At 40.2% G+C, this 60,948-nt stretch overlaps 2 protein-coding genes, 3 non-coding genes and 1 pseudogene across 7 annotated transcripts in view; 5 read left to right on the top strand and 1 right to left on the bottom strand.

Moving 5' to 3' along the window:
* Window positions 1-538: 538 nt before the first annotated feature.
* KANSL2 (KAT8 regulatory NSL complex subunit 2) lies at window positions 539-19,956 on the top strand. Of its 3 annotated transcripts, none has more exons than XM_029204469.1 (10): window positions 539-588; window positions 1,148-1,406; window positions 2,204-2,382; window positions 2,893-3,007; window positions 7,575-7,738; window positions 7,947-8,113; window positions 9,438-9,534; window positions 13,477-13,730; window positions 18,450-18,569; window positions 19,257-19,956. In XM_029204469.1, the coding sequence occupies exons 2-10, from the start codon at window positions 1,156-1,158 to the stop codon at window positions 19,386-19,388; spliced, it is 1,479 nt and encodes a 492-aa protein (XP_029060302.1). In that variant the 5' UTR covers window positions 539-588; window positions 1,148-1,155; the 3' UTR covers window positions 19,389-19,956. The 3 variants fall into 3 exon arrangements, with proteins under 3 accessions (XP_029060302.1, XP_029060304.1, XP_029060303.1); XM_029204470.1 differs by lacking the exon at window positions 539-588 and adding an exon at window positions 695-791 and having other exon boundaries at window positions 19,257-19,953; XM_029204471.1 differs by lacking the exons at window positions 18,450-18,569; window positions 19,257-19,956 and having other exon boundaries at window positions 544-588; window positions 13,477-13,865.
* Window positions 9,625-9,761, top strand: LOC114886260. The gene has a single exon (XR_003791268.1). It is a non-coding gene; the product is annotated as a small nucleolar RNA SNORA2/SNORA34 family (small nucleolar RNA).
* Window positions 17,158-17,289, top strand: LOC114886262. The gene has a single exon (XR_003791270.1). It is a non-coding gene; the product is annotated as a small nucleolar RNA SNORA2/SNORA34 family (small nucleolar RNA).
* LOC114886261 lies at window positions 18,900-19,036 on the top strand. Its single transcript, XR_003791269.1, has one exon. It is a non-coding gene; the product is annotated as a small nucleolar RNA SNORA2/SNORA34 family (small nucleolar RNA).
* A 22,974-nt stretch (window positions 19,957-42,930) lies between the features above and the next one.
* On the bottom strand, window positions 42,931-43,679 carry LOC114886148 (annotated as a pseudogene).
* A 15,993-nt stretch (window positions 43,680-59,672) lies between these two features.
* LALBA (lactalbumin alpha) overlaps window positions 59,673-60,948 on the top strand; it is a 2,003-nt gene continuing 727 nt past the window's right edge. The window contains exons 1-3 of the mRNA XM_029204514.1: window positions 59,673-59,825; window positions 60,150-60,308; window positions 60,786-60,861. Coding sequence (XP_029060347.1) covers window positions 59,696-59,825; window positions 60,150-60,308; window positions 60,786-60,861 — 365 coding nt within the window. The 5' untranslated portion in view covers window positions 59,673-59,695. The remainder of the gene's footprint in view (window positions 59,826-60,149; window positions 60,309-60,785; window positions 60,862-60,948) is intronic.

Here is a 60,948-nt window from a genome sequence, read left to right as displayed (position 1 = left end):
CTAATTACTAGATATGGGCTCATTCTGTTCCTCTATTATCTGTAAAATGGAGATTATAGCTTCTTCCTCTTAGGATTGTTCTGAAAATTAAATGTTTATATATGTAATTTCCCAGACTTAATAAACATTCAAAAAATGTTTCCATCAGTGAACTGTTCACAAAACTAAAGCCTTTTCCTGTAAACACTGAGAGTCAAATGTACAGTGATCCTTTGGCCTCTATATGTCGATTTTGTACCTACTGTTTAGGGGTGGTGAGGTAGCCGCGGCCTAGGACCACAGACAGAGAGGCCAAATGCGGCCTTAACACCAGCGATGATGGGAGATGGAAAGTCATCGTTTTCAGCGAGCGCGTTCCATAGCCCGCGCTCCCTCCGCCTCACTCTGGAGCTGAGTTACCGACAGACAGCTCTTCTAGCCACCCAGCCGCGCCTTTTCTCAGCGCCCCGCCCTCCCAGGCTTGATAGGTAGCCAATGGTGACACAGAGTTGTAGGCGCAGTAGCCAATCAGCGGTTGGGAGCCCGGAAAGGACTGGTTAGAAGCGACTGGCGCTGCCAGACCGTAAGCAGCGCGGCGTGGCTGCAAAGGTAAGATGGCGGGGGCGCTTGCTCTTCGCATTTGCAGTTAAGCTGCTGCTTGCCCCGTCTGTCCGTTCCGAGCTGCTACTCTGCCTCAAGTCAGCGTCAGAGTCAGTCTCCTCGAGGCTCCCAGAACCCAGATTCTCCGGTGCCCGGAGCTTTAGGACAAAATGGCGCTTGCGCGGGCCGCCGAGGATGGGCAGGGCCCAGCCGTGAGCTCTGAGGCGGGCCGGGACAAAGGCGGCGTGCGCGGAGGCGGGGGTGGCGGGTGGCCCTGCGGGTTTGCCGCGCCGCGTGGGGCCGGCGCCGGCGCTTCGCCCTCGTGCCGCGGCTGTGCGAGCCCTTGAGAAGCTTTCAGCCTGGCGGTGGTCGGGGTGGGGGGCGGGCTTGGACTGGGAAGTTGAGGTGAGGCAAATTCACTAACGCCTGGGGGGACGTGGGCGGAGGGGATTTAAGGAGCGTGACTTCCGCTTGTCTTTTAGAAGCCATGCGCAGTCTGCCCAGATATCGTGGAGCAGGAATTTTCGGGAAGGGTAAGGGCTTTTTGATCTTTTGTGTGACCCTGCAGGTTTTGGTATGAACAGGATTCGGATCCACGTCTTGCCGACCAGTCGGGGGAGGATCACCCCAGTGCCCAGGTCTCAGGAGCCCCTATCTTGTTCGTTTACTCATCGCCCATGCTCGCAACCTCGTCTGGAGGGGCAGGAGTTTTGCATTAAGCATATACTTGAAGACAAGAATGCCCCTTTCAAGCAGTGTAGTTATATATCTACGAAGAATGGAAAAAGATGTCCCAGTGCTGCCCCAAAGCCTGAGAAGAAAGATGGGTATATATGTATAGATATCTGTCGTTTGTACTTTCAGTTTTTAAGTGAGAGGAGGATGTGGCATGATGTGGGTTGGGAATAGCTGCCTAGTTTTTTATGTCACGTGCTTGTAAAATTGAGGTTATGGGTATATCCTTCGAAAATTTTAAAAAATGTTGAAAACTGTAAGGAGACAACTCCCAGTTGGGTCACTTTGTTATCTCTTTGGATCTTTTCCCTTATCTGTAAAATAAGGATTATTCTTAACCCTAGGTTCCACGACTCTTGGCTGTCCTTGAACCTTAGGTAATAATGCAAAATTGTATTAATATTTATGTATTTTTCTGGGAAAAACTTAATAGCTTTCATCATTTAAGCAAAAGTATCTATGCAGAAACATAACTTGACTAGATAATTCTGCATATATCATTTGGTTTTAAAATTGTGTCCTACATCTTATTACCTACAGTGGATTGATACTGAAGTAAAATGTTGTCTTCCAGAACCAATTTTGAAAGATGAAAGTGAATCTCTTTGATTTGTTGTGAAATGATGTCAGCATTTTTAGAGATGGAATGTTTTGTTTGATGGATAGAGCACTACTAGGTTATGCTACCTGCATTTCCCATTAGTAATACCAAATGAGTTGACCTTGGGCCAGTTACATTATTTAGCTTTACTGGCATTTTTAATTTATAAATGAAGATAATAGTCATTTTAATTTCCTGAAAATGATCTAAAGATCAGTGTCTGTGAAAATAGTTGAACTCTTTTAAGAGAGAACCAGAGTATAAAATGTTAATATTTTGTCTCCTTAGGGTGTCCTTCTGTGCTGAACATGCCCGTAGGAATGCCCTTGCACTTCATGCTCAAGTGAAGAAGACCAATACAGGGCCTGTGGGTGAAACACTCTTATGCCAGCTGAGCTCATATGCCAAGTCAGAGCTGGGTTCTCAGACTCCAGAAAGTAGCCGCAGTGAAGCCAGCCGAATTCTGGGTAAGGGTCTTCTCTCCCAGAATGAAAAAGGAGGAAAAAAGTTAACAAAGAACTTAATTTGGTTTAGCACAGTGCCTTGAACATATGTGGCACTTGATAGTACAATATTATTGTTAATTCGTAGGCAATTTGGTGAGAATTCAGGATTGCCATGTTGTTCACCATTCTTTTTGGTTTTAAGTAGTGGGTGCTTAGGTTTACTACCCTGAGTTTGACTCTTTCCTTCAATGCTGCTTTTATACTTACCATCTTTGCTAGGTAAGGTAATTTCAGGAAACAGAATAATTTTGAGTTGGCCTTTCTGTCCCTTTGAGGGCATGGTTAACTCATTTGTGTTATAAGTACTCATACTTGGGATGTATTTTCTTAAGCCGTTTTTGTTTGTCAGTGCCTCTGTACTAAGCTTTTTTAATTTTAAGATTTGGGTTGATGTGTTAAGTAATCTAGTTTTGTGTGGTGGAGTTACAGAGGTGGGAAGTCTTAATGGCTGCTCTCCCTTCCTTGCCTCAGATGAAGACAGCTGGAGTGATGGGGAGCAGGAACCCATTACTGTGGATCAGACATGGAGAGGTGACCCTGACAGTGAAGCTGATAGCATAGACAGTGATCAAGAAGATCCCCTAAAGTAAGTTGTAACTCCACATAGGGCTTTTAAATATTTTAGTAGTTAGTATGTGGAATGTAGTACTGCATGCTGTTTAGTAGATTAATAACCTAGGAGGGTTGAAGATAGCTGTTTGTGAGCAGTAATAAATAGCTTCTGCATATTAAAGTGTCATTGTTCATCACCATCTTGCTTCAGGGTAGGATTTGATTCTTTTTTTAGAAGTCTTGTAATTTGGGAAAATTTTGGGACATCAGATTCTACACATGAGAAAGTGTAGGGGAGAAAATAGATTTCTTGGACATAGGAGTGGGAGGTGGGTGGAGATCAGTTAAGAGAAGAGAAAATTGATGTGAATTGGTTCTTGGCTTAAACCTCAGGAGTAATAAAGTGATTATATTTGAATAACTACTTTTTTTTGCAAAGCTCTGTCTGATTAATTTATTTGTTTAAGAAAAATTAAAAGGTGTTCAGGAGCTTCCTTTGGTTTCATGCCTAAGAAAGAGAAACTGATTTAGAAACCCAGAAGTGAGTAATCAACCTAATTATATCTTACTAAGGTTCTGCTCGTTACTTAACCCATGTTCGCTTTGGAGTTGTAGACATATTGCCACTCAGAAGTCTCATGTTTCTATGTCTCATGGTTTGGGTTGAGTTTTTGTTTTCTTTCTGATTTCTGTCTCATGACACTTCTCACTGACAGTTCAGGTGGAAGAACTCTGAATAGTGGGAGGGGTAATGAATTTCTAGATTGACTGTGTTTGACAAATTCTTAGAATAGCATTTTCTTCATTCCTTGGATTCTGAAGTTTATAAGAGGTCATTTACGATTACACTTTCTGAGTAGAATAATTTCATCTATTTAAGTAATCTCGATGTAGTAAGCTATTCAGGAAGTACTTGTTTGGAGAGTCCATCTAAGTAGTTTGAGAAGGAATGTTTGTTTCAGGGTTCTTTTACAGTAGAAGCTTTATACCAAGCAACATATATGTTGTTTTTTTCCCCCCCCTCCTCCATTGTGCTTCTAGAAATGCCAAACTTGCTTCTTTGAGGAGGTGTACACACTGTAGGGTCACAGAGTGACTGTCTTTTGGTGTGAAACGCTCAGTTTTGAAGGTCCAGAAACTCGATTTTGTCAGTAGTAATCTAGAGTGGATCAGTCTCTAGCGGACACATTCATTCTAATCTGACTTAACAAGAGATTGCTATATAAACCGAAATACCAGTTAATTTTATGAGAAGTATAAATGTTAAGAGGACTAGGTACTTGATGTTAGTTTCCTTTAAAAGAAACATTCAAAGGGGAAAATAAAGCCCCAGATGTGCTCAACTATTAGATAACTAAATATAAGGCTTTCCTTAATTCTCCCAGTGATACTATTTAAAAAAATTTTTGACCAACTAAAATCCAGTTGTCCCTCATAATTTGAGGGGGATTGGTTCCAGGATCTGACCCGGGTACCAAAATGCAAGGATGCTCAAGTCCCATAGTTGGTCCTCCATACCTGGAGATACCCACCAGCGGGAGTAAATAGTACTATACGTATATGCATTTTTAGAGGTGTAAATAGAGTTGTTAATTGTCTGCTTACAATATTTAATTCATTAATGTGGTTACATATTATATTTAATATAAGTAATGAAATTCTTTTAATTAAGAATTTTCATCTTTGGTGCTAATTTTTATTTATTTATTTTTGGCTGCGTTGGGTCTTTGTTACTGCATGCGGGGCTTTCTGTACTTGCGTCAAGTGGGGGTTACTTTCGTTGTGGTGTGTGGGCTTCTCATTGCGGTGGTTTCTCTTATTGCGGCGCCTGGGCTCTAGGCACACAGGTTTCAGTAGTTGTGGCTGGCGGGCTCTAGAGCACAGGCCCAGTAGTTGTAGCGCATGGGCTTAATTGCTCCGTGGCATGTAGGATCTTCCCAGACTAGGGCTCGAACTCGTGTCCCCTGCATTGGCAGGTGGATTCTTAACCACGGTGCCACCAGGGAAATCCCGGTGCCAATGTTTTTGTCATCATTTTTGAATCATTAACAGTTTATAGCATATATCTTCACTTGCTTGTTTCAGAAAGGGTTCTTTTTGAATTGTTTATGATGATGTCATTAGAGATTTTATCCTAACTAGAGTTATTATTGGCATATTTTTTCCCCATTGTAGGTACATATATGTGATTTCTCTCAAAATAATCATTTACTTAATTGCTTTGTAAAAAGTAATCTTTAAAAGCTTGTTTCCAGGATCATCCAACACTGGTGAAATTTTAGCTTAAGAGTAATTGTTAAATCTTTCCCTATTTAAAAAGTAAGTTTTATCATGTGACCTCTACACACATCCAGAACTTGTTTTGGTAAAGGTCATTTCAGGTTACTGAGTCTTCATCATTGTTATCAAAATGAAGAAATTTGAGAGAATGCACTTTTAAGAAGAGGCACTATTTAATAGAATATAAGGTGACTCTCTTTTTTGAAGTTGAATTCTAATAATAAATCCTAGATTTATATTTGTGTATATCAGAGCAAGAAGAATTAGTACATGACTTTAATAACTAGCTGTGAATGTCTGGGACATCCATCTTTAAATAAATGATCCATTTTTCACATGAACTAGGCATTCATATTAGTTAGGGTGCTCATCCTCTCCCACCCCCGCCCCAAATGATTTGTAGTAAATTCTAATTGTAGTGGCTTCCCATTTATAAATTATAGTCCCCAGATCATTGGTTAAATTCTCTTCTGACAGGGTACAATGAAATTAATTTCATTTTAACAAACTTGGTACTAGGTTAAGGCCTTAGTATTTTAGGGGGTACAGACATATTAATGCAGACATGCCCCATTTTCCTGAATATGAATAACCTAGTCACCTTTTTTAGACCTGAGATATTTTTAAAACCTTTTCACACTTTCTGATAGTCTTAGATTTTGTCATTTCTGTAATTTTCTGGGTTTTTTTTTCACGTTTTGGTTCTTAATTTCTTTTCACTTATTTTTATCAGAGTACTTTGTAGTTGTAGTTCTCTTATACACAGGTAGTTTTGTCTCCTATTTATATTTAGGAAAAGTTTTTGGCAGAGATTACTTGCTTTCAGTCCTAAAGTTAATAATTTTATTCTGTGTATTTCAGTGATTTAAGAGTTAAATTTTAAAGAGCACATATTTTTGGATTCAAAATTAGTATGTAATTTGTGTGTATTGCCTTTTAAATAACAGAAATAATTTTTACTCAGTCAAAATATGAAAATAGCAAGTCAGGGTATACATCTAGCTTGTTCTTTCTGTTTATATAATGATCACATAAGGCAAATGGAACCAAAAATCTTTTAAATTTGCAGTTAATCCCTTAAACTTTGAGTTAAATCAGAGGCAGGAACCAGTCTTTAATTAAACTGACATTTAAACTGATTTGCTTATGCGACCTCATTAATCACTAGAATAAGTTTTTTTTTTTAAGTTCTGTTGATTCATATAGTTGGTGGCAAAACTTAATAAAGTTGGGCTTCCCTGGTGGCACAGTGGTTGGGAATCCACCTGCCAAGGCAGGGGACACGGGTTCAAGCCCTGGTCGGGGAATATCCCGCATGCCGCAGACCAGCTAAGCCTGTGAGCCACAACTATTGAAGCCCGTGCGCCTAGAGCCCGTGCTCCGCAACAAAGAGAGGCCACCGCGATGAGAAGCCCGTGCACTGCAACGAAGAGTGGCCCCCGCTCGCCACAACTAGAGAAAGCCCGCGCGCAACAAGGAAGACCCAACGCAGCCAAAAATAAATAATAAATAAATTTATTTAAAAAAAAAAAACTTAATAAAGTTGATGTGGATCTAGATCTTTGGCAAAGGGTTACTCCAGGGTACGATATTTTGAGAATATTGTCAAAATGAGCTGAGGACATTGACTAGCCATTGTGACCAGTGTTTTGAGGGCCTGTGTAAACTCCAAAATACAAGTGTATTTTTATTTTTTATTTCTATTTAATTTTAATTAATTAATTTATTTTTGGCCGTGTGGCTTGTGGGATCTTAGTTCCTGGACCAGGGGTTGAACCCGGGCCCTCAGCAGTGAGAGCACGGAGTCCTGACCACTGGACCGCCAGTGTATTTCCCTACGAGTATATTTTTAAATTAGAAGTCATAATTGTTTGTTATCTTTTGTGCTTTAATTAAAATGTATTGAGATACATGCTGCTAAATTAAACACTTTTAAGCTGTCCTGACTGTGATTTTTCTGTATTAAATTATTAAATGGAACAAGAATGTAGATTAATAAAAATTTTGAGTATTCTATATCTTTACTCCTATTTAAACATAATGCAAATAACTGGGGAAAATAATGAAACATTTCCCCTTTCCCATATTGTGATGTCATACATTAGTATCCATTCTTGGGAATTTTCTTTTTTGTTTTGTTTTTGAGTAACAACTTGAATGGTAAAATGCTGTGTGAAAACATTCCTGTTTAATAAGGTGATTGTCTCAGCACTGACTGTTGAATAGCAAATCTAAGTCTCACCTTCACTCCTTTTTCCTTCTAAGCTTGGGTTTTATTGTTGTGCTTTCTTATCCTTTTTGAATTGTCTCTTTTATTTTAGGCATGCTGGTGTCTACACAGCGGAAGAAGTGGCCCTGATTATGCGTGAGAAGCTTATTCGTTTGCAGTCTTTGTACATTGACCAGTTTAAACGACTTCAGCATCTACTCAAAGAGAAGAAGCGACGTTACTTACACAATCGCAAAGTGGAACATGAAGCTCTAGGCAAGTTTTATGCCAGTTCCGATAAGCTGTTGTGGGTTCAACATGTGAATTTCGTAGTAGTTAGACTTCTGTCTTGTTACTGGACTGGAGAAGGATGTGCTTTTGAAACTTGTATGGGCAGATTTCTCTGTTTTCTTCTTGTTAGTTTGGGGACGCATCCTTGATTGGTTGCTTGGCAGATAACATCTTGACTGTTGTGATGTTCTAGGTAGTAGTCTCCTGACTGGCCCAGAGGGACTTCTTGCCAAAGAACGAGAGAACTTAAAGCGTCTAAAATGTCTTCGGCGGTATCGTCAGCGCTATGGAGTGGAAGCCTTACTACATAGGCAGCTGAAGGAGCGCAGAATGCTGGCCACAGATGGTGCCGCCCAACAGGTAATTTTTGTATATACCTCTAAGGTGTTACATTTGTTTTATTTACAGAGTTAGGGTAATTGTCAAAACACTGTTGTACAGTCTTGGTTCTGAAATCTAACTTACTGGACGTGGGGTATATTGAAAAGAGCACTTATCTGGAAGTGCAGAGACATGGGTTTTGGTTCCCTTCTGATCAGTTCTGTGCCTGCACTGATAACTGAACTCTGTTTTCATCTGCATATTGAAGGGTTGCCATAGATTTCTAAGTTATTTGGTTCAGAAATTCTTCAGAAACAGGCACAGAATGCCTAATAGATTGGGACTCTTATTTTAGAAGGCAGGAAGATAGGAGCAGTGAAGGTCAGGAAGTAGGGTTGACAAGCAGAATTAAGCGATTATTCTTAAATTTGTTCCTCAAGCCCCTGGGTCTCTGCATCAGTAAGAGTAAGTCCATTTTTGGGCTTCTCTGGTGGCATAGTGGTTGAGAATCTGCCTGCCAATGCAGGGGACACAGGTTCGAAACCTGGTCCCGGAAGATCCCACATGCTGTGGAGCAACCAAGCCTGTGTGCCTCAACTACTGAGCCTGCACTCTAGAGCCCTTGAGACACTACTACTGAGCCCGTGCACCACAACTACTGCAGCCCGCGAGCCTAGAGCCCGTACTCCGCAACAAGAGGAGCCACTGCAATGAGAAGCCCGCACACTGCAACAAAGAATAGCCCACTCTCGATGCAACTAGAGAAAGCCAGCAACATAGACCAGATGCAGCCAAAAATAAAATAAAATTAATAAACAAATTTTAAAAAAAGAAAGAGAATTCCATTTTTTTTTTTTTTTTGCGGTACGTGGGCCTCTCACTGTTGTGGCCTCTCCCGTTGCGGAGCACAGGCTCCGGACGCGCAGACTCAGTGGCCATGGCTCACGGGCCCAGCCGCTCTGCGGCATGTGGGATCTTCCCAGACTGGGGCACGAACCCGTGTCCCCTGCATCTGCAGGCAGACTCTCAACCACTGCGCCACCAGGGAAGCCCTATCTTTTCTATTTTTTGAGGCTCCACGTAAGATTACGATTTAAAAAGGGTTCTGCTAAAAGACAAAATAGTTGGAAAACCATTAGGCTGTGTATCACACACTTTTGTAATTCGGAGGAATTGTATTTCGAATTATGGTTGATTCATTATTTGGACTTGAGGTTTACATTTTTTTTTTTCCTTTTGCATAGTATTGGTGAATAAATTTGTTAAATGTTCAAGTTTCTAGGCTTTAAGGATACAGTTTTCTTATATAAGTAAGTGTTTTCATAGATAATTTGTTTTGACTGACCTGTTTTCTCCATTTTAGGCCCATACCACTCGTTCCAGTCAGAGGTGCTTGGCCTTTGTGGATGATGTTCGTTGTTCCAATCAGTCTCTTCCAATGACCAGACACTGCCTTACCCGTATCTTTTTGCTCTGTTCAGTTTGCTAGCTAGACTGAAGGCTAGTGGGGATCTGTGATAGTTTAGTTAATTGAAGGTCTTTGTTTTCCTTTGGCCCTGAATCAAGGCCAGCAGTTTGCTGAAGCTGTTGGTTTCAAGCAGGAGCCTAAAGAAGTCTCTTTCTATGGTCTGTTGGCCATTTCAGAACTTTGGAAATGTAATGGTCAATTCATTAGAAAGAAACATCTCAGTCATTGGTGATAGATATGGGCTAATACTTACTTGTAGTTGATTAATATTGGGATTCCAAAATTTAGAGATCCCTGATTTATTAACTCATTCATTAGAATTATAATACTGTTAAATCCAATTACTACAAAAAAAATTGCTGAGGATCCAAAAACAGTCGGATGATTCTGAAATGTGATCTTTCTTTGAATATTATCCTTTTATGGTCAGGGCCCTGACTTGTGTATTTTAGACTTCATTCAAATAGGAAACTTACATTTACTACTGGGCTGTAAAATTTTTTGAGCTGTATATTGAATTGTGAAAGTGCATCTATATGGTGGACATTGATTGAGAAAGTTACTTTCACAGTAAATGCACTATTTAAATATGGTGATCTTCATTATATGAAAGGCATAAATCTTGCTGGATTTCATTTGCCTGGCAGGATATACAAATATTTGGAAAGTAAAATGTATTTTTTTAATAAGGGAAGGAAGACTTTCTTGCTCTTTTGAAAGGAAAACTGATTTTTTCTCTATTCTGCTTATTAAATATTTTACCAATTTATTAATTATTGTAACAAATGTCTGGTAAAGGATTACTGTCCTTAATATATAAAATTCTTGTGCAGAGTAATTAAAAACTAAAGATAAATGCTCAAAACATAATTGGGCAAAGGCTGTCTATGGACAGATTAAAAGTAGAAGTGGCTGATAGTTGAAAAGTATTTACCTTTACAATAAATAAGTGAAATAAGAAATAAAACAAGTTTTTTTAATCCATACTTTTTTTTTTTGGCTGTGCCGCATGGCTTGTGGGATCTTAGTTTCCGGACCAGGGGTTAAACTTGTGCCCTGGCAGTGAGAGCCCTGAGTCCTAACCACTGCACTGCCAGGGAATTCCCGAATCTATAAATTTGAGACTTATCTATGTATGAGATTTAATGAGAAAGTTTCAAAAGTTTGTGAGGGAATGGTGAAATGGGCCCTTCTAAACTCTGCCAGTGGGACTGTAAAGTGGCACAGGCTTTTAGAAAGCAGTTTGAGAATATTCATATTCTTTGATATGATAACGTCACCTCTGAGAATTTATTTTAAGACGATAATCAAATACAGACGATTATTGTTACACAGAATTCCTCCAACCGGAGAGAGCCTTAAAATTTTCAGAGATGGGGAATAGAGAGGAAAATTGTGACACAGCATAGTATGGAATATGTTCAGGAATTAAACATTATATTTAACAAAATTTATGAATGACATAGGAAAATGTTTGATAGTGACAAAAATAGAGTATGGAATTCGGTAGAGTATGTTTTAACTACATGGAACTAATACTAGGAGGGAATGTAACAGAAATGTGACTATTTTTGGATGGTGGGGTTATGAATGCCCTTTTTCCCTCTGCTTTGTACTTTTCAGGTTTTCTTCAGTGACCTTGAATTACTTTATAAGGCAAAAAACCCAGTTTATGGATATTGAGTATTTTAGACTTACAGCACTATACTCAAGATAGTTTATTAGAATATCAATATTTTAAAAAGCAAAGTTGAAAATGTATGTGAAAAGAGAAGGGAAGTATTATTTTTCTCTTTTATGCTCTTTTCCTTTCCACTCTGTAGTTGCCTAAGTCACTTACCCTTCCTTAAGTCCTTATCCCAGAGAAAGATGCGACTGCCATTGGTGACCTGTTAACTCTTTACTCTGGTCTAATGGAGACACCACTGGACTGAAAGTGAAGGACCCAGACTCTAGTTGTAGGTCGACCATTCCCTTCTTTGTCTGTTGTCCCTATCTGAAAGGAAAGGGGGTGGAGGAGGATGGGGGAGGGCTTTTCAACGATACTGTGATATTAAATAAATAAGAGACTTGTGAAAATCCTTCGAATTACATGAAAAAGGTTCCAATTGAAACAATTTAATGGATTCACATTTAAAATTTTAATAATTTAAATAAGATTGAGCTTCTTAAGCACATAGAGATTGCAAATCTGATTGTTCCCATCAGATTCATGTTTGTTCATTTGAGTGCTGATTTTCATTGAATAATTATTTGTTTACTTTGAGCTATGTACTGTTCCTTTAGAGTAGTGGTTCTCAGCCGGGCCCACTTTGTACCCCATTTGGCAGTGTGTGGAGACATTTTTGTTTTGTCTTAACTCTGATGGGGTGCTACTGACATCTAGTGGCCAGAGGCCAGGAATGCTGCTAATAAACATTCTACAGTGCACAGATAGATAGCCGTAATGCCAGTGGTGGCAATGCTATGAAATTCTACTTTAGAGTTTATGAAGTTCTAAGGAATGGATTGAACAAAATGGCTTTTCTTCAAGAGGGTTTATTAGGTTTAAAATCTACAATGTACATTAGATTTTTTAACTTCAAAAAATTACCTTAAAATTTGGGGGATAAAAATTACCCATTCTTCCATAATCTTGGGTACAGTTTACAGAAAATTTTGCTTTCTGGTTTAAAAAATAGGCCCAAGTTTGAAATAATAGTTGTCTATTAATCTAGGGAAAATAACCATGTAGTTAGGATTTCAGGAAATGATAAAACTTGAGTAAAATATTCTGTAGAGTGACTCGAATCAGAATTTTGTTATCTAATCATGATTTCAATGTTGATTCATCCCACAGAACTTCTTTGCCAACTTGGAAATATAGCCTTTTTCTGCTTCTACCCTTAAGAGAAGTTGTTAGGGCTCCTGGAGCATTCCTGGAGTACTTCTTTCCATGCACCATAAGCAGTTATTTTCTTCTTCCCTTTCTTTTTTTAAAATTTTTTTTTTTTTTTTTGGCTGCATTGGGTCTTTGTTGCTGTGCGCGGGCGTTCTCTGGTTGCGGCGAGCGGGGGCTACTCTTCCTTGCGGTGCGGTGGCTTCTCTTGTTGCAAAGCATGGGCTCTAGGCACGCGGGCTCCAGTAGTTGTGGCACGTGAGCTCTAGAGCGCAGGCTCAGTAGTTGTGGTGCACGAGCTTAGTTGCTCTGCGGCACGTGGGATCTTCCCGGGTCAGGGCTTGAATCCGTGTCCCCTGCATTGGCAGGCGGATTCTTAGCCACTGCGCCACCAGGGAAGTGCTCTTCTTCCCTTTGTTTTTGGGATCATAACAGGACTCCAGTGATACCACCCCCCTGAAAAAGGGTGTGTGTGTGGAAATTTAATTTTATTTCCTGTCAGGGTAGGATACCTAGTTACTATTACTGGAGCTTCTATTTTCCCCAACACCCTGCTTCTTTAAACAAACGTATCATGTAACCATTTTGGAAACAAGGTTCAAAAAGTTTTGAGGAAGTTTTTGCTCCTCTGCTTAGCAGCAGAAACAACATTGTATCTCTTGACTCTTGGAAGGGGTTGCTAGGGGCCTCTGCAAGCTATTTGCATTTACCATGACATGTTTCTTCTGAATAGGTACAGATTTCTAGGATTGTTAACTGCTGTTTGCTTAGCACTATGTTTTGAAATGTTTTGCATTTGACCCTCATAGGGAGAACAAGATTAGTGTCTCTACTTTAAATGGAGGTTGGGGACTAGTTTTACATTACTGGTAGAGCTAGAGTTATGCTAGTAAATGACAATTTGAGAAGTAACTTTAAAAATTGCTACCTGCATTTGGTTCTGTATCAGATGTAACCAAATATCATGTGTTGTCCAGACCTTGAATTTTACATGGCAGACACCTTTTTTGTGCCTCCGATAGATCCATTTTATTTCCCTTGACCGTTTTTCTACAGATATTTGTCAGGACACGAATCAGGTTCTCTTCAAATGCTGCCAGGGGTCTGAAGAGGTACCCTGCAACAAACCAGTTCCTGTAAGCCTCTCTGAGGATCCCTGCTGCCCACTGCATTTCCAGTTGCCTCCTCAGATGTATAAGCCCGAGCAGGTACTGTCTGTGCCAGACGATCTGGAAGCCGGCCCCATGGATCTGTACTTGAGTGCTGCTGAGCTTCAGCCCACTGAGAGTTTACCTCTGGAGTTCAGTGATGTAAGTTAGAGAAGCTCTGCTCTGGTTGGCCCTTGAGGCAAGGCCTTATTTATTAATGGTGAGAATAGGTTAGTCTTTTGTGGTTTAAAAAAAAAGAAAAAAAAGAAAATAACTTTGATAAGTTTTTTGAAATGATAATGTGTATGGTTGTATTTGTATGTTAACATATTCATTTAGAGACAGTTTAAATTTACAGAAGTTTTTTTTCCTGAGGGAATGATAAGGGAAATTTTAAACTAAGGGAAATTGGAAAGTCAAGATTATGGTTGGATTTGTGTAGCTGGGAAATTCGGTGCCCATCCACAAGGTAAGTAATTCACTTGAATCTAAATAAAACAAATGAATTCTGATATCTACTTGACAATGTAAATTTGTGTTTTGGCCCTATAAGAGTTCTCATTTTCAGATTAATGTGTCCCCCCCTAAAAATGACTCTAAACTTAGCTCTGCATACTGTTTTTCATTTTTGATATGGTATTAAAGATTCTGTTGCGAATGGACCAGAACAACAGTGATCTCCCTAAATATTTACTTTTATAGCCTTCTAAGTGTGTACACTACTCTACCTTTTTCAGTCTGCTCCTTGATTGGTCCCAGCGCATAAACCCATCTCTGATTGCATTCGTTTCCTTAATTAGCACTACCCTACTATATCATTCACTTCAGGGATCAGTTGACATTCCATCTCTTTTTTGGCACTTTGCTTAATCTTTAGCCTTTTGGATAAAGGTCTTCATTATTTATTCTGAAGATAATTCTTCTGAATTTCATAATAAAGGTGTCTTGTATCAATATATAACTGTGACATATTTAAAGTGACAAATCTAAATGGAAAATTCAGTATAGGTTGCAAGATTGTTTGCCTAGGGGTAGAAGCAGGATTTGGGTGGCCTCGAGTGTTGCTCACTAAAGAAGATATATCAGGACAGGCTAATATCTGAAAAAGTGGCACTAAGAGTAAACTGATTCTAGGGAATTCCCTGGTGATCCAGTGCTTAGGACCCGGCACTTTCACTGCTGTGGCCTGGGTTCAGTCCCTGGTGGGGGAACTAAGATCCCACAAGCTGTGCAGAGTGGCCCCCAAAAAGAGTAAACTGATGCCAGTTAACTACGCCCCCTCCTTTTTTGGTTGTATACTGTTTGTAGGATTAGTGAACTTGATTTTTGTCACTTCATTTATAACAAACTTATAATTTTTGTTATAATCCTGATTATAATTGCTTTTTAAAAAGTTTCTTTCAAACAGATTCATAGAATATGAGAACCTTAGAGATTATATACTCCAGTGCTTCCCAGAGTTTTCCAATGAGATTATGTTGAAGAGAGTAAATGAATAGATAGCCCTAGATTGATACAGATTTTTGTCCACTTCCCTTCATTTTACATGTGAAGAAAACCCAAAGAGGTGCTATCTTTCCTTTTTTTTTTTTTAACTTAGTAACGAGCAGATTTATAGGGTCTAAAAAATAACCTAATCACTACATTGCCAAATTCCCTTCAAATATTAATGTACATATGTAGTAACTAGCACATGGGTTTTACATAGATGTACTAGGTTATTAACTTTTATTTCATCTGATTGTTAATTTCTAGAGCCATTGCTGTTTTGACCTTTTTGCTTTTCCCCTTTCACCTGTTTTTGCGTTAGTTTTAAATAGTGTTTTCTTAAACTTTTGATGATCTAGAGCTAAGAAAATATGACTGTTCCAGTATGTTTGAAGATTATGTTCTTGTTTGCTCTTTGGAGAATAGTAACACAAAATATTAGAGATTATAAGATGTGATCATAGCCTAAAAGTGACATTTAAGGAATCTTAATTTTTAAACATTTAAAAATATATTGTCAGATCTTTTAATATTTATTTTATGGTGTGAATTTTTTAAAGAATGTATGAGAAGTAAGTTTATTTTTGAGAATCTCATGGGTTTTTAAGATGGACCTTTGTTAGAGGTTTAAAAATGATAATCAGCTATTTGTACTTGATCATCTATTATGTTTGTATTAATGTACTTTAGATGAACCACACTGATCGTTGAAAAGTAGTTTTATTCTTAATCTTTGGAGGTAAAAATTCTCCAGAAAATGTTGAAACAGTTCTGTTTTAGAAAAGAGTTTTTGTCCTCCCATAAATTCTGGATATATTTAACTAGTCTTTTGCTGGGTAAAAATAATTTCTTAATTATATGAATTCCACCCAGCAATCTTACCTATGTTCTTTCTTAGATATCATTTCTGTTATACTTATTAATAATTTCTGGTAACTTGTGGGAGGACCAGGTATCAGATATTCATATGGGTAAAAGTTCAGCCTTTCATTCTGGATATTAACACTTGCCTGTTTTCTGTCCTTTGATCCGAGGATATTTGACAAATAAGAATTTAATACCTTAATCCTATTACTTTGAGCTTGCTCTCTTTTTGTGTTTGTTTTTTGAGCTCTGTTTTTGACATAGAACAAAATGGATGCTGTCTTTGTGTCCTGATTCATTCCTCTTAGGATGGGCATTTCTGCTGATCCTTTCTTCTTCTCTTATTTTAGGTTCCTGTTCCCAATTTTAATTCTTATAATATAAAGACAACACTGAATATGTGAGGAAAGCCTTTTCAGTATCTGTTTTGTTTGAAAAATTTCTGTACCACTGTTATCTTGAGACTTGGAAACCTTTTGCCACACTGCTTAAATGGGTTCTTTTAAATTTCAAGTTAATTATTTATACAGTTGACCCTTGAATAACACGGGCTTGAACTGTGCAGGTCCACTTATACACAGCTTTTTTTCCCAGTAAATTCTTACTACAGTCTACATGATCCACAGTTGGTTGAATCTGAGGGTATAGAACCATGGACAGAGAGGGCTGACTGAAGTTATACATGGATTTCTGACTGTGGGCATCGGTGCCCCTGACCACGGCGTTGTTCAAGGATCAAGTGCATAATAATTGTGCATACTGAAAGAATCGGAGAAAACAGTTCACAGTCTTACTTAACAGTGTGAGAACATGGTGGTTTCTGTGGATAGTACAGAAGTTTCTAACACATCTGACGTAGATGTTAGGTAGCCAGCTGTACCCTTTTCCTTATGTTTCTGCTTAAGTTGAGCAGCTTTGAGTCCAGCACGTCCTTTAATTGTGTTCTTTTCTTTACCTTAATTATCTTGAGGATGTGATTCTTGTTTTCGGTGATCAGCACAGCAAAGAAAGGGAAAGGATTTCAAACTCTTAGACTTATTTTAAAAGCACAGAACTTAGCTTTTCTCAAGAAGCTCAATTACTGGAAACATAGAGCCTCTATATAGTAGCTTGGACACAGGAGAGTACAAACCCTTGGGTAGTTTTCACTCTTGGGAAGCAGAGTTTAGCAGTAGATGCTTAGACAGCAGAGGGATGAAAGTCAGTTTGACATATTGTCTGAGCCTTTACAGTGCTTTAGACCCTGAATCAAGACCAGTAGTTTGCTGTAGCTATTGGTTTCACGCAGGAGCCAAGAGAAGTGTCTTCCTATGGTCTGTTGGCTTCAGCCCCTCTGCGGGAATGGCCAGTTCAGTTGGAAGAAACATAGTCTGTAGAATACAATGTTTTGTGCGTGTGTGTGTGTGTGTGTGTTTTATTATTTATTTGGCTGTGCCGGGTCTTAGTTGTGGCACTCGGGATCTTCCTCACTGCGTGTGGGATCTTAGTTGCGGCACACGGGATCTAGTTCCCTGACCAGGGATTGAACCCGGGTCCCCTGCATTGGGAGCGCAGAGTCTTAACCACTGGACCACCAGGGAAGTCCCCCTGTGTGTGGGTGTTTTAAAGAGCAATTGGATATGTTAGGTTTAAGAATCAGGGACTTTTCTCTGTGGGGATAGGGACTTAACTAAAATATTTCCTGGCCATTCGGAAGGACTTTGAGTTTTTCGTCTTCCTTCTTTCTTCCCCCATCCCCTTTCCTCTTTTGCTCCCTGGCTCGCTTTGTGGCCATTAGAATATTAATCAAGTGGTCTCATATCGTCCAATCTATTAAGTCAGTATTTCGTTTTAATTTGCATGTATGCTGATTGTCCATATTAGATTCATCACTGGTGAACTTAGATGTCGACTACAGTTAGTCTTAGAAGTATATGCCTTTTTTTTTTTTTTTTTTTGGTCACGTGGATCCTAGTTTCCCAACCAGGGATTGAACCTGTGCCCTTGGCAGTGAAAGTGCAGAGTCCTAACCACTGGACCACCAGGGAGTTCCAGTATATGCTTTTTAAAAATATTTCTTTTTGTGGTAAGATACTTGTAAGATTTACCATTTTAAAGTGTACAGTTCAGTGGTATGAAGTACATTCAAAACATTGTGCAACCATCACCACTATCAATTTCCAGGGCTTTTCAGTCAGTGCAGACAGAGACTGTACTCGTTAAACTGTAACTCCCACTCCCCCCCATCTCCAGCCCCTGGTAGCTCCTGTTCTACCTTTGCCTCTGAATTTTTCTGTTCAAAAAAGATATGCTTTTTAAAGCTACTATAGTGGCCTGTGCTTTATATTTGGCAGCAAGGAAAAAATTCTCAGTGCTTTTCAGTCTTATGCCATTTGTTGCACGCTCTGGGGAACTCGTTATTTGTTTTAAAGGTAGGCAAGGGGTGAGGGAAGTAAGGGAGAATTCTTCGAGGTTTGCTGAAAAATGCCAACTTTAGCTTATTGGTCCCCTTGATATTGCTAATAGGCTTTTTTCTCTTTCTTTTCCTAGGACTTGGATGTTGTGGGTGACGGTATGCAGTGCCCTCCTTCACCCTTGCTTTTTGATCCTTCACTAACCCTTGAAGATCATCCTGTAAAAGAAATTGCTGAAGGCCCAGTGGATATTTTGGCAAGTGAAGAATACCTCCAGCCAGGCAGAGGGTCCCCTGCTGGCTGTGGCCAGCATGTACTCCTGGGGGTCGGGGTTGTCATCACTAGCTGTGCAGGTGCTCCAGATGGCAGTTCTCCAGATGGGCCTTAGAGAGAACACTTACTAGCTCCTGGTCCCCGTATCTGGGAGAGCAGGACAAGTTTATTTAGTTAACTAGAAAAGGTTGAGACAAGGAGTGTAAGAAGCTTGTTGCTTTAAGGGAGAGTTCAGCCCTGGAATTGTTTTCATCAGAGTTAAGCACAAGCAGCATGATTTGGCTTCTTTCTTTGAGCTTTGGGTGGGACACTCATGGCTCTGACTGAAGACCTGCAGTTATACTACAGCTGTTGGTTTCAAACAGAGGCCCAGAGGACTGTCTTCCTGTGATCTGTTGGCTGTTCTGGAAACTCAGCAGAGAATGGCTATTTCATTTGGAAGAAACAACCCACAGCTCTCCTTTCCATTGGGAGGGCCTCAGGAATGCTACAAGTAATGACTTCTGACTCCGAGGGCCAGGGATAGTTAAGTATGGGGAAGAGCAACCGCATAGAGTTATATCTGCTGTCTTGTTCTTGTTGCTACTATACATGGGCATTATATAAGTCAGATTCATGCTTCAGACCACAGTTAATGAGTTTGTAACCAAAGTGACTTTTCTTTTAACAGGGCCAGATGCAGATGGCTGGAGATGGGTGCAGATCACAGGGATCCCGAAATTCTGAGAAAGCCTCTGCACCATTGCCTCAGAGTGGAGTGGCTACTGCAAACGGAAAGCCAGAACCCGCTTCTGTCAGTTGATAGTTTGCTTTGGGAACCAGTTGACTTTGGAGGATTTGTATTCCCCATTTAAACAAGCATTTCTGACCGTCTCTCACTAAAGGACAACCTGGACTACCTTGTTTTTCTTCTGGGTTACTGAGTGCTATAGTCAAACCACATGCTGGGGGAAGGGACCAATAGTGTCTAAAAATTGTGGATGTCTTCCCACTCTGGGCAGGGAAGAGGGGTGATTCCCATCAGAGCTGCTGAGCTTGAGAGTATTTTGGGACCGTGCCTAAGGGGGGAGAGAGCTTTGTAATGCTGTTTCCCAAGTCTAGGGATGTTGATGGACCCAATGGCTGTTTATCTCTGTCTAGCAGCCTGTTTTAGCCTTTCCTCACTTTTCACCTAATTGGGTAATCTGAAGCCCCTCCCCTCAGTGAACTCTGACCTATAGCCTCTGAGAAAATAGCCCACAGGACTGGGCCCTCCTTAACCATCCATCTTGCTTCTAACCTATGTAAATTTCTGTAGTGGCTATCTTATGTAAGATACAATAAAAAATTATCGTACATAGTTTCTATTAAATGTTAAAATGTTATGAAAACAATCACTTGAATGCATGTTTTGTTTGTGTTTGAGAGAGAGTGTGTCTGTGTGTATTTTGGGTTTTTAGGGAGCTGCCTCTGATGGAAAAGGGAAAACAAGGACACATACACTTCCATCCCAAGAAGTAAAGACATTTTCAGTAATTAATTTGCTTTTGGTTTTGGTTGGGAGGATAAGTTAAAAACCATGTAAGAAGTAAATGGAAAGGGTGGGACTTCCTTATTAAAGCCTACCTACCCAGAGTTACGTTATTTCTGCAAATATCTCCCAAATGTCTTCTTTTTACCCTCTGTGCCGCACCCCTCCTCCCACTCCCATTTCTTTCTCACAATTAATGCCTGATTGTTGCAAAATTCTCTAAGGCTAGGAATGTGTGTGTATGTGTGTGTGTATATATATATATATATATATATAAATATATATAAAACTTTTAGAGAAATTGGGCCTGATGCTGGATCACAGACATAAACTGTCAAGATTATTTTGATGATGAATCTAAGGGTAGGGTTAAAACAGACGTTCAGGTAGGGTTAATTTACCTATGCTAGAAGTTGTCTGTTACTATAATGCAATATGACAAGAGGCCAAAAGATTACCTTTTATAAGAACTGAACTGAGGAACAGAGAAGGGTTGTACAGTTAACACCATCACCACCATCACCTTGGCTTTAGTTTAAATATTTACTTCCAGGGAATGGTCAGGAAATGACTCAGAAGACCCATCAGGTGAATCCTGAGATCACCTGTAATAGGGCTTGCAGTATACTTTTGTTCAATTTGTTGTTTCCACTGCTTTCTTGTCTGGTACTTTTTACCCTGTATACACAAAGACAGACATTACTTCTTAAGCAGCTTGAACATACCTGCTTCTGCAACAGGATTAGAGATTAAAACATCCTCTTCCCATTGTTTTATTTTTTTTCTTCCCATTGTTTATTTGTTTATTTTTGGCCACTCTGTGTGGCATGCAGGATCTTAGTTCCCCGACCAGGGATCAAACCCGTGCCACCTGCAGTGGAAGCGTGGAGTCCGAACCGCTGGACTGCCAGGGAAGTCCCATCTTCCCATTGTTTTAAAAAGTAACCTGCAAACCACTAGCATCCACGTCACCCAGTGTGATTGTTTTGTAAACTCCAGTTTCTCTGGAGTTCAACTCTTATTAAGTCCCCAGCATGCTCCTCAGCTGAGTCTGCTCTTATGCTGCAGGTGATAAGGGCCCCCTTTTAAGGAACCCCTCTGGCTCTCTCACCCTTCAGCTATCTTTAAAAATTAACGGTACATTACATCCCCAGAATGTATTAATCTTATAACCGGAAGTTTGTACCTTTTGACTACCTTCACCCATTCCCCCTATCCCCACCCCTCCATCCCCCTTCACCTCTGGCAACCACAAATCTGCTTTCTGTTTCTATGAGTTTGGGTTTTTTTTAGATTCCACATTTAAGTGAGATAATAAGGTATTTATTTTTCTCTGTCCCACTTATTTCACTTGGTGTAATGCCCTCAAGGTCCATTGTTGCAAATGGCAAGATTTCCTTCTTACAGGAAGCTTTGTAAACAGTATGTGGCTGGGATAAAGATAGGTTGATGCCTTCAGAATCCAGCAACCAGGGATAGTATAATGGGCAAGAGGTCATAGTTTCAATCTTCTTTGAATCTAGCTTCCTCTAAGTGGAGACAGTATTTTCTGGATTCCCTGTTCTTTTATTTTCCTAACACTTTGGGGTCCCCAACTGGCTCGGCTACCCAAATCCTACAACCTGCAATGATTGGCCACCCTGGTTGTAACCCCAGGTCATCAAGACTGTCGCTATCCTGGCATCATCAGGCAATACCAACTGGCCTCACTGTTCAGCCCCTGTGGATGGCTGCATTTGAACAGTGTATCTAACCAAAGTCCCTCGGATCTAGTCTGCTGTTTCTAGTGCCCTCCTGCTTTGATCAGATGTCACTTATGCAGCTGAGTCAAAGATGTAGGGATGGGAGTGATGAGTAGAGAACTGAGGGCTACAGTTTGAAAAATGACTTCTATTCCCTTCCCCAGCCCTAAATTCGTGCTGCCGATTAGCGATAGCTACCTGAATGTCCTTTAAACCTCCTCTACCTATGTCTCATGACTTAGTGAATGGTATACCATCCACTCAGTGCCTAAACTGGAAGCCTAGCGGTCATCCATTGTCCTTCCTCTCCTCTATAGCCCACATCTGATTGATTACTATCTGGTTGATTCTTCCTTCATAATATCCCTTGAGTTTGTCCCCATTATCTCTACTGACGTTACCTTATTTTGAACCACAGGTTGCAAACTGGTGACGTTTGCACCAGATTTGGCCATTTGATTGGGTTTAGTTTTGCACAATTTTAAAAATAAAAAAATTTTCTTGAAAATTTGTAAGATCTGGCAGTACCGGGCAGTATTCTTGCATGAAGACTATTAATTGGAGCTGAATAGTGGCTATCTTTTTAAAGAAGTTATGTGCTTTTGATTTTTCACAGTTCCCACCATTTCCTATTGTCTTTAGAACCTGCCTGCTTCACTCATTTTTGTTACATGTCTGGCTTCTGCAGGGGCTGGAATCTGTGACCCCTTGTTTTCTCTCAAGAGGAAACCTTCTAACTGGTTTCCCAGCCTGAAGTTTTACCCTTCTTTAACCCATACTGCAGCCAGAATGATCTTGGAAAGAAACTTTATCCAGTCACTCCACTGCTTATGCCAACCTCTAGCCTTCAGTGGTATCTCACTGTTGTCAGGAACAAACAAACAGCTCTTTAGTATGATGACATTTAAGACCCTTCGTGATCTGACCTTACTTATCTAATGTCAGTCAGCTCAAGGAAATGTTCCTTCTCTTACACATTACTCTCCAGCCATATTCAACTTCTTGGATTTATTTGAAAAGAAAGCATTAAAATGTGGCCATGTGTCTGGGGTTTGGATCAGAAGGATATGGACTTAAGAAATTTGCTGCAGGTTTTTTTTGGCAGATACTATCAGGTTAGCAAGTTTCCTTTCTATTCCTGGTTTGCTAAATTGAAAAAAAAAATCACATACACTGAAATTTTTCAGAAGAATTCTGCGTCTATCGAGATGACTATGATTTTTCTTTTTTTATGTCTAATATGTTGAAAGACATTTATTTCTAATTATAAGCATATTTTTTTATTCCTCATATAAACCCTACTGGTCATATTTTATTATTCTTTTTAGACATTCTTGGATTTAGGCGCTGTCTCTCCTCTCTCTCTCTATGTTTATATAGGTATGTTTTGGAATTTTTACATCTGAGCTTATAAATGAAATTGGTTGGTAATTTTTTTGTTTTGCTATCATGGTTATGCTACTCATAAAGTGAGTTGGGCTTCTATCCTTTTTTTCACATTCTTTGGAATAGTTTGTGTAAGATTTGAATTATTTTTTTTTCCTTGAATATTTAGTCGAACTTGCCTATGGAGCCATATGAGGCTAAAGTTTTCTTTGTGGAAAGACTTGTTTTCTGATTCAGTTTATCTAATGATACATGATTACTAAAATTTACTGTTTCTCCTTGTGTTGGTTTTGGTAAGTTATGTATTTTCTAGGAATCTGCCCATTTCACATAAATCTTCAAACTTATTACAGTTATTTATAATATAATCTTATCTATTTTAAGAGTGAATAACATTTAGTGATTCTCTTTGTTTCATTCCTGTTATTGACTATCAGTGCATTCTCCCCTTTTTTTCTTAGTCTCTCCAGATATTTATCAATTTCATTAGTTTTTCATTAGACTTTTGGTTGAGTTGTCCTTTTCTAATGGATTTTTGTTTTCTACTTTATGTAATTGTGCTCTTATCTTTATTATTTCTTCCTACTTTCTTTCTGCCTCAAATAATCTATTATTTTTACCTCTAGTAGTGCTTTTGCCTAAAAGTACAGGCATATCTCATTTTATTTTATTTGCTTTATTGTGCTTTGCATATACTGTTTTTTTTTTAAACAAATTAAAGGTTTGTGGCAACCCCGTGTCAAGCAAGTCTATTGGCACCATTTTTTCCAACAGTATTTGCTCCCTTTGTGTCTCTGTCACATTTTGATAATTTTCACAATATTTCAAACTTTTTCGAGGCGAGACCCTCCACCGTCAGAGATTACGACTTGCTGAAGGCTCAGATGATGGTTAGCATTTTTTAGCAATAAAGTATTTTTAAAGTATGTACGTTGTTTTTTTAGACATACTGCGGTTACATACTTAATAGACTATAGTATAATGTAAACTAAACCTTTATATGCATTGGGAAACCAAAAAATTTGTGTGACTCACTGTTGTGATATTGGCTTTAATGTGGTGGTCTGGAACTGAACGTGCAATATCTCTGAGGTATGCCTGTTTATTTGGCCTCACATTAACATATGTATATCAGCTTTCCTGCTCTCTCTTTAAAAAAAAATTTTTTTAACTTTTACGTTTTGAAATAATTATAGATTTTTCTCAGGAAGTTGCAAAGATTGTACAGAGAGATCCTGTGTATACTCTAACCAGTTCTCCCCAGTGGTTACATCTTATGTAACTATAGTACGATATCAAAATCAGGAATTTGACATTGGTACAATGTGTGTGTATAGTTCTTTTTCATCTTATCACATGTATGTATAGATTTGTGTAACAACCACTGCAATCAAGATATAGAACTGTTCTATCACCACAAGATCTCTTTCATGCTACCCCTTTTTTAGTCACATCCACCCTCTCCTTCCCATCATACTTAACTTTGGGCAAGTACTAATTTGTTCTCTGCCTTTATAGTTCTGTAATTTAAAAATGTTGTATAAATGGAATCATACAGTCTGTGACCTTTTGAGATTGTTTTCATTCTGCAAAATGCCCTTGAGATCCATCTAATTTAATTTGCCTGTATCGGTAGTTGGTTCCTTTTATTGCTGAGTAGTATTTCATCATATTGATGTGTTCTATAGTTTAAATGTTCACTTAATTTTTAAAATTGAAATATGGTTGATTTACAATATTATATTAGTTTCAGGTGTATATCAGAGGTGAAGCGGTTCTAGGTGATGGCAAGATTCAAGATGAGGCCATAGGAATGGGTGACTGAAGTGGAGCAGAGGTGAGGCTTATTGTGTTGAGGAGGCTAGGTTTTGGAGAGGACACTCATATGGATGTTTGAATCACGTGGGGGTAGGAGTAGATCTTGGGTTGGAGAGGAATTCTACGAAGTAAGTTCCAGTGTTCTCAAGGAATGAGGGAGAGTAACCAAAGGGAGATGGTAGGCATGTGGCCAAAATACATAAACCTCAAAGAAACAAGAGACTTTAAAAGAAGGTGGAGTTAGTGATGGTCTTAAAGTGCCAGGAGTAGCTTTTGCACAGCAAAGTAAACTATAAACAAAATGAAAAGACAACCTACGGACTGGGAGAAAATATTTGCAAAGAATGTGACCGACAAGAGCTTAATTTTGAAAATATGCAAATAGCTCACACAGCTCAATAACAAAATGAAACAAAAAAGAAAAGCAACCCAATAAAAAAATGGGCAGAAGCCCTAAAAAGACATTTGTCCAAAGAAGATACCCAGGTGGCCAATAAGCACATGAAAAGATGCTCAACGTCGCTAATTATTAGAGAAATGCAAATCAGAACTACAATGAGGTACCACCTCACACTAGTCAGGATGGCCATCATCAAAAAGTCTACCAATTATAAATGCTGGAGAGGGTGTGGAGAAAAGGGAACCCTCGTACATTGTTGGTGGGAATGCAAATTGGTGCAGCCACTATGGAGAACAGTGTGGAGGTTCCTCAGAAAACTAAAAACAGTTCCCATACGATCCAGCAGTCCCACTCCTGGGCGTACATCTGGACAAAACTCTAATTTGAAAAGATACGTGCACCCCATCAGCAGCACTATTTACAATAGTCAAGACATGGAAGCAACCTAAATGTCCATTGACAGATGAATGGATAAAGAAGATGTGGTATATGTATATGCAATGGAATACTACTCAGCCATAAAAAAAGAATGAAATAATGCCATTTGCAGCAACATGGATGGACTTAGAAATTATCATACTAGGTGAAGTAAGACAGAAAGAGGAAGACAAATACCATATGACATTACTTATATGTGGAATCTAAAAACTTATACAAATGAACTTATTACAAAACAGAAAGAGATTCACATAGAAAACAAACTTATGGTTACCAAAGGAGAAAGGTGGCGGGGGGAGAGATAAATTAGGAATTAGCAGATACAAACTACTATACATAAAATAGATAAACAGCAAGGTCCTACTGTATAGCACAAGGAAGTATATTCAATGTCTTGTAATAAACTATAATGGAAAAGAATCTGAAAAAGAATATTTTTTATATATATATATGTATGTATATAACTGAATCACTTTGCTGTACACCAGAAACTAATAAAACATTGTAAATCATCTATATTTCAATTTTAAAAAAAAGTGCCAGGAGTGAGATTGATTACTTCTAGATCCAGATATACCTGGGTTTGGGAGAATAAATAGTCTCTACTTGAGACTATTTTTACAGAGGATTTTGAATTTGTGTGTATTATTTCTATGCAGATTTTCATGTCTTTATTATACATGTATATACCCACAACAATATATGTATTGTTTTGTATGGTTTTAAACTTTAAACAAATGGCATAATACTCTGCATATTATTCTGTACCTTGTTTTTCACTCAATTTGTTTTAAGGTTTATTCATGTTGATACTTGCTCTCACTCACATTAACTACAATATTTAATGGTATTGCTACCTGTTTTGTATTCATTCTTCTGTTGGAGTATGATTGTTTTACAATTTTTGTTAGTTTCTGCTGTATAACAAAGTGAATCAGTTATACATATACCTATATCCCCATATCTCCTCCCTCTTGCATCTCCCTCTCACCCTCCCTATCCCACTCCTCTAGGTGGTCACAAAGCACCGAGCTGATCTCCCTGTGCTATGCAGCTGCTTCGCACTAGCTATCTATTTTACATTTGGTAGTGTATATATGTTAGTGCTACTCTCTCACTTCGTCCCAGCTTACCCTTCCCCCTCCCATGTCCTCAAGTCCATTCTCTATGTCTGTGTCTTTATTCCTGCCCTGCCCCTAGGTTCGTCAGAACCATTTTTTCCCCCTTTATATTCCATATATATGTGTTAGCATACGGTATTTGTTTTTCTCTTTCTTTCTTTTTTTTTTTTTTTTGTGGTACGCGGGCCTCTCACTGTTGTGGCCTCTCCCGTTGCGGAGCACAGGCTCCTGACGCACAGGCTCAGCGGCCATGGCTCACGAGCCCAGCCGCTCCACGGCATGTGGGATCTTCCCGGACCAGGGCACGAACCCGTGTCCCCTGCATCGGCAGGCGGACTCTCAACCACTGCGCCACCAGGGAAGCCCTGTTTGTTTTTTGATATTGAGCTGCATGAGCTGCTTGTATATTTTGGAGAGTAATCCTTTGTCATTTGCTTCCTTTGCAAATATTTCTCCCAGCCTGAGGGTTGTCTTTTCATCTTGTTTATGGTTTCCTTTGCTGTGCAAAAGCTTTGAAGTTTCATTAGGTCCCATTTGTTTATTTTTGTTTTTATTTCTTGTTTTATTTCTCTAGGAGGTGGGTCAAAAAGGATCTTGCTGTGATTTATGTCATAGAGTGTTCTGCCTATGTTTTCCTCTAAGAGTATTGAAGAGACTGTCTTTCCTCCTTTATTTAGCTCATGCTTTTTGTTTAAGCAAGAAGGGAGATTTATTAGAAGAAAACTAAGAACAAGTTATGGAACCATAAAAGACCCAGAATTGCCAAAGCAATCCTGAGGAAAAAAAAACAAAGTAGGAGGCATAACTCTCCCATACTTCATACAATACTACAAAGCTACAGTAATAAAAACAGTGTGGTATTGGTACAAAAACAGACATATGGATCAATGGAACAGAATAAAGAGCCCAGAAATAAACCCACACACCTATGGTCAATTAATCTTTGACAAAGGAGGCAAGAATATAAAATGGGAAAAAGTCTCTTCAGCAAGTGGTGCTGGGAAAGTAGGATAGCTGCATGTAAATCAGTGAAGTTAGAATACACCTTGACACCATGCACAAAAACAAACTCAAAATGCCTTAAAGACTTAAACATAAGACATGACACCATAAAACTCCTAGAAGAGGGCATAGCAAAACATTCTCTGACATAAACCATACCAATGTTTTCTTAGATCAGTCTCCCAAGGCAATAGATATAAAAACAAAAATATACAAATGAGACTTAATCAAACTTACCAAGTTTTGCACAGCAAGGAAACCATAAAAAAAAAATGAAAAGACTACCTACAGAGTGGGAGAAAATATTTGAAAATGATGTGACAGACAAGGGCTTAACCTCCAAAATATACAAACAGCTCATACAACTCAACGACAGAAAACCAAACAACCCAACTGAAAAATGGGCAGAAGACCTTAATAGACATTTCTCCAAAAAAGACATACAGATGGCCAGTGGGCACAAGAAAAGATGCTCAATGTCACTAATTATTTGAGAAATGCAAATCAAAACTACAATGAGGTACCACCTCACAGCAGTCAGAATGGCCATCATCAAAAAGTCTACAAATAGCAAATACTGGAGAGGCTGTGGAGAAAAGGGAACCTTCCTACACTGTTGGTGGGAATGTAAATTGGTGCCGCCACTATGGAAAATAGTGTGGAGGTTCCTTATAAAACTAAAAATAGAATTACCATATGATCCAAAAATACCACTCCTGGGCATATACCTGGACAAAACTATAAAAAAAGACACACGCACCCTGTACGTTCATAGCAGCACTATTCACAATAGCCAAAACATGGAAACAATCTAAATGTCCATCGACAGATGAATAGTTAAAGAAGATGTGGTACATATATACCATGGAATACTACTCAGCCATAAAAAAGAATGAAATAATGCCATTTGCAGCAACATGGATGTAACTAGAGGTTATCATACTAAGTGAAGTAAGTCAGAAAGAGAAAGACAAATAACATACGATATCACTTATATGTGGAATCTAAAATATGGCACAAATGAACCTATCTACAAAACTGAAACAGACTCATAGACATAGAGAACAGACTAGTGGTTGCCAAGGTGGGGAGTGGGGGAGGGAGGGACTGGGAATTTGGGATTAGCAGATGTAAGCTATTATATATAGTATAGGTAAACAACAAAGTCCTACTGTATAACACAGGGAACTATCTTCAATATCCTGTGATAAACCAGAATGGAAAAGAATATTTAAAAAAATGTCAATATGTGTATAACCGAGTCACTTTGCTGTACAGCAGAGATTGGCACAACACGTAAATCAAGTTTACTTCAATAAAAAAAAGAGATAACATCATCATGGTTTCATAGTGATGCTTCTAGTTCAAATGCAGAACTATATAGGATTTTAATTTAACCTCATCAATCTTATACTTGCTTCTCCTTTTCACACGCTGAAATTTTCAGGGTCGGACTTTCCTGGTGGCACACGGGTTAAGAATCTGCCTGCCAAGGCAGGGGACATGGTTCGATCCCTGGTTGGGGAAGATCCCACATGCCATGGAGCAGCTAAGCCCGTGCGCCACAACTACTGAGCCTGAGCTCTAGAGCCCGCTAGCCACAACTACTGAGCCCGTGAACCACAACTACTGAAGCCTGTGAACCTAGAGGCCGTGCTCCACAACAAGAGAAGCCACCACAATGAGAAGCCCGCGCACCGCAACGAAGAGTAGCCCCCACCTGCTGCAACTAAAGAAAGCCTGTGCACAGCAATGAAGACTCAACGCACACACCATACACAAAAATAAACTCAAAATGGATTAAAGACCTAAATGTAAGGCCAGACACTATAAAACTCTTAGGGGAAAACATAGGCAGAACATTCTATGACATAAATCACAGCAAGATCCTTTTTGACCCACCTTCTAGAGAAATGGAAATAAAAACAAAAATAAACAAATGGGACCTAATTAAACTTAAAAGCTTTTGCACAGCAAAGGAAACCATAAACAAGACAAAAAGACAACGCTCAAATGGGAGAAAATATTTGCAAATGAAGCAACTGACAAAGGATTACTCTCCAAAATATACAAGCAGCTCATGCAGCTCAATATCAGAAAAACAACCCAATCCAAAAATGGGCAGAAGATCTAGATAGACATCTCTCCAAAGAAGATATACAGATTGCCAACAAACACATGTAAGGATGTTCAACATCACTAATCATTAGAGAAATGCAAGTCAAAACTACAATGAGGTATCACCTCACACCAGTCAGAATGGCCACCATCAAAAATCTACAAACAATAAATGCTGGAGAAGGTGTGGGGAAAGGGAACCCTCTTGCACTGTTGGTGGGAATGTAAATTGATACAGCCACTATGGAGAATAGTATGGGGGTTCCTTAAAAAACTAAAAATAGGATTACCATACGACCCAGCAATCCCACTACTGGGCATATACCCAGAGAAAACCATAATTCAAAAAGGGTCATGTACCACAATATTCATTGTAGCACTCTGTACAACAGCCAGGACATGGAAGCAACCTAAGTGTCCATTGACAGATGAATGGATAAAGAAGATGTGGCACATATATACAATGGAATATTACTCAGCCATAAAATGAAACGAAATTGAGTTATTTGTAGTGAGATGGATGGACCTAGAGTCTGTCATACAGAGTGAAGTAAGTCAGAAAGAGAAAAACAAATACCATGTATTGTCACATATATATGGAATCTAAAAAAAAAAAATGTTCTGAAGAACCTAGGGGCAAGACAGGAATAAAGACGCAGACGTAGAGAATGGACTTGAGGACACGGGGAGGGGGAAGGGTAAGCTGGGACGAAGTGAGAGAGTGGCATGGACATATATACACTACCAAACGTAAAATAGATAGCTAGTGGGAAGCAGCCACATAGTACAGGGAGATCAGCTGGGTACTTTGTGACCACCTAGAGGGGCGGGATAGGGAGGGTTGGAGGGAGACACAAGAGGGAGGGGATATATGTATATGTATAGCTGATTCACTTTGTTATACAGCAGAAACTAACACACCATTGTAAAACAATTATACTCCAATAAAGATGTTAAAGAAAAAAAGTAAGATCTGTAAAATATGAAAATGATTGGTTCAGACAATCAGGCCTTCTGCTATCTGGAGAAAGAAGACATGACTGTGTCTGGGATGTTAAAGTGATGCTTCATTAAAGAGGTTGAACAGCAATTCGAGGTTGGTGAAAGAGTAAACGAGTCTGGAAGACAGAGGACGGATGATCCTTCAGCCCACGGTCAGAAGAAGTTTAGCAGAAGCAGAGTTCATGGCAAAGAGCAGTAAGAAATAAGGTTGGAAAGTAAAAATGGGAAAAACTGTGAAGGAAACGAAATGTGATGTTGGGAATTTTTCTTGAAGCCTTCTCAGGCTTTAGTGTGCATGTGAATAACCAGGAGAGATTAATTAAGGCACAAAATGCAGGGCTCCACTTCCTGAATTTCTGATTCAATAGGTCTGAGGCGGGCCTCCAGATACTTCATTTGTAACAAGTGCTATGGACTGAATTGTGTTCCCCCAAATTCATATGTTGGAGTCCTAATCCCCAATGTGACTGTATTTGAGATAGGGCTTTTAGGAAGTAATTAATGTTAAATGATGTCATATGGCTGCGTTCCTAAGTTGATTGGATTGGTGGCTTATAAAAAGGGGAAGAGCCAGGAAGAGAGCTCTCACCAGAAAGCAAACTGGCCAACACCTTGATCTTGGACTTCTAGCCTCCAGAACTGTAAGTAAACAAACGTCTGCTGTTTACTCCACCCATCCAGAAGTATTTTGTTGTGGCAGCCTGAGCAGACTAGTAGAGAGTTCCCAGGTGATGATGAAATTGCTGGTCTAGAGACCACTCTGAGAACCACGGCTGTGGGCAATGGAAATCCATTAAGGTCCCTACAACTGTTTTTCTGTTGACCTTCACTTATCACAGCCTTTTATTTTTTTTAATTAAAAAATTTTTTTTTATTTTTTAAAAACTGGATCCTGTTTCCAGTTCCAGAAAAGTCAACCAAAGATTATAGAAAATCTGGGGCACTAGGCACAATTAATGAGTCCCATCAGCTTGTCTGCATGCAGTTTCATGAGTAAGGGCTCCTTGTTGAAGTTCATTCCAAAGATTTCAGTCAGTCACTCTCCAGTCCTGGAGGGGATGGCGGTGAGGGAAAATTGCTAGCCAGAAAAATAGCTTGGTACCATCAGCTTTATTTTCTTCCATTTTTCTATTAAACTCCAAAGTCAACTTTTACTGTTTGAATTTTACTCTGGTGGTTAAAAAACAAATTCAACTTTCAAAGAAGTTTAACTGAACTAACACAATCGGCTATATAATACTGTACTGTAATATATAGGTTTATAATACTTTTCACACAAATAATACATACAAATCAAACACAAAAAATAAGGAAAATTTTGTTTGTTTGTTTGTTTTGCGGTACGCGGGCCTCTCACTGTTGCGGCCTCTCCTCCGCAGGAACACAGGCTCCGGACGCGCAGGCTCAGCGGCCATGGCTCACGGGTCCAGCCGTTGTGTTGCGCGGGCTTCTCATAGCAGTGGCTTCTCTTGTTGCAGAGCACGGGCTCTAGGCGCCCAGGCTTCAGTAGTTGGGGCACGCGGGCTTAGTTGCTCCACGGCATGTGGGATCTTCGCAGACCAGGGCTTGAACCCATGTCCCCTGCATTGGTAGGCAGATTCTTAACCACTGCGCCACCAGGGAAGTCCCTATGGCACAGACTTCTTGAAAGTAACACTACACAGAGCATATTTGAAACGCAAATGAATCAAATTACGTATATGGAATAGGTGTCTGCTATTAAAGTTGACAATGACATTTGTGGGGAGAATAATCAGGCTGATTGGCTGCAATTTACTAAATTGATAATTATAAGTGAATTTAAATTAAAAGTGACAGAGGTGGAAAAAATTAAAACTAAATGCTACCTGATACCATACATCTGAAACCAGAGTATTTTACCAACAGAGATATATTCAGTGGGGAGGGGTTGGCTTTGGTCAAATATGAGAGATAAATATCTAAAGTAACATAGACCAAATATAAATTTAAAAATAAGCTGGGATAAGAGTAGTGTGAAAATGTATAACCAAAAAAATTTTAATCAGTTTTTCTACTACCACTCAGAATTGCTGTTATCCTGTCTTGAGTATCAGCTCAAGATAGGAACAATGCAACTAAGGCAAAATGTAGAAAATATGTGCAGGCATGGTTCAGAGAAATAAAAGAAAGCATAAATGACCTGAGGAGGAGAGATATAAGTGGAGTTTTACATGTAGGAGAAAGGTCTATAAAAATGAAGTCCTTGAGAAAATAAAAATGTTGAACCATCTTGGAAATTTCACTTTTAATGAGAAAGCAGAAAAACAAAGAAACCGGGCTTCACTTATATTAGAAAGGATTTAGTAGAGATTTTTCTCTGAAGCAACTTCTTAGAATAGTACAGTATAGATGAAATGCTTGCCTATGCATAGAAGTTTCAGAAAGGAAAAGAAATTTAGCTTGCTGCATCAAATTCTGGGAGCTGAAATTAGATCACATGGAGATGTCTCAAAGGCTGTCTCTCAAGATATCTGACGTTACCTTAATGAGTTTTCTACGATTCAAAGTCAGATTCTTATGATAGAACTTGATTTATCAGCACGCTGTAGTTTGATCTCAAATATAATCAGTGTCTGTAACACTGAGATCTAAAATCAAAATGCCAATATATTAATTTACAATGAGAAGAGTAAATGCTGAAGGGATAGGATTGACTAGCCAGCACATTCTATGCGGGCAAGGTACGTGGAGAGCCAAATTATAAACTCTACTCAGTGCTCTGTGGTGACCTAAATGGGAAGGAAATCCAAAAAGGAGGGTGTATATGTATACGTATAGCTGATTCACTTTGCTGTACAGCAGAAACTAACACAACATTGTAAAGCAACTATACTTTAATAAAAGTTAAAAAAAAAGATGTGAGTACTTATATCCAGACCTCTGTCTTCAAGGGTCTGCTTCCCTGGTTGTGGTTGTTATAAACCTATGCTAAACCAATTTCCTAATGATACATGTGTCTATCCTGGGCCCCTTTCCTGTACTTTCCTGCCCTCCTCTCCCAGCCGTATCTTAGATATAATGCACCTGTTAACCCAGCCCCAAACTTTAATAGTTTCATTATTTTCCCTTCCTTTGTCTCAAGAACTCAAATATTTTTATTGCATATTTGATGTAATTTTCAGAGAATATAACGTCATTTTCTTTCTGTAACTCTTCTCACATTCTTGCATTTTAACTTTAAGCTGTATATTTTTATTTCTGGAAACAGAATTTTGGCCAAAGAAATGTTTAACTCAGTTCAGTAAAGGTCAGCTCCCCACTTTAAGCCATAGTCCATGCTGACTACAGCAACCTCACTGAGTTCTTTAATAGTGGAATTTGGTAGTAGTGTGCTACTACAAGGCTTTGGTAAAAATTCCTCTGCTCTGACCTTCCAAATTCAGCTGCTTCTCTGGTGATTGCTTTTTTTTTAAATTTAATATTTATTTAGCTGCATCAGGTCTTAGTCGTGGCATGCGGGATCTTCATTGTGGCATGCAGGCTCTTTGTTGCGGTGCGCGGGCCTTTCTGTAGCTGTGAGGTGCAGACTCCAGAGCGTGAGGGCTCAGTAGCTGCGGTGCATGGGTTTAGTGGTCCCCCGGCATGTGGGATCTTAGTTCTCCAACCAGGGATTGAACCCGCATTCCCTGCATTGGAAAGGGGATTCTTAACCGCTGGACTGCCAGGGAAGTCCCCCTGGTGATTGCTTTTTGGTCTGAAGCAGCCACCCTCCAGTCTACCAGCTTGTACCATTCCGTAACACTACCCTAGTAGTAGGTTTGACTTACATTCCAGTCACCAAAGCCATTTGCCCTTCACACCTATGTCACTAATAAACGTACCGAGGCCCTCTCCCTAAGTGGTCCATCATCTTACCTCTCAGGAGATACATTTCATCTTGGAGATCTTTCAGCCTTGCAAGAAGGGCCAGTCAATCCTTTCTTAGTAAATTCAATACTAATTTTCAACTTATTTTCTGTAATGGCCATATATTAATCAAATACACCCCCCCAATCTGATTTCTATAATGTAAATGCAGTATCAGACACTTTGCACAACAAATTTAACCCTCCCCTCTTCGGGGACCCTTTGTCCTTTACAAACCAGTTCCAGATTCTCCATCTCCATCACTGCTTAGAGGATAACATCCCAGTGTTGTCAGGAGTCATTTAGCCCACTGATGGGATGGCGCAGCCACTACATCTGCTCCCAAATCAAGGGGCGGATTAACTGTGCATTCTAGCTCTTGGCAAGAGTTAGAGTAGATAATAAAATTAGTTAGAGTAGATAATAAAATTAGAGTAGATAATAAAATAAAATAAAATAGGGGTCAGGCAGGAAATTTAGATAAAACTGCTTGGGAAATGTAGCTAAGCAAGATCATCTAATTTATAATTAGTCCAGAACCTCAGGCCTACCATCCCTAAAGGCTGCTTTTTTTGCAGAGAGATAAGTGATACCATCCAATAGCAGATGGTGCTCTTATACGAGTACGAGTGAGTGATGGACACTTCTTACCTTAAGAGTAGCCTGCTCAGAGTTTGGTTTGGAAATTCCTATTGGTGCTAACTCGCCCACTTAATAGTTATTTCTGGTTGTCATCTATTCCTTTGGGCTAGTGCAATTATTACATTAAAAAAAAAGAGTTCTGGCAAATCTCAGTAATATCTCTATAGGCCTATTGGCCTCTATCATCTGATTACCTGAAACTACCTAGCAAATTAACACAACCTAGGAAAGTCAAAACTCGATTAATTTGAATACGACTCCAACAATTTTTGCTACATTTCAATTTTATTCCTTAAAAATTCTATTGCTATGCTTCATTTTATAGAAAAGGGAAAATTATTCAAGTCTAGAAGTGTGATTTTTGCCCCACTGAATGCTCCTGCTTCAAAGGCCCTTGCATGTGGCTCTGTAAGCAGCCCTATAATTACAACGTTGTTTTAAAAAAAAGCTAAATGATATCCCCTAGGTTCAAGAAATGTACTGTGGAGCGAGGGTGACCCAGTACCACAAAGGGTTTGTGGCTTCAGTTTACATAATAGGCAAGGTTAAATACGATGGAATTACTAGTTTGTATATTCTTGGTATGTATAACCACAAAGGAGTTTAGCTTTTAAAACCCTTTATTTCTAAATGTAGACTTGTCATTTATTTACCCTTTCATCCATCCTGCAACTCTTTTATTCTTTGTATCAAGATTTGCTGAATATCTATGCTATGTAAGTTATTGATTTTTTTTCTAAATCCGTGGAGAATAAAGTCCAGTTTTCTGATAGCAAAATCCGTTTAATTGCTAAGACATCAAGAGAGTATTAAACTGATATAAAATTTCCATTTTATTTCAGAGGTGGAAAGGCATAGTAGTGAAATAATTTAAAACAGAAAAGGTTTTGTACAATCACATGTATACACAAATATATATGATTAATATATAAGTGTATATTTATGCATGCATAGGTAGATGTAGTTTTATATATAGATAAAATTTTAGTAGTAAACATGATTTCCCATAATTACTTTAATGATAACAACAGAAAATGACTCAGAAGATTTCCATTCATAAGACAATCAAGTAATTATTCATTTTTGGAATACAAGGAGAACAGCCATAACAAGTTACCTTAAGCTTTAGATTAGGGCTTCCTAGCCTTTTTGGGATTGAGAGTGTTGGCGCCATAAGAACAGGGCTGCTGTCTTTGTAGTTCATTACTGTATTACCAGCATTTAGAACTGTGCCCAGCATATAGTAATAAACATTACCATAATAAACATTAGTTCAATGATTGAAGGACAGAATGCAAAACCCTTTCAATGATCTGCAAAAACACACAAAGCATCTCCACAGGGAAGTGACACGGGTCCGCACACCATTCTGTGTACATTTCAGGGAAGCAATGGGCTCTCTTAACCCTCACCCACAGCTGTCAGGTTAAGAACCCCAGCCTTAGCTGAAAGAAAAGAAAAAAGACAAGATGTATACAAAAGAACACCAGCCCAAAGCAGAGAGCGCACCTGCTGTCACGGGCCAAGCCATCCCTGAAATGTCCATGTGATACTAGGAGGTATTATTTTATCTACAGTAGATTTGCTGTGAAGTAATTTATTTTTTAAATCAGCTGTAAGTGCTATTCCAAAATTATCCCAAATATTCAGAATAAATACAGTGGGAGAAGGGGAAGCTCATGCTTTGAAGGGCGGGGGCACAGATGGTGAGCGATGTTTAACATCATTTTCCACAGGCATCATCTTTCACCTTAAATAATACTGTAGGGAAAAAAAATAATACTGTAGGGGAGAAAACTTCTCTATTCAAGTATCATTTTGTTCCTTCTTAGGATTAAAATCATTTAAATATTTGAAAAATTTTCCTACATCCCCCCCAACAATGTAATTTGTGTCCCTCAAATTCATCTGTTGAACCTTAAACCCCAGTCCCTCAGAATGTGACTGTATTTGCAGATAGAACCCTTACAGAGGTAATTAAGGTAAGATTAAAATGAGGCTGTGGGAGTGGGCTCTAATCCAGTATGACTGCTGTCTTTATAAGAAGAGGAGATTAGGACACAGAGAGACACCAGAAATGTGTACAGAGGAGGGACCACGTGAGGGCACAACAGTGAGATGGACATCTGCAAGCCAAGGAGAGAGGCCTTGGAAAAAACAAAACTGTCATCACCTTTATCTTGGGCCTTCAGCCTCCAGAGCTGTGAGAAAATAGATTTCTGTTGTTTAAGGCACCCAGTCTGTGGAATCTTGTTATGGCAGCCCTGGCAAACGTATATATCATCTTTCATCTTATAGATCAATTAAAAAACAAGAATAAGATTTATCATCTTACTTCAAATCATGTGGTTTTAATGTCCAGTTCCTAAGACTCTACCTAGAAGAGCAGCTACTTTGAAAGTTATATTGTGAATAAATAATACCATGATATTGTTAAATTTCCTTTCCATATACAAGGGAAAGAAGGAAAATATTAAACTTATATAATATCAACTCTTTGCTAGACAACTGCATGTTATCTGTTTTATTGTTTAAAGAATGTTAGGAGGTAGATACTGTTAGTGATATTATAGGGATAAGAAAAATGAGGTTCTGGTAGGTTTAGAATGTGTTAGTAGTGCCATTGAGATGCTAACTGGCAAAACCGGTGCTCAGAGCCACACTTGGACTCTGACACCACACTGATCATTTCTCTGGGTCATCCTGTTCTAAAGTATACCCGAGATGCTTGCTTGTTAAAGTGAGATTGGAGTGTTAGTTGTCACTTAGTTTTAATGTGTGAAGTGATGACACTGGAAATGTAAAAGCAGGTTTTCTTTTCTATCTGTGATGACACCAAAAAATTAACTTTTTTCATTTTTTTTCCGTATGGAGAAACATACCCAGCAATTAATGTAAAAAGACAGAAATGTGACTATCCGGATCCATTCTTGCATTTGTACTGAAAGGTCAGGGAACATGTAGTCAAGACTAATTGATTAAATTGTTCATCTTGCCCCTAAGAAAGATGATCAGTTCAAAAAAGTCAGTTTAGCACAAGGTAATTTTTAATACTTAAAAGATATAGGTTTAGCATGTTTTATCAATGTTTATATTCTTATGTACCTCACAATTACAGTAAGAATATTGTGGAATTGTTTGTCATATTCTCTGAGAACAAAAATTGCCTTATAAGTCTATAGAAGTAGAACTTAATGGGTGTTATACAAGTTCTTTTAGTTTTTTTTATTAGCACATATGTCAAAGTTCCCCAAAATCAGCATAATGGTTGGTATTCTTTTGATGTAATGCAAGCACAGCTCCAATTTTATTTCTCTGGAAAAATTTTTTATATATTTGAGGAATTTTTAGAAAAGATCTAACAGTACTAATCTGGTTGGATAAAATTTCTTGATCCATTTTATTCATTCTCCCTCAATACGGTGATTTCTCAACATATTCTAATACTTAACAATTGTCAAAATCTTTATCTTGACTTTATAGGGTCTTTCGTGGTCTGGCCCATGACTGTATCTGGCCTAATCTATTGCTCTCCTTGTTGCTTATGTAGCCAGGAGCCACAAAACGGGGATTCAAATCCCGTTCTATCTGGCTCTGAGCCCAGTGCTCTTAGCCAATGCCCTACACTACCTTTGTAAGCGCCTCACCTCTTTGCCACAGAGTGTAGGTGCCAGGTGGCCCACAGGTGTAACTCCAACTCCTGTCTCCACCTCAAAGCAGCTCTTTTCTTGAAGTCTAATTTGTTAAAGTATAATATCTATTGAGGTGTATGTAAAAATCATAGGTGTAAAGCTTGATTACTTTTCACAAAGTAAATACACTCAGGTAACCGGGAACCAGACCAAGAAAAGAAATATTACTGTGTCCCAGCAGAGCCCATGACCACCCTTCCAGAACGTATTTCCCCCAGGGCAACCACTTTACTGAATTCTGAAACCACCAGTGTTTTCCTGTTGAACTTTATAGGACCTCTTCCTTTGCTGTCGGTGGCAAAAACTGGCCCTTCAGCTATAATCACACACCAAAGAGCTCCATTTTTCAAATTATATCTCATAAAGTTAGTGTCCAATGATGTTCATTTGAGAATTTAAAAGTTATTTGTTCAAAATAACTAGGTTGATTTACTTTACTGGAATAAACATTTTGAATTCCTTAGAATGCAATATGGAATATGTCTTAAAATGTTTCCACAGAACAGCTAATAACAAGTGGAATACTAATATTCATCATGATATGGTGGATGAAGCTTGACTCTGGGGATTTTCTGTGGGGTTCTCAAGAGTTCATCCTCACAGTTTATTCCCTTCCCCATTAATTAGATCCTCTGGCAGTGACCCATTCCCCACTACAGGGAAGGACAGGCTAACTCGAATGGAACGGCCCCAAGTTAATGGACCAGTGTATGCTTGCCCCTGGGTATGGGCTACACATGCTTACAGGACTGGTGATTCAACCTTCCCTTCAGCTCACTAACCACGGCAGATAGTATGAAGGACCATTTAAAGGGGGCTGTTGTTTTCCCCCACATTAAGGGAAGCTCACTGTGTCTCCTTTTGGCAGAGAATTCATTAGACGATCAGATATTGGTCTGAGGCAAATGTTGGTTTGGACACTCAAGAGATTTTGTTTTTTCCTACTAACTGAAAATTTTTAAAAAATTAAAATAAAAATTGAAGTATAGTTGATTTACAATATCGTGTTAGTTTCAGGTGTACGGCAAAGTGATTCAGATATATGTATTCCTTTTCAGATTCTTTTCCCTTATAGGTTATTACAAAATATTGAGTAGAGTTCCCTGTGCTATACAGTAGGTCCTTGTTGGTTATCTAGTTTAAATATAGTAGTGTGTATGTTAATCCCAGCCTCCTAATTTATCCCTCCCTCACCCCCCTTTCCCTTTTGGTAACAATAAGTTTGTTTCCTATGTCTGTGAATCTGTTTCTGTTTTGTAAATAAGTTCCTTTGTATCATTTTTTTTAGATTCCTCATATAAGCGATATCATATATTTGTCTTTGGCTTACTCCACTTAGTATGATAATCTCTAGGTCCATCCATGTTGCTGCATGTGGCATTATTTCATTCCTTTTTATGACTAATACTCCATTATATATAAAAATACCACATCTTCTTTATCCCTTCCTCTGTTGATGGACACTTAGGTTGCTTCCGTGTCTTGGCTATTGTAACTTGTGCTGCTAGGAACATTGGGGTGCATGTGTCTGTTCCATCCAGCAGGGGTGTGGGGACAAAAGGGAGAGGCTCAGCTGGAAAGGGAAGAAGGAAGTTTGGGGAGAACTCTCCAGAAAGAGGGCACAGGGAAGAACACAGCCTGCCCACCAAAATACCACCACTTTTACATGTTCCAAGTTCACGTCCACCATCCCTATTTCCCACATGCCACCACTCACGCAGGCCTGCAGCTTGAAAACTGCAAGCACAAGACTCAAGCCGGGTATTTCTGGGTCCAGAGTACTGCCTCTGGAGAAACAAAAGGCAGTCAGACCGCAGACAGCCTGTGAGGCTGTCTGGCCACTGGGCCACTCGACCAGGCTGGAAGTGACCACGTCAGATGCTGAAGGCAGACTTCTGTCGCCTCTGTGAGGCGAGACAATGTGGGTCGGAGAGTCAGAGGCGTCCGGTAATCAACCCCTATCCTCTGGGCACCTCTTTGGGGTCTGCCAACCCCATCTCCGAGGCTGGAAATCGGGCCCCAGAGCCTCAGGTGGGCTCCGCCGGTGCTCTGGTGCCCTCTAGTGGCCATCTGCTAGAACGCCAACTCTCAGGCCTTCTGCCACCCTCTCCAGCACATCTCCCTCTCCCTTTCCTGCCACATCCCAGACCAGAAGAGCTCCTGCCAAGGTGTGTTGCTCCCTAGAGGTGCTGATGGGTTGGACCAGGCTCCTGAGGCCATGCCCTGGGGTGATCCCAGGCTGCTGGGCACTTTTCTTTTGTCCACATCTCTAGCCAGCTTCCTGCCACTGGCCGAATGAGGAGTTTGCAATGAGGTGGGCCCACGTCTGGGATGCTCCTGAGGAGGCCCACCCGTGGGAGGAGGGTCCTGTCTGTCCTGCCCTCCGATGGGCCCCAGGCTCCAGGCGGGAAGCTCTCAGCCACTGTCTGAACACAGGATGCTGCGTCCTCATTCTTTGTAAACGCTTGGAGTTACCTCAATACCATTTTTTAAATGGATCTCCCAGTTGGCATATTTATGAGATAAAGAATTTCCCTCATTAAAATTTACGAACAACATATTATTAGAACGAGCAGGAAGACACGAATGATCTATTACTTGGAGGATTTAAAAATTCTAACGAGAAGGCACTCACTCTTCACCCTCTTGGGCATCAGCACAAGGCAAGAATTGGCTGATCTCTTTATCCCTCTGATTTCTCCAGAACCTTTCCTTCGAGGAGAAATCTCTGGACTCTGCGGGGATTGTGAGTGGTGACAGTCAGCTAACTCTGAAACTGAAAAGCTGGAGGAAACGAGACAGGTGAAGGAGATGAGAAGTGGTGACAGGGAACAGCAGGGACGTCACGTTCAATCTAAGGCTGAGAGTCTGGGTTAATCTCCAGCGAAGGTAAGGGCCACCAGGAGCTGGCCCCACTGGCCTTGTCACATGGGGTGGGGATGGGGGACAGCCAAACCGCTATGGCCACTTTCAGAGAAATAAAGAAGAGTGGAAGGGCGTCCCTGGGAGCCCGTTTGAAAACGGTCACTGTTGTGAAATAATAAGATGCACTTTTCAGAAAAGTGAAGACTATTCTCTTGGTTCTCAAAGACTTGCAAATACTGTGTGTTCTTCCGGAGGCATGCTGAAGCCCCCAGCCTTTGAGGGCAGAAATGGGAAGTAATCTGGGTTCAAAACAATCCAGCACTCACTCCTTGAGGGTGTTGAGGATGACCAGTGTCCACCCCTCGGGTGCTGTGGGGCCTGAAATCCCCTTATCACCTGGGATGGGAGGGGCCACGCAGGTACCCCACTGGGCAGCAGGGGGCTTGGCTGGTGAGCTACAGACCATTATCAGATACATGATTTGCAAACATCTTGTGCCATATTAGATGGTGGATTATCCTTTTCTTTTCTCCAAGAGATCCTAAACCTCTGTAGGGCACTTCGTTGCACTTAGAGGGAGAGGAGGAACGAAATCAGGCTGGCAGGTGCCCAAGGCCAGTGCAGCCCCTAGGGCTGGGGAGGGAGGCAGGAGGAAGGGCTGAGAGTTGACATTAGAGAAGATGGCCACTAGAGGGCGCCAGAGCACCAGTGGAGTCCACCTGCGGCTCTCAGGCTGGACCTTCAGGCTCGGAGGTGAGAGGAACGGGTGGAGAGGGCTTTCTGCTTTCCATAACTTGAAGGTATTCGCAGCACAGCGCTTAGAACGAAGGCATAGGATGCTACAATCCACAGGAAGGGGGCCAGTGTCAGGAAACCTGAGATGCTCGCTCCAGCTCCCCACATGACCCCCACATCCCCATAGAATAGCCCTACAACTGGAGCAAACTCACAGAAGCAGTGGTCCATCTCCCTGCTTCCAGGGCAGAGAGGCAGAGAGGCTGTCAGGGCCAGAGTGAAGGAAGAGAAGGAGAAGCCACTGAACTAGGCTCCAGGCAGCCATACAACCAGCTGCTCATCACGGCAGGGTAGCGAAGGATGTGGCAGATGGCCAAGTAGTATCATGGGACGTGGCAGCAGTAGCAGGCACTCAACTGCAGTCAGTGAGACAAAAGAGTAGAACTGGACCAGACGGTGACCAGCGAGATGGTTTCCCGCCCATCCAGGAAGCTCTGCAACAGCTGAGGCACGATGTTTGAGGTATAGCCAATCTCCAGCAGGGAGAAGCGGCAGAGGAAAAAGTACATGGGTGTGTGAAGAGTCCGACTGGAGGCCACAGCCAGCACGATGAGGTTGCTGCTCCCGACTGTCACCACATAGACGGCCAGAAAGAGGGTGAACGGGAGAAAGCCCAGGTGTTGCAGCTCCTCAAAGCCCTCTAGGATTAGCCAGGTGGTCTGCTTCTTGCTGTCACTACTGGGCTGCTTTCTCATCTAGATTTGTCCTCAAGAGAACAGAGGAAGGTAATATTAACCAAGACTGTATTATGACCACACACCATGTTTGGCTTATTAATTTATTCATCAAGCAAGCACTGGGTACAGGCTTTATTGTCTCCTGTTTATAGAAGAGAAACTGAGACGCAGTGAGTTTAAGTCGATTTTTCAAGGTCATTCTGGTGGAGTCATGATTCGAACCCAAGTTTGCTTGACTCCAAAGCTGCTAACTACTATCCTACAGTGCTTTTGGAAATCCTTTCGGAGTGGTAGAAATGTCCATATCAGAGAGCAGTATAGGGCTCTTCCAACCAGCTATTTACCTGACAATCTTCGCTGAACATCAACAGGAGAACCATCCCTGGTAAACTCTTCTGGAAGGGTAGGAAGACGGCCCAGGACTTCTTGGGAGGTGGTCCTGCTCTAGGTCATGCACATTCCTGAAGCAGTCACTCGTCTCAGACTATTCTCCCTTTCCAAGAAAATGAGACGGAAGTCCTGACAAAAAATGTATATCATCTACTCCGTGAGAGATGCCATATAGAAAGATCTGAATTAACCTAGATCCCACTCTCCTGGGAAGCCATTCTTTTTCCTTGGACAAGTGCCCTGGTGACTGTTGGTAAAGCCATTTTCAGACTTTGCCCAGTCTCTAATCAGTTTGCTGGAAGCTGGGGATACTTTCTTTTTCTTGATTCTCCTGCCTCATGTTCCCTATACAGGCCAAAATGTTCAGCTTATCTCACCTAACTGTAGATTCTTTAGAAATTTCTACCCTGGTTTGTTTTCTCTCAGTTATTGCAGGAAGATAATACCAACACACAGGAAGATCTTGGTAAGTACTTGTGGAATATATGAAAAAAAAATAAATGAATTAGTTATAATAAATTTCCAATAGCAAATTGCCATGGAAACTTTCAGCATCTGAAATTAATGCTTGGGCTAGAGAAAGAGACATTTAAATGATTACCAAGAGAGAAGGAATCTTTGGTCCCTCCCCTAACTGAGGGAATATTGGAATATTGCTACTCAGAGCTTGAGATGGAACCGTGATTAAGATTGTAGGTGGAAGTCAAAGAGATGTGTGTGTGTGTGTGTGTGTGTGTGTGTGTGTGTGTGTTAAGCTGAAGAAACCAGAAAGCCCAACACAACATAGAGTTTTCTCATTTATTTTTATTTATTTATTTATTTTTGCGGTACGCGGGCCTCTCACTGTTGTGGCCTCTCCCATTGCAGAGCGCAGGCTCAGCGGCCGTGGCTCACGGGCCCAGCCGCTTCGCGGCATGTGGGATCTTCCCGGACCGGGGCATGAACCCGCATCCCCTGCATCGGCAGGCGGACTCTCAATCACTGCGCCACCAGGGAAGCCTCCAGTTTTCTCATTTTTAAAGTTAAGAAAGATGACTTTCCACATTGGCAGATGGCAGCAAGAACACAGGGTTTTTGTGTTCTTTTCCTGGTCCTACCTGTTCTTCTGGACTTGAGCTTACACCATGCAGACACACATTGATCACATGGGCAGTACAGACAAAGAGCAAATAGAGTACTTTCATATGTTTTTGAACATATTTTGTCTTCTATTTACTAGTGACTTCTTAAAGAACTAGGGAGAGACTTGAAATGAGAATGGAATAGGACTCCGGATTTAGCAGAGAGATGGAGCAAGGGAAGAAGCTAGTAAAACTAACCAAACCAACAAACCAGTCAACTGACCCAAAACGTTTCAAATCTGGACTCTGAATCGATGCTTATGATCAAAAAGTTATTATCGTTCTTGCTAACCAGTGAATTTGACCTTGGTCCCTGTTAAAATTCTTTAATAGATGTTTTACAGAACATTTGGAATTCTCATAAGGAGATATCATTAGGAACTATATAATGCGAATTACAGTGTGAAACCTCACATAATGTCTTTTATTGATAGTATTAATAATTTAGTAGATCAAAAAATAATTTAGTGATCAGGAGAAAGGGGTAGGAAGAGGGCATATTAATTTCAGTAAAGCTTAACAGAAAACATGATGACTGTGAGCTTAAAGAGAATACTCTTAGTTTGTTTACTATATAGCAAAAGTATTCATTAATGACCCTCTGAAGGTCTGAGAAAGTTGTCTAGTGAAAAGGAGAAAGTTTTGTGGATCTTGTTGCATTCACCTATCTAGACATAGCAAATATGCATGGCTCATGAAACTTCAGATGATATGAATCAAAGAGGGGTAACCAATATTATAGGTGATAGAATTATAATTCAAAATAATCGTGTCTTTTGGAATGCTAAGGACAAGATGAAATTTAACAAGGGCACATATAAACTCTGCAGATAGGCTTTAACAATCAGTTGAAAAATTACAGGAAGGATAAGACCTGACTTGGTAGCCACTTCTGTGAGAATGATTTGAGATTTTTTTTTTGACCATCATGAATTAGGACCTAGTAGGTATAAAGTAGGAGGAACATATGAAGAGTGTGGAGAGGTTCAACCTGGAAAAGACTAAACTAATGGAAGACTATGATAGCTGTTTTCAATATTGGAGGGATTCTTATGAAGAAGAGGGATTATAGTTATCTCATAGAAGCTCAGAGGGCAGAACAAGGACCATGGGGGTGGTGGTGGTAGAAACCCCATACCCACCTACCTGTGCTGGTTTCACAGAGGGGATTCTTATGGGGCTAACGATTGTTATTTAGAGCATGATTTTTGGGGTACGAAAATAAGGTAAGGCTCACTTTAAGAGAGGGTAAGAGTGGGGACAATGAAGTTTCTTCCTAGAGCCTCTAGAAGTTTGTTGGCAAGTATGGGCCCCATTCATTGGAAGTACTTGGAACAAACACAAGACATTAAAAAAAATATGGCATGCTTCCGAATTTGTTTAGGCTGTGTCAGAGGTGGTCCTCTCTGGAGGTAGAGAGTAGTCTGGGCCCAGATAAATTCTAGATACTCAGGTCCAGTAGAGAGGGGACATGACCTGCTTTGGGCTTGGAGTCAATGCCTTCTCCCCTGGTTGTCTTACCCCTGGACTAAATTCTTCTGCCAGCTTACAGATCTGTGGACTTTCTGCTTCTCTCCTGTGAAGGCTCCATGTTATTGGTTTCTCCCCACTCCAAGGTACTCATGGAAGCTGTTGACCCTATTCTATATATGCTGCTATGGACACTACTGCCTTTTCTAGAGCAAGACAGCCTCCTTCCCTTCTGGGGGTTGAAGAAAAGCCTCCCTAAGGAGGAGATGTATCTTGGAGTCAACCAGATCAGCTGCATCTATGTTTTTGTTCCAGGGAAATGTTTTGGTTCATTCATCAGGGACCACATCCATATGTTTCACTCAAATCTAATGACCTCTTCCTTATGAGATAGAGAAAAACTGGAAAGACATAAGAATATCCATGATTAAAACCAATATTTAATACTTTATAATTCATAAAGCAAATATTAACTTATTTAATAAGTATCTTATATTCAGAATGAACCCCAATGTGAAATGCGTGTATGCTATCATTTGTTCTTGCATCATTGGGACGGATTATCTAGAGTATGACCTCTAAGGGCTAGATTAGCAGTCTTCCTACTCTGGCACGGGTCAAGACCTGGGCCCTGCTTTAATCTCTAAACAGGGAGGAGGCAGGAGAAAACAGCCATATAATTCTTTTTTAAAAAATATATCTTTATTGGAGTATAAATGCTTTACAGTGTTGTGTTAGTTTCTGCTGTACAACAAAGTGAATCAGCTATACGTATACATATATCCCTATCTCCCCTCCCTCTTGAGCCTCCCTCCCACCCTCCCTATCCCACCCCTCTAGGGGGTCACAAAGCATCGAGCTGACAGCGATATAGTTCTGTAGATAATTTTTTCTGTTTAGTTTGATAGTTTTTAACATCACAGATTTACATAAACCAGGTCAGTCCTCTTAAAGAGAGTCCAGACACATAGTAAAATGCAGTTAAATGACAGATATAAAGAAGAAATCTTGCTGCAGGAATACAGCACTGAGTTCCTTCCATATGAAAGCAGAGAGGGGACCTAGGCCAGAAGGAAGACAGCACAGGGCCACAGCAGAGGTTGGATTTTTCCTAGTAACAGACTAGAATGGCTCCTCCTGGAGGAGACTGGACAAGTGTCTTACTTTGACAGCTGAAAGGCAGAGTGGAAAGACTTGGATGAGGAAAAGGTGACCTGCAAGGAAGTAACTATAATATTGTTTTTGAGAGCGTAGCCGAGAGTAAAAATGGCTGCCTCAGTCCTGGGTTGCTGTAAAGAGCCTGAGAGAGATGCCAGTTGAGAAACAGAATAAGAGACTTTTCCAGGTAGAAAGGAAGTCCAGCGTTTATTAATGTAGAATTTATGATAATAGTAATAAAAATATCCAACTTGTGTGTAAAAGTTTAATTTCAGCTCTTTTTCCCCTGAAGTGTTATCTGTGAGTTGAAAGTGGAAATGAAGGGTCTACATGCTGTTTCCTAGGTATTAGATTAGTTTTTGTATAAAACCGTGCCATACATTAATTAATTCAAGAAATATTGTACTTACCAAGTATTTATGACCTGTCAGACACTGTTCTAGACTCTAGGTATAAGGCAGTGAACAAAACAAAACTTGGTTAGCGGAGTTATCTGAACTACCTTCAGGTACCTGCGTCTCGATGATGGATACATGGTATCCTCATCAGAAACCTCTTTCATCCAGAGCTGGCTTTCCTGAATGCAGAAGTCCTGCCTGGGAAAAAGTTCATCTTCATAGGACTAGCTTCCCGTGGCCCTCGTATCAACTAACTGATACAAGCATCAAGAATGAATGGAGAGAATATAAAGAGGAGGACGTGTTAAGACCAGAAAACAAAATAACGATACTAAAAGAGATCATTTAGTGAATATCTCTTACGTGTGAGGCACTCTGATGAGAGTTTTACAAAATTATCTCATTGAAGCCTCACAAGAATTGAGGAAGGTAGTTATTATCATTACCTACAATTTACATATATCAGGTAAGTATAGCATAGAGAGATTTGAGTACGTTGTCCAGGATCATAAAATCAGTAACTGGTGAAGCCCAAATTCAAAGCTGACATTCCACAGTATTGCCTTTGGATAATAGAGAAGGGTAAATAGAAGATATTAAGGAAAAGAAGAAAACTGTGATGGGTTGGCCTGGAAATATGATTAAGTTGGTCCATAAAAACTATCTTCAGACGCTTGCTACGTCCAAAGTATTGTGGAACAGACACACAGATCTACAGACGTACATGAAATGTACCCTAACTTGGCTCCTATTGATTGTCAAAATTTCATCCTGGAAAAAATAAAGTGGATGTTATCAAACACTGGCCTCAGTCATTAACAAACAAAGTCTCAATAAAACACTCTTAACAATACCTCACTATGACAGTAAAACTTCCCGGTGAGCTCATCAGGATAAACTTGTTGCAACTGCATGAACTAATTTTCTCAATAAGACTGTTAGTTTGATCCAGTAAGATGTTGGAGGATATTTAATAAAAATAAAGTTTGGCTTTTGGAATTACTGATCATCCTATGTCATCCTTCACGAAGGTAGTTAGATAGCCAGGCCAACTGTCTTTCGAGACTAATTTTGGATCATGGCAATAAAAACATGTGAACAGCACATATACATTAAAATAACTCCATCACCAAAAATTTTTTTCCTTCCAGTTTTTTTATATGCATTCTTTATATAGTTGTAATTATCATCATACATAAAATTTTAATCCTAATATTTCACCTAGCATTTTATTGTAAGCATTTTATATTATGTTTTAAAAATTTTACAGTTTAAAAAAATTTATTTATTATTTATTTATTTTTGGCTGCATTGGGTCTTCGTTGCTGTGCGTGGGCTTCTCATTGTGATGACTTCTCTTGTTGTGGAGCACGAGCTCTAGGAACATGGGCTTCAGTAGTTGTGGCACGCGGGCTCAGTAGTTGTGGCTTGTGGGCTCTAGAGCACAGGCTCAGTAGTTGTGGCACATGGGCTCAGTTGCTCCATGGCATGTGGGATCTTCCCAGACCAGGGCTCGAACCCGTGTCCCCTGCATTGACAGGTGGATTTCCAATCACTGCGCCACCAGGGAAGTCCCAGCATTTTGTATTATTTCTTCATTTAAAATAATCATACAATATTCATTATGTAGGTACAGCACCATTTGCCGAACCATTTTTTCATTGAAACTTTGAGTCTATATATAGACCATATATATAGACCATATATATTCCAACATTCCACTAAGTGGCAGGGTCATTTATCTTCTTCTTATATATTTCTACTGATAAGAAGACAATATATTTTCGGGTATCCCATTTATTCAACAAATGTAGTTTTGAACCCCATGACATGTAGGGCATTATTGGTTGGTCAAGACACAGAATTTTCCTGTAGATAACTATGGTACATTATGGAATGGGATAACTGCCACAAAAGAGCTACATAGTTTGTTGAAATTATAGAGAAGGGAGTAAAGGAAATAAATGGATAGAGTGGAATGTGAACTAGACTTTAAAGGATAGCAAAAGTTTTAGAAAGTTAAAAATGAGGGTAAGTGTCTTCAGCTTCCACCTCTTAAGGAGTAAACTGGTACCAGATTAGGTCTTCTAATGTAAGCAATTACATATGGACACAATAGATCAAGTATCTGTTTACAGCTATTGGAAAACATACAGCACAGGACTGTAACCCCTGAGAGAAGGGAAACCACTGAAGTGAGCTATGCCACCACCTTGGCTTTCTGTCTTCACACACTTTTGAGACCCAAGGTCAAAGAAGGGGCAAGGCAGGATTTTCTCGCTGAGTTGAAGAGACAGAGATCAGAGTTTGGGGAGGCAGAGATGGTTTGAATCTGTGGGCAGCAGAGGAGGGAGATATGCAGAGACAGTATTCTAGAAGCCTGTATATGGATACCCACAAGACTTTAGCTACGTATTATTAGGAGTGTAAATTGAGTAACTACTCGAATTCACACAGAGTGGGAGATATTTAAGGTCTAATCAACCAGAGTGGAGACATCTCATTGAAAACTTGGAGCATTCAGTAGACACCTCAGAAAGGCTACACTTGAATAGGGTTAAATTAGCCCAAGAATAAAGGCTAATCTTGACCTGCTCTCACAAAGTTTAAAGACAAGTCTTAAAAGATTAAACTGAACATTAAGTATCCTAACTGTCTACCAGTACAAAGCCAGAACTCTTTAAAGGAAGACAACAAAATTCAGACGCTCAATAACAGAACACCCATGATGTCCAGCATCCAATAAAACAATTAGTAGAAATACAAAGAAGCAGAGAAATGTGACCGCTAGGCAGAGAAAAATGAGGCAATAAAGGACATCAGCAAGACTGCGGAATTGGAAACACCAGACCTTCCTTCACGCATGGAGACAAGGATTTAACAATATATGAACAAGTTGCTTTTGTTAGAAAATCAGAAACCAGCTAAGAGATTCCTGGATAGAGATCTTCCTGTTAGATTTTGGGAGTTCAGATTCTTTTTCTGCTTCAGCTACTAACTGGCTGCCCTCTTCGCCTTTCAATAAAATGATGAACTGAAACAATGTAAACAGAGTAATCCAGTGCTTTACTTCATTAAAACTTGGCAGGTCCCAATGATATGGGAAACCCTGGTTCTCCTCAGGTTTGGTGAGTGGGTAAAATGTCCTTCCTCAACTCTCCTGCTGGTGATTCCACGAGACTAGCCTGCAGGTTTTTCCATCATAGCTGGAGATAGAACTGCCCTGAGTGTTGAGACGGTGGCACCAAACTGCTCTCCAAATGCTTATGAAGAAAGGTATCTTCCATTCCTCATTTCTTCTTTTTTTTTCAATTTATTTATTTTTGGCTGTGTTGGGTCTTCGTTGCTGCGTGTGGGCTTTCTCTAGTTGCTGTGAGCAGGGGCTACTCTTCGTTGTGGTGTGCAGGCTTCTCACTGCGGTGGCTTCTCTTGCTGTGGAGCACGGGCTCTAGGCTCGTGGGCTTCAGTAGTTGTGGCGCGCGGGCTTAGTTGCTCGGCGGCATGGGGGATCTTCCCGGACCAGGGATCGAACCCTTGTTCCCTGCATTGGCAGGCAGATTCTTAACCACTGTGCCACCAGGGAAGTTCCAATTCCTCATTTCTTATATCAGAGGAAGAACTGTGGATATTTGTAAGAATAAGTCATTTGTGGTTTTCTGAAAGTGAACACCTCAGATTTGAAAGCTTATGCCAATTAGGTGTATTCCTGAAAATGGGTACAAACTGTTATGTCTAATCTTTTGAGGCCAGCAGACAGTAAACAGGGGTAAACAGAAAATATATATTCCTATTTTTGGCCTGAAAGTGGTAAAAGCTATTTTGTGTTTAAAAAAGAGAGAGAGAGAGGGAGAAATTTCTGCATCCCAGGCAAGCATGAAGTCCTGCAGGAAAATTCTTGCATTCATTCACCAGAGCACTTCTCCTCAGCATGGCTTGGCAGGATTAAGAGAAACCTCCAACTCCTGACTTCTTCCTCGGGAGGGAATGGAATGGAACGTATATCCAGTGTACTTTTTGTGGTGCTGCCAAGGGACTGGTTTCTGTCTTACCCGAGTCTAAGCACTGAGAGGAATGGGATGTCACGTCATAGAGAACAGAGGCAATCAAGGTGGCTTGGCCTAGCACCGGAGTCTGCACAGATAGACACTAGGTGGAACTCCAATACTGCAACTTTCTACAGTACCAGAGAGGCTGAAGTATTGCAGACAGACACAAGGAGGAGATCTTAAGTAGAAACTGGTAAGCCTCTTAATTAGGAGATGACATGTGCAAACCCAAAGAGGATGCATACCCAGAAAAGGCTTGAGAGGTCTCCACATTCTCTAGCTGGGCTGATTGGAGAAGGTCCTCCCTGTGGAAACCAGACCACAAAGACTGAGAGAGGTAGCTGAGTTTTCAAATGCTTAAGTCCCAACAGAAACAGAAAAACATAGCCTATTCAAAGGAACAGATTAAACCTCCAGAAACCAACCCTAAAGAAATGGCAATATGTGAATGACCAGACAAAGAATTCAAAACAACTATCATAAGATGTTCATGAATTAAAAAAGAACACAGATGGACGACTAAATGAAATCAGGAAAATGATGCATGAATAAAATGAGAATACCAACACAGAGATAAAATTATAAAGAAGAACCGAACAGAAATTCTGGAACTGAAAAATACAATAACTGGATTGGAAAATGTACTAGAAGGACTCAACAGCAGACTTTACCAGGCAGAAGAAAGAATCAGCAAACTTAGGAGTTTTGAAATTACCGAGGCAGAGGAGCTAAAAGAAAAAAGAAAGAAGAAACATGAAGATAGCCTGAGGGACTTATGGGACACCATCATGCAGAGCAACATATGCACTATGGGAGTCACAGAAGGAGGAAAAAGAGAGAAAGGGGCAGAGAGCCTATCTGAAGAAATAAGTGCTGAAAGCTTCCTAAATCTGTGGAGAGAATTGGACATACAATTTCAAGAAGCTCAAAAAACTCCAAGTAGGATCAGTCTAAAGAGACCTACATTAAGACATATCATAACCAAACTGGCAAAAGTCACAAGGGAGAATCTTGAAAGCAGTTAGAGAAAAGTGACTTGTCACACAAAAGGGAGCTCCTACTATATTACCATCCTATTTCTCAGTAGAAACCTCACAAGATAGAGGGAGTGGGATGATATAGTCAAAGTGCTAAAAGAAAAAACCTGCCAACCAGAATACTGTATCCAGCAAAACTGTCCTTCAAAAACAGAGAAATCAAGACTCTCCCAGATAAACAGAAACTGAAGGAGTTGATAACCACTAGACCGGCCCTACAAGAAATACGGAAGAAGGCCCTTCAAGTTGAAGCAAAAGGATGATAAACGGCAACACAAAGCCATACCAAAGCATAAAACTCTCTGGTAAAGGTAAATACATAGACAAATACAGAATCCTATAGTATGGTAATGTAGGTGTGTAAATCATTTTCAAATCTGGTATAGAATTTAAAGAACAAAAGCATAAAAAGTCATTATAAATCTATGTTAGTAGATATACAATATAAAAGGGGCATTTTCTCTGACCACAGGAGAGTAAATTAAAAATCAATAGCATTGCTCTTCCAGGCGGCGAGGAAAGAGGTGGCCCTAGCGGGTCCGCGCGGCCTTGGGGCCGGAGCCCGGGCCCCCGCCCGCCCCAGCGCCCGCCGCCGGCCGAGCCCCGCGCCCCGCGCCTCCGTCCTGGGTCGCGGTGCACGGAGGTGCGCCCGGGTCCGCGGGCCAGGCGGGCGCAGAGGTCGCTTGTGTGTGGGGGGTGGTGCCACGAGGTTCCGGTGCCTCCGCGGAGCATTGTGGGTCCGGGGCAGGGGCGCCGCGGCCTGCTATGCTCTCCGCACTTTCCCGGCTCTGAAGCCTCGAGAACACGGCTAGGCAGCAGTAGTTTAATGGGGAGTTTGTCTGCTGGGAACTAGGGGCCTGCTGGGGTCTCAGTTCTTTTTTTTTTTTTTTTTTTTTTTTTGCGGTACGCGGGCCTCTCACTGTTGTGGCCTCTCCCGTTGCGGAGCACAGGCTCCAGAGGCGCAGGCTCAGCGGCCATGGCTCACGGGCCCAGCCGCTCCGCGGCATGTGGGATCCTCCCGGATCGGGGCACGAACCCGTGTCCCCTGAATCAGCAGGCGGACTCTCAACCACTGCGCCGCCAGGGAAGCCCTGGGGTCTCAGTTCTTGACTGGCCCCGGAACACGAGGTTGCCAGGCGTGTGACGGCCGCAGGTAGGAGTGAGCCGCTGGTGCAGTGATGAGCAGGAGAGGAAGGACGGCGGCTGTTGGCCTGTGAACCTAGGCAAGAATGACCAGCCAACACAACCCAGACCAAGGTCAGTGGGCCCAGCTCGGTCCTGTGCGGCTGGTCAGTGGGATAGAACTGCAGGTGTGGCTCTTGTCACTCTAGGACTGGCTTCGGGACAGATCCTGCTGATGAGGCCAGGGCACCGTCCTCAGTTCTCCAGGAGAGTGCGCTGGAGTGGAGCCGGGGGTGGGGGGGGGGGGTGCCCGACTCAGCACTGCGACCACGCAAGTCCAGTCTGCTGGCAAGGGCAGTGGGGAGCCGGGGGAAGTCATGGCCTTGGGAATGTCCTCTGATGAAAAAGAACCTGCAGGCTTAAAAAATAACTTTTGTGTGGAACGTTGGTGTGCTGAAAAGCAGTTCTGTGTGCTTTTCCCCCTCGGTGTGGATCAGTTGTGCTGAGGCAGCAGGCGTGATACAGAAGTGTGAGCAGAGACCGTCTGGAATCCCCAAACTCCAGGGAAGCTAAAGGTGACAGCCAGCCTAGTGAAGAGGAGAGGAGTTGGGGGTGGGGGCGGTGGAGGCAGCCAGCAGGTGCCCCTCATCTCAGGGCCCTAATCCTGGCTCCAGCCAGCTGGCCAGGGGCGCTGCAAGGTCTTCTGGGCGAGCAGAGCCCACAGTCCTGAGCTGTTCTTTGCTGTGTTTGGGTCATCTCCCGCCATCCAAGGGGAGAAATCTAGATGAGATTTAAGAATTAGTGCTTTACGAATGTGGATCTCATAGTTGAAACCTCAGAACACGTGTTTTCAGCACAAGGTTTCACAGTTGAAACCTCGGAACATGTGTTTTCAGCACAAGGTGTTAAAGTGAACGGAAGGATTCAACCCCTTTTCAAGGAGGGTGTCTCCCTGTGGGTAGAACTCGAGAATAAATGGGTCTTGAATATAAAAAAAAAAATCAATAGCATTAAAATATCTAGGAACATCTCTAAATATTTAGAATTTAAGCAATATACTTAAAAAATTGAGATATAATTGACATGTAGCATTATATTAGTTTCAGGTGTACAACATAATAATTTGATATTTGTATATATTGCAAAATGATCGCCATGGTAAGTCTAGTTAATATTCATCACCACACGTAGTTACAAAAAATTGTTTTGTGTGTCATGAGAACTTTTAATATCTACTCTCTTAGCAACTTTCTCAAGTATTCAGTACAGTATTATTAACTACAGCAACATATTGTTAAATAACTGAAGTGTAAAGGAAGACATCGCAAGGGAAATTAGAATATATCAAAATGATGCAGTGAAAGCAGTGCTTAGAAGGAACTTTATATCTTTAAATGGTTATATAGGAAAAGAAAATTTTAAAATTTTAATCTAAGCTTACACCTCGAGAAGCTAGATAAAGAAGAGCAAGGTAAACTTAAAGAAATAGAACAAAGGAAATACTGGAATACAAAATGAAATAATGGAAATCAATGAAATACAAAAGGAACCAATAATAGAGAAAAATCAACAAAGCAAAAAATTAGATCTTTGACATATCAATAAAGTTGATAAATATTCAGCTAGATTGATTAAAAACAGATTAAGCACAAATTATTAATATGAAAGAAGAATCACTGCAGATCCTTAAAATATTAATGGAATAAAAAGGTAGTATTATGAACAAACTTATGCCAATAAATTTGACAATTTAAATGAAATGGAAAAATTATTTGAAGGATACCAGTGACCAAAACTGGCACAAGAATTAATAAAAATCAGAATAGCTGTATATCTACAAAATAATTAAATTCACAATTGAAAACCTTCCCACTATGAAAACTCCAGACTCAGATTAGTTCACTGGTGAATTCTATAAAACTTTAAGTAAGAAATAATAAATAATACTGGCCCTTCAGGTACTCTCTGAGAAGCTAGAGGAGGAGGGAACACTTTATAACTTTTTTTGTGAGACCAGAATAATCCTAATATCAAAACCTAACAGAGACATTATAGAAGAAAATCACAGATCAATGTACCTTATGAACATAGACACAAAAATCCTCAATAGAATTTTAGCAAAACAATTCCAGCAACATACAAATATGCTTATGTGCCATGAGCAAGTGTGGTTTATTTCAGGAATGCACAATTTGTTTAATATTCAAAAATTAATCAGTGTTATTCAGAGGAGGAGGGAATTCCCTGGCCGTCCAGTGGTTAGGACTCCATGCTTCCACTATAGGAGGCAAAGTAAGAGGTATAGAAATAGATGGACACATACATTTTCAATTGATTTTTGATAAAGATGCCAAGGTAATTCGTTGGGGAGAAGAGAGTTTGTCATTTCAGCAAATGTTCTAGAACAACTGGGTATATATAAAAAAACTTATAGAACAACTGTCCATATTGGGGAAAAAAACAACAAAACCAAACCAAACCCTGACTCCTATCTCAAACCATACACAAAAATTAACTCAAAGGTATTATAGATCTAACTGAAAAATATAAAATGATAACACTTCTGGAGAAAAACATAGGAGAAAATCTTGGTGACTTGGAGTACGTAGGCAAAAATTTCTAAGTTGGGCTATAAAAGGCATTAAATAAAAAAGAGAAAAGTGATAAATTGGATTTGATCAAAATAAAAAAACTTTTATTCAAATTGCTCTATTAAGAAAATAAAAAGGCAAGCCATAGATTGAGTGAAAATATTTACAATAAATATATCTGAAGAAGAACTTGGATGTAGTATATACCAAAAAGTCTTCCAACTTAATTAGAAGACAATGTAAAAAAAAGTGGGCAAAAGACATGAACAGGAACTTTAGAAAAGGAGGCTTAAGATTGGCCAATTGTTACATAGTCAATATTTTATGATAACTTTGTATGAAATATAACCTATAAAAATATTGAATTAACTATGTTGTACTCCTGAAACTAATATAATAGTGTAAGTCAACTATATTTCAATAAAAAAATCATATAGTAAAAAAACCCTATAATACCCAAAAGACAACCTTTAGAATGGGAGAAAATATTTGCAAATGAAGCAAGTGACAAGGGATTAATCTCCAAAATTTACAAGAAGCTCGTGTAGCTCAATATCAAAAAAACAAACAACCCAATCCAAAAATGGGCAGAAGACCTAAATAGACATTTCTCCAAAGAAGACATACAGACTGCCAACAAACACATGAAAGAATGCTCAACATCACTAATCATTAGAGAAATGCAAATCAAAACTACAATGAGATATCACCTCACACCGGTCAGAATGGCCATCATTAAAATGAAATAAAAATCAACAAACAATAAATGATTTTTACAAACATAAAATTTTTACAAACATAAAAATCTACAAACAATAAATGCTGGAGGGGGTGTGGAGAAAAGGGAACCCTCTTGCCCTCTTGGTGGAAATGTAAATTGATACAGCCACTGTGGAGAACAGTATAGATGTTCCTAAAATACTAAAAATAGAACTACCATATGATCCAGCAATCCCACTACTGGGCATATACCCTGAGAAAACCATAATTCAAAAAGAGTCATGTACCACAATGTTCACTGCAACACTATTTACAATAGCTGGGACATGGAAGCAACCTAAGTGTCCATTGACAGATGAATGGATAGAGAAGATGTGGCACATATATACAACGGAAAATTACTCAGCCATAAAAAGAAATTAAACTGAGTTATTTGTAATGAGGTGGATGGACCTAGAGTCTGTCATACAGAGTGAAGTAAGTCAGAGAGAAAAAAAACAAATACTGTGTGTTAACACATATATATGGAATCTAAAGAAAAAAAACAAAAAAACGGTTCTGATGAGCCTAGGGGAGGGACAGGAATAAAGACACATACACAGAGAATGGACTGAGGACACAGGGAGGGGGAAGGATAAGCTGGGACGAAGTGAGAGAGTAGCATTGACATATATACACTACCAAATGTAGAATAGGTAGTTAGTGGAAGCAATGTATCGCACAGGGAGATCAGCCGGTGCTTTGTGACCACCTAGAAGGGTGGATTAAGGAGGGTGGGAAGGAGGCGCAAGAGGGAGGGGATTTGGGGCTATATGTATACCTATAGCTGTTTCCATTTGTTATACGGCAGAAACTAACACAACATTGTAAAGCAGTTATACTCGAATAAAGATGTTAAAAAAAAAAAGAAATCAGGTTTAGACATTGAGGTAGAGAGAATGACCCCCTGCATGAAGGAAGCTAACAGCTATTGGCACCGTGACGTGAAGCTTGATGCCAGCAAGTCGAAGGAATCATCAGAGCTAATCCTAAACTCTACTGCTCAAGGATACTGATCCGAAAGCTCAGATCCAGAATCTTGTTTTATAGGCTCCAGATATATACTACTCCAACCTTCAATTGCTGGAAGTCCAATCTTCCCACTGGCTTGGGTCACTCTTTTTTTAACCTTCTGTGGCCAACTCTGAAGCTGTCTACAAGTTTATATGTTTATGAACAAGTCTGTTACAAGTTATTACTTTTAGGTTTACAATTTAGTGGTAGTGGTGGTTGGATGTGGGGAGGCTGATAATAGCTCATAGGGTAGCTAGATACTGTCATACACGGTTTTCAAGTTCTCCATCTTCGTGACATAGGAAGTCTCTGGGTCCACGTTATATCTAATTCTCAGTCTATGTTGCCATATTCTATCTCTATTCCTGAGCCCTCAGCCACGAACTGGCATATCAAGGAATTCTTCCTTTGTTTCATGCCTGGGTCGACTGGGCAAGTGGCAGCTCTGATCTTGGAACCATGACAAGTGATGATATACACTCCTTTCCCAAATTCTGTATTTCTCCAAGGAGAAGCGGGAGTTGGCCATAGACCCTTTTTGTATTTTCTAATTGCTTCATCGTATTACCCCTGAGGCGTCCTTTGTTCCTGAAGTAGGTTGGGGACATCCTGCTTCCTAGAACCAACACTACAAGAAATAAAGGTATAAACAAAGCCAAATGGGAAACAGGATCATGCTTGTAACTCTCTCTGGACAGGTAACAATACCTCGTATGGTCTAGAGATTCTGGGAAGGAAGGGAATAATGGGGTGAAATTACGAAGGCAGCTGGCAGGCTAAATGTTTCTTTGTTGGCATGACCAGTCTCTCTTCATCCTCTTCCTGGATGTAGGGCTTGATGCCAGGACCCCTGAGGCTTTCTCCACAAATAAAAGGAGGTGAAGTTGTGTGGTGACCCCATTTCAGAATCTTGGGAGCAGCCAAAACGATGTCCTTTGTCTCTCTGCTCTTGGTGGGCATCCTGTTCCATGCCATCCAGGCAGAACAATTAACAAAATGTGAGTTGTTCCAGAGGCTGAAAGACCTGGATGGCTATGGAGGCGTCACTTTGCCTGAATGTGAGTTCTCTGCTATCTTGCTTTGTTCCATACTTCATCTTCTTCTGTCTTCCCCACCCTTCTCTTCCTCCTCTTTTTTTCTCTATTTTTAACTCAGTTATCTAACAATCCTCTTATCTGCTTATCTGTTTACTCTTTTATTACATTTATTCACCTATCTCTTCTTTCTCCCATTGTCTGATTGTTTTTTGGAACTCTTAGTCTTATCAGGATACTCTGTGGTTGGCCGTATTTGGAGATTGGCTGGAGAGCCTTTTTCTGTCTGTCCACATTTATGCTATATGTGGACATCCCTGTGATATCTCTTTTTCATCTTTCTTTCAGGGGTCTGTACCGTATTTCATACTAGTGGTTGTGACACACAAACCATAGTAAATAACAATGACAGCACAGAATATGGACTCTTCCAGATCAATAATAAAATTTGGTGCAGAGACAACCAGATCCCTCACTCAAGGGACATCTGTGGCATCTCCTGTGACAGTGAGTGACCACTTTTACCACGTTCCTGTGTTTTATTGGAGCCTACTCCTGGGATAATCTCCTTTTTTGGCGTCAAGCGCACCTCTAACTTCACTGCCTTGGACGCCACATCAACTGTGGGACTTCAATTGATAGTACTGAGTAAGAGGCTGTTAGAATTTTTCATCATCACCAAATCCCCAGACAGTCCCTTAAAGTTCACGCGTAGATGATTTGAACTGTTTGGGGATCTTGAAGTCTAATACCCTGCATTTTCAGAGTAAGTCAGTTGATGAAGTTGATAATTCTTCTAGAGATGCCCCCAGAGAAGCGAAGGGAGTCCTTACCTAGGGGGAGGCATTATTGTACTGGATTTATCATATAGAAAGGCAACAGGCATAAGCCTCTAGATCAAAGAAGGACCAGGCAAGAGGGAAACTCATTACCTTTCTGGGTAATACTTAGCTCTCTTATTTTTCCCCCTGTAACTCCTGCCAGAGTTCCTGGATGATGACCTTACTGATGACATTATGTGTGTCAAGAAGATTCTGGATAATGTAGGAATTAACTACTGGTGAGTCCCCATTCTATTTTCTACTTTACCCTTCTCCTCCTTCTTCTCACCCCTTTAGTCCCAGCATCATCCCCCTTTCTCTCTATT

Source organism: Monodon monoceros, unplaced genomic scaffold, assembly GCF_005190385.1.
Source record: "Monodon monoceros isolate NGI ecotype Baffin Bay Population unplaced genomic scaffold, NGI_Narwhal_1 Super_Scaffold_6, whole genome shotgun sequence".
Lineage (NCBI taxonomy): Eukaryota > Metazoa > Chordata > Mammalia > Artiodactyla > Monodontidae > Monodon > Monodon monoceros.
This window is presented reverse-complemented; position numbering and strand designations above follow the sequence as displayed.

What these genes read in the sequence shown, in the direction of transcription:
- KANSL2 (XM_029204469.1), top strand. Translation starts at nt 1,156, where the DNA reads ATGAACAGGATTCGGATCCACGTCTTGCCGACCAGTCGGGGGAGGATC. An exon ending in AGTGGAACATGAAGCTCTAG is followed by an intron (nt 7,739 to 7,946) that starts GCAAGTTTTATG and finishes GTGATGTTCTAG; the next exon opens with GTAGTAGTCTCCTGACTGGC. An exon ending in TACCTCTGGAGTTCAGTGAT is followed by an intron (nt 13,731 to 18,449) that starts GTAAGTTAGAGA and finishes TTCTTTTCCTAG; the next exon opens with GACTTGGATGTTGTGGGTGA.